We start from the raw sequence: 72,089 nt of genomic DNA on the forward strand, positions 1-72,089 counted from the left end.
AATTCTCATTTAAAAGAGTTACTTGATAATTAATTACATTTACATTAAACACTGACAAGAAATTTTGTCTATAGCTGCTTGTTATAGTATACAAAGTAGAGTCTATTTATGTGATTTGACAGCTGCATGTGTCTCTTAGTCATTTGTATGTTAACATATTGACTTTTTAGACATATTAACTTTTAAAAAGTCATTTTGCCATAATAAACTTGGTGATACTAGGAAAAAATTTCCATAATTTTTTACTTAGAAATGATTCCTAATTAAATTAGTTTATTGAATAAGCGTTAATTTGACTATTTATGTGAATTTTCCAAACACAGAGGATAGTCCCAGGCACATCGTAGACATTAATTAAATATTTACTTAAAACCTCATATATGCCAGCAAATTAGATCAGTGCTGTGAGACTATCAATATAGGATGATCTGTTTGAATCTTAGCAGGGCTGGTTGGAAAGGAGGGAATAGCAAGAGAGGAAACTGGATAAGTAGACAGATGCCAGTTAAATGCTATGGGATATTAATAAGCAGCATATTAATTTGATCATATTTGGATATTAGAAATATCACTCTAGTTACCACACCATGGGTAGCTTTAAATGGGACAAGACTGGAAAGCCACCCTTGGATTTGGCATCTGGAAGGCCACTGGTTACTTTAACAAATAAGGAGTTGTTTCTGTGTAATGGCAGGATGGGAAGCTAATTTGAAGTCGTTTGAGGAAAAAGGAGGAAAAAATAGATTAATATTTCAAGAAGGCTGGCTGTGAAATATAGGAATAATAAGAAATATGCAGATCCAGGGAAATTTTAGTTGGTTGCATATTTATTTAAGATTAGAGAGCCTCGAATGTGCTTAAATAGTATGGAGAACAAACTTCCAAAGAAGAAGTTGAATTCAGCTTCTAATTTGATTCAGCAAAGTTACTAAAGAATCAGGGCGGGATTAAATCCAGGTGCTTTCAGATAATAGTAGATAGTCATAATTAGGTGAATGATCCATAATTTTATTGAAAATGTTCTTAATTTTATAAATAACTTCAGACTTACAAAAAATAGCAAAGGAATTATAAATATTCTTTTCCTCAATCAATTGAGAGTACATTGATGACACATTACACAGGAATCCATTGATACTTATTTACTATGAACAAAGACACTCTATTATATAGCAATAATAATAGAAACATCAAAATCACTGCGAAGACATTAACAGATTAGAGCTCACCCATGTACCACATTAAAATGCCATCAGTTGTTTCAATAATATCCTTCATAGATAAAGGATCCAAATCCAGATAGCTCATTGCATTAAGGATGTGATTTTCTTTATATTCCAGTCTCTTTCTGAGACTGGGATAATTCCTCAGTCTTTTCTTGACTTTGACAGTTTTGAAAATTACAGGCTATTTATTTGATAGACTATACCTCAGTTTGGGTTTGTCTCATGCCTCCTTGTGGTTAGACTCAGGTTTCGCCTTTTTGGCATTAATAAGATAGAAAAGAAGCTGTGTTTTTCTCAGTATATCTTATCATATTTTATAAGATAGTGTAAGATTTTAATTTTTCCCTTTACTGGTGATGTTAATTAGATAATTTCATTAAAGTAGTGTCTGCCAGAGTTCTCCATTGTAAAATTACTTGCTCTTATTGTATTTAATGTACATTTTTGAAGCACTACTTTAATACTATGTACATATTTCTCTTCTCATCAAATATTCACCCAATAGTTTTAGCATCCACTAATGTTTCTTGTCTGAATTATTACTCCAAAGATTGTCATATGGACTTTCTAATCACATCCTTGCTTCTATATTTATTAGTTGGCATTCTTTTCTATGATAATGCTTTTTACTATCCTTCCTTCCTCCCTTCCTTTTTAATCTTCTTTCTTCCTTACTTCCTTCTTTCCCCCCTCACTCTTCTTCTTGCTTTCCTGTTTTCTTATTTTGTTTCTTCCTTTCTAGGTCAATATGTATCATGGATTGAATATTTCATTTAGTTTATCTATATATTTATTAATTATTGCAAATTTTGAAACTAATGTTGTCACATCTCTGTCCAGTGACAGTCTCTTCAAGATGGCTCCTGTGTCTTTTTGAGATACGCTTATCAATCTTTGAGCATTTTCTTACTTTCTGGCACAGCAAGATTTCCCAGGTTCATCTTATACTTTTTCTGCCCCATCCACTCTTCCATTTCCCCAAGGAGCTCTGTCTCCTTGGTTCCTTTTATTGGAGAGTATTAAGTAGCATTGCAAGCCAAGATATGGACTATGGATAAGCTCATTACTCTCAGGATTTCTCTTTGGATAAAATTATATATATATATATAAAAAAATATATATATAACATATTTAAAACTTATTTAAAACTATGAGTATCACCAATACCTCTCATTCTAAAATCTAGCCACAGTGTTTATTCCTAGTCTCACTGTTGTCATATTTTCATATATTATAACTCTCTTCTCTGACACTGGAAAATCTGAGTACTGTTATCTTCTATATAGGTACATATTGTTCTAGTCCACCCATATGAAACCAATCTTTTGGCTCTGCAAAGCCACAACCCCATTTCCTTGAGTGGTCCAAAATAGTGCTAACCTCACTGGACATGCCTTCCTCATGTAAAATTTTGGATTTTTTTTTCAGGTAGAAATAAAGGAAGAAAATCAGGGTATAGGTGTTTTTAAGTAGGAAATAATGGACTCATAAACCGAAGATATTGCTTTAAGATTTTAAGTAATATGAGACAAGCAATCACAAAGCTAGTCAAATGGATATGATCTTAGGAACACACAATCCATTACCCAAAATTATCGAAATAGAGCAGTTAGGAGAGAGAGGCAGACCAAAATGGTAGAAGAAATGGCTCCACTAATCATTCCCTCTGCCAGGACACCAATTTAACAACTATCTACACAATAAAAACACCTTTATAAGAACCAAAAATCAGGTGAGCCCTCATAGTCCTTGTTTTAATTTTGTATCACTGAAAGGCACTGAAGACATAGCAAAAACAGTCTTGAATGACAGATGTCACCCCTCTCCAAAGCCCCAACCCCAGCAACAGCAGCATGGTGCCAAGAGCATCTCTGGGTGCTGGGGGAGGGAGAGAGAGCACAGCAATTGTGAGGAATTGAACTCAATACTGTCCTGTTAGAGTAGAAAGGAAAACCAGACCAAACTCAGCTGACACCTGCTCATGGAGGGAGCATTTAAACCAGCCCTAGTCAGACGGGAATCTCCAATCCCAGTGCTAAGAACTTGAGTTCCTGCAAACCACAACACCTAGGGATAAACTGCTCCAGATCTCTCAGAAAACTTGGCAGCCCAGGCCACAAATTTCTAGACACACCCTGGGCCAGAAGGGAACCTGCTGCCTTGAAAGGAGGGACACAATTCTGGCATCATTCACCACCTGCTAACTGAAGAGCCCTTGGGTTCTGAATAACCATGAGTGATACCAACCAAGGTTTGCTTGAAGGCCTTGGATGAGCCTCTGAGACTTGCTGGCTTTAGGTGCTAGCACAGCCACAGTGGGGTAGAATACCAAACAGTCTCTTGGGGCCCCCAATTACAGTACTTGACTCTTGCAAGACATTTCTCAACCTGTCCTGAGGCAGAGGGGAGCCCACTGCTTCAAAGAGTGAGTCCCAGGCCAGGCAGCATTCAGGGCAAGCTGACTTAAGGACCTTTGGGATTTAAGGGAACATCAGTGGTAGTATGGAAGTACTCTCCGTGGCCTGGAGTGTCAGGGCTAACAAGTGAGGCTCCTCTGCCTTCAGGAAAGGGAGGGAAGATTGAGAAGGACTGCATCTTGTGGTTTGGGTGACAACTGAGTTACTATACAATAGGATACTATGTAGAATTCTAAGGTTTTTGACTCTTGTCCCTGACTCCTAGATGGCAACCCTGGACCCACCCAGGGCATAAGGGAACTCACTGCTCATAAGAGAAGGACACAGACATGGCTGGCTTTGTTATCTGCTGATTGTAGAGACCTAGGTACTTCAGCAAACATAGGCAGTAGTTATGAAGTAGTTACAGCAGGCCTTGGAGGAGACTCACTGATGGGCTGGTTTCTGGTCTGATCCAGCGTAGTCATAGTGGTGTTGGTCACACGGGTGCTTGTGTCACTCCATCCTATCTTTAGATGGTTAGAACAGAGAGAGAGACTTTTTTTTTTTTTTTTTTTTTTTTTTTTTTTTTTTTTGAGAGAAAATAAATTAAGAGAACAAAAGTCTTCACTCGGTAATCCAGAAAATTCTCCTGGATCTTATGCAAGACCATCAAGGCAGTATCTCCATGAGCCTGCAAGAACCACAGTGTTACTGGGTTTGGGGTGACCCCTGAAGTAGATACAGCTTAGATCACAACATCAAAGTACTTTCAAATATCAGGAAAGGCTTCCCAAGAAGGATGGGTACAAATAATCCCAGACAGTGAAGACTACAATAAATACATAACTCTTCAATGCCCAGACACCAAAGAACATCTATTAGCATCAACAGCCTCCAGGAATATCTCACCAAATAAATACACACCAGGAACCAATCCTAGAGACACAGAGATATATGAATTTCAGCTGAGAATTCAAATTCCTATTTTGAGGAAACTCTAAGAAATTTAAGATAACACACAAGTAAATCAGAATTATATCAAAGAAATATAACACAGAGATTGAATAATTTAAAAACATCAAGCAAAAATTCTGACCATGAAAAACACAATTGGCATACTGAAGAATGCATCAGAGCTTTTTAACAGTGGAATCAATCAAGCAGTATAAAAACTCAGTGAACTTGAAGACAGACTATTTGAAAATATACAAAGACGTCAAAAGTAAAGATAATTAAAATAAAAAGGAAGCATGCCCACAGAATCTAGAAAATAGCTTCAAAAGGGAAAATGTAAGAGTTATTTACCTTAAACAGGAAGTAGAGAAATATATAGGAGTAGAACGTTCATTCAAAGGGGTAATAACAGAGACCTTCCCAAACAATGACAAAGATACAATACCTAAATACAAGAAGGTGATAGAAAACCAAGCAGATTTAACTAAAAGAAGACTACCTAAAGCCATTTAATAATGAGACTCCTAAAGATCAAGGATAAAGTATTCTAAAAGCAGCAATAGAGAAAGCATACAATACAGCTCCAATACATCTGGTAGAAAACTTTTCAATAGAAGTCTAGAACTAGAAATACCATATGACCCAGCAATCCCATTACTGGATATATACCCAAAGGATTATAAATCATTCTACTATAAAGACACATGCACACATATGTTTATTGAAGCACTACTCACAGTAGCAAAGACTTGGAACCAACCCGAATGTGCATCAATGATACACCGGATAAAGAAAATGTGGCACATATACACCATGGAATTCTATGCAGCCATGAAAAAGGATGAGTTCATATCCTTTGCAGGGACTTGGATGAAGCTGGAAACCATCATTCTCAGCAAACTATCACAAGAACAGAAAACCAAATACCACATGTTCTCACTCATAAATGGGAATTGAACAGTGAGAACACATGGACACAGGGAGGGGAACATCACACACCAGAGCCTGTTGGGGGTTGGGAGGAAAGGGGAGGGATAGCATTAGGAGAAATACCTAATGTAGACGACAGGTTGATGGGTGCAGCAAACCACCATGACAGGTGTATACCTATGTAACAAAACTGCACGTGCTGCATATGTACCACAGAACTTAAAGTATAATAAAAACAAAACAAAACAAATAAACAAACAAACAAAAAGAAACCTTACAGGTCAGCAGAGAGTGGCATGACAAATTTAAGGTGCTGAAAGGAAAAATAAAAACAAAAAAAACTTTTATTCAAGAACAGTATATTCAGCAAAAATGTCCTTCAAACATGAAGGAGAAATAAAGGCTATCACAGTCAAACAAAGGCTGAGAGATTTTTATCAACACCAGACCTGTCCTACAAGAAATGATAAAGAGAGTATTTCAATCAGAATGAAAAGGGCGGGTGGATCACGAGGTCAGGAGATCGAGACCATCCTGACTAACAGGGTGAAACCCCGTCTCTACTAAAAATACAAAAATTAGCCAGGCGCGGTGGCGGGCGCCTGTACTCCCAGCCACACGGGAGGCTGAGGCAGGAGAATGGCGTGAACCCGGGAGGCGGAGCTTGCAGTGAGTGGAGATCCCGCCACCACACTCCAGCCTGGGCGACAGAGCGAGACTCCGTCTCAAAAAAAAAAAAAAAAAAAAAAAAAAAAAAAGGGCATTAATGAGCAACAAAAATCATCTGGTGGTACAAACCTCACTGGTAATCATAAGTACACAGATAAACAAAGAATATTATGACACCGTAATGTGATGTTTAAACTACTATCTTAAGTAGAAAGACTAAACAAAGAACCAATTGAAAATAATAACTACAACAACTTTTCAAGAAATAAACGATACAGTAAGATATAAACAGAAAAAAAACAAAAAATTAAAAAGCAGGGGAACAAAGTTAAGGTGTAGAGTTTTTATCAGTTATCATTTTGCTTGTTTGTGCAAACTGTGTAAAGTTGTTATCAGAATAAAATAATGGGTCATAAGATAATATTTAAAAGTTTTATGGTAAACTCAAACCAAAGAGCATACAATGTATATATAAAAAATTAAAAGCAGGAAACAAAATCATGCTGAATAGAGAAAAACTGAAAGCTTTTCTTCTAGAATCTGGCACATGGCAAGAATGCTCACTTTCACCACTGTTATTCAACACAGTACTAGAATTCCTAGCTAGAGCAATCAGACAAGAGAAAGAATTAAATGGCATCCAAAATGGAATTAAATAACTCAATTATCCTCATTTGCAGATGATATGATCTTATATTTGGAAAAACCTAAAGACTACACACACATACACACACACACACACTATTAGAAGTGATAAATGAACTCAGTAAAGTTTCAGGATACAAGATGAAAATACAAAAATCAGTAGCATTTCTATATGCCAACAGTAAACAATGTGAAAAAGAAATTGAAAACTATTCTTATCTATAATAGTTACACAAAAAATTAAATACCTAGGAATTAACAAAATAAATGAAAGATCTCTATAATAAAAAGTACAAAACACTGATAAAAGAAATTGAAGAAAACGCCAAAAATTGGATAAATATTCCAATATTGTTAAAATGTCCATACTCCCCAAAGCAATCTACAAGTTTGATGCAATCCCTATCAAAATACCAGTGACATTTTTCCCTGAAATAGGAAACAAAACTTCTAAATTTTATATGGAATCCCAAAAGACCCAGAATAGCTAAAGTTATTCCAGACAAAAAGAATATAACAGGAGGAATTACCTTACTTTTTTTTTTTTTTACCATACTATCACATTACCTGTTATATAAATTATACTACAGAGCTATAGTATCCAAATTAGCATGTTACTGGCATAAAAACAGACACATAGATAAATGAAACAGAATAGATAACTCAGAAAGAAATCCACACACTTACAGAGAACTCATTTCTGATAAAGGTGTCAAGAATGTACACTGGGGAAAAGACAATTTCTTCAATAAATGGTGCTGAAATAACTATATTCATATGCAGAATAATGAAACTAGGCCCCTGTATCTCACTATACACACACACACACACACACAAAAAAAAAAAAAAAAAAAAAAAAAAACAAATAAAAATGTATTAAAGACTTAAATCTAAGACCTCCAATAATGAAACTACTACAAGTAATCACTGGGGAAAATCATTGGTCTGAGCAAAGTTTCTTGAGCAATACCCCACAAGCACAGATAACCAAAGCAAAAGTGGACAAATGTGATCACATCAAGTTAAAAACTTCCGCACATCTAAGGAAAGCATTGATAAAGTGAAGAGACAACCCAAAGCATGAGAGAAAATATTTACAAACTTATCATCTCACAAAGGATTAATAACCAGAATAAAGAGCTCAAACAACTGTGTAGGAAAAAAAATCTAAGAATTCAATTTAAAAAGGCAAAAGATTTGGAGAGATACTTTTCGAAAGAAGACATACAAATAGCAAATAAGCATATGAAAAGGTTCTCAACATCGTTGATCATCAGAGTGATGCAAATCAAGACGACAATGAGATATAATCGCACCCCAGTTAAAATGGCTTATATTTAAAACACAGGCAGTAAGAAATGCTGACGAGGATATGGAGAAAAGAGAACTGTCGTACACTGTTGGGGGGAATGTAAATTAGTACAACCGCTATGGAGAACAGTTTGGAGGTTCCTCAAAAAACAAAACACAGAGCTACTGTATGATCCAGCAATCCCTCTGGCGATTGAATATACTCTGCTGGGTATATATCAAAACAAAGAAAACCTGCATATCAAAGAGATGTCTGCACTCCCATGTTTACTGCATCACTTTTCACAATAGCTAAGATATGGAAGCAACCTGAGTGTTCATCAATAGATGAATGGATAAAGAAAATGTGGTACATACACACAATGAAGTACTATTCAACCATAAAAGAAAATGAAATCTTGCCATTTGCAACAGCATTAACGGAAGTGAAGATCATTATGTTAAGTGAAATAAGCCAAGCACATAATGACAAATATCTAATGTTCTCATTTGTTTGTGGGATCTAAAATCAGAACAACTGAATTCATGGATGCAGAGTACAAGGATGGTTTCCAGAGGCTGGGAAGGATAGTGGGTAGCTGGGGGGAAGTGGGGATGGTTAATGGGTATAAAAATTAGTTAGAATGAATGAATAAGACCTACTATTTGATAACACAGCAGGGTGACTATAGTCAGTAATAACTTAATTGCACATTTTAAAATAACTAAAATATTATATTTGGATTGTTTGTAACAGAAAAGATAAATGCTTGAGGGGATAGAATCCCCATTCTCCATGATATGATTATTATGCATTGCATGCCCGTATCAAAACATCGCATGTGCCTCATAAACATATACACCTACTACATATTCAGAAAAATTAAAAATAGAGCAGTAAAATCATAGAATATTTTTGAACCTATTCACTATTGGGGGCACTTTAGTTTGGAGGTAGTGATAAACAGAGGGATCTCAGATTAAGGCACAAGCTCTAGTTTTGAGAAATGTATAGCCTTATCAGAGACAAAGACATTTATTCATTTATTCATTCACCAAATATTTACTAATAGACTACTATTTGTCAAGAAATTTTCCAGAACCTGAGGAAACAGTGGTAGACAAGGTAAGCATAGTTTCACTGTTGTTTGAGGGTTATGCTTTAATGGAGCAAGGGCAGACAATAGCCTAATTAGTTATCCTTTGTGTTGAGTGTTATGAAGAAAACGAAAGATGTGGTAATGGCTGGGTAACTATTTAAACTGGAGTTATTAAAAGACGACTCTTTCAGAAGGTGATATTTAATTGTAAGCCTTAATGACGAGAAGGAATGGTCAATGTAAAGAACAGAAAGAAAATCATTCCTGGCACAGGGAACAGCTAAAGTGATAAGCTCCCAATGCATGCATGATCTTGCTGGATACGTAAGTAAATAATATAAAGAAGGCAAGCATTAGTAGACTATGACAGATTCTGAAGAAGTATGCAAAGGTCAGATTGTGTAAGGCTTTGTAAACCAATATAAAAAGATTGGATTTTATTCTAAGGTAATTGTAAGTCACTGAAAGTCGTTTAATATAACATAGTAAATGAATTAACAGAGGTATCTGGGGTTTGATTTGAGAATATAACCTAGAATAGGAGTTAGGGTACCTGGAAGAGAAAACTGAGCCTGAAAAGATCATGAGGGGTTAAACAGGTCACTCATTGAGCCAAGGTGTAGGGAACAGAGTTGGAGTGGGTATTTTGTAAGGGACTGGCAGAAGACACTGGCATGCTAGGCACAGAAATAATATTCCTGGGAAAGGGAATATAATAAAGCAAACGCATTAAATCATAAAATCTGTGATGTATGTTGAAAAAAAAAAAAGTCTGCCTGGAAGGCCTAAGGCAAGGAGGAGTGAAATTACAGTCAAGGAGCAGGGGAATCAGTTAAATTGCAAATATTATAAATGAAGCAAAAGATGATGAGAGCCTGAATTACAACCATGGGGATGGGAATAAAATTGGAAGAAGCAATGGACTTAATTAAGGGTTAGTGTATAAAGCTGTCAAGAGGTGCTAGCTGATTGGATGGGGAGTGAGGAGAGGGAAAGTGTGCATTCAAGAATGATTTGTGGGTTTGTAGGCCTTAGTGATAAACAAAGACCAAACAAAATTTTACTTTGTTATATATGGTTTATGGAGATAAGATATATTTTACCTTTTTGCTTTGCACCTTCTAGTGTTGTATGTATTTTTTTTACTAGTTGTAGTGGATCCTGGTTGAAACACCCACTTGTGTATGGGGCATTCACTCACCCAACTACTAGAAATGTTGGTAGATGAGGACACAGCTTATTCCCTTCTCAGGAATTGTAGTCATCTTAAAGCATTCCTTTACTAAAGGTTACACGCATTCCCTGGAGTCATCTTGCATCCAGTGACTGGTTAATGAAGGAGTGACAAAGACTGGACATCCTTGCTTCCGTTTGCGAAATCTGTTAAGACCATTCCAACTCCAGGGCTCTGTCTGAGATCAGTTGAGCCCTCTGGTATAAATTCATGACAGTTCAAGTTTTCCCTCTGTCCAGTCTTCTTTCTTCATTCACTCATAGATGGTATTTCTGAGAGCACTTCCCAATAAGTCACCTGCATCTCAGAGTTTATCTCTTAGGGACTCAGAATATGACTTTTATAATCTGAAAACAATTTATCAACAAAAATCCATTTTACTTTGGAAAATTAAGATGCTTAATACTAGGTAAAAGATGCTTCGATTTTCTCAGCCACTGTAAGAAATAGCTATTTCTAGCCATGTGCCATGGTATGTACATATAGTCCCAGCTACTCAAGAGGCTGAAGTAGGAGTGCTGCTTGAGCCCAGGACTTCAAGGCTGTAGAGTTATATGATCATACCCGTGAATAGTCACTACACTCCAAACTGAGCAGCAAAGTGAGACTCCCATCTTTAATATATATATATATGTATGTGTGTGTGTGTGTGTGTGTGTGAAATAAATTTAAAAATTAAAAACCCATTTTGTTAACAAAAGGGAAATAGCTACTCCTTATAAGTACTTGACAAAAAAGGTTGAACATTGGGAAGAGACGTTCTACATAACATGCCTAACACTATTTGTAAAAGAAGTAATTTTTTCGTGTTGTTGTACATGCCGAAATACCTATTGAAACCTGTGGATGCATTTGCATGTATATAAGAGTAAGCTTAAATTTCTCCAAATAGGCTAAAGAACATTCATTTTCAATTATTATATATTTCTTATGGTAATTAAACATGATTTGTCAAGAAGTAATTTTCTATGATATTACATAGTATCTCTACCTCTATTTATAATTTATAATTCCCACTATTCATTACCCTTAAACACATTGGAATAAAAGAGTTTAGAATAAACTTTCTTATATTTTTTTTTAAAAAGACTCTTGATGGGCATTGCACATTTCCAATAATGATTTAATCAATCTTTAAATATCTTTTCCTGCTTATTATAACATCAAGCAACTTATGAATATGCCAAAAAGAATTGAAAATGTTAGTTGAATTTTCATTAACTAGCCTGCCAGTTGGAAAGTTAATAGCTTACCTCAAGTAACATCTGTAAAGTAAAAGTAAAATTAATTAGAAATCTTTACTCCTGAAAGGTTAGACAAACATGTCTCTTCTTATCTTGTCTCTTTGACAACCATCTGCATTGTATATATGAGCAATAAATGTAAGAAAATAATATTTAAAATTAAAATTGCATACACACGTACACACAAACTGTGAAAAGGCAAGTTAATTAGAATACACTTATTTTCTTTGTATGTTTTGAGAATTGTCTGTTAACCTTAGAAATGGAAAACACAATTTTGTTACTGATGGAAAATAAGTGATGGAAAATACATAAATATTAGTCAATCTCTTTTTCTCCATATTTAATTATCTTTAGTGTTGTTTAATTACTTGGTATAAGAAATTAGGCATTTCTTCACATTAATTTCAAAATAAAATGGTTTTGAAAATAGCATATTCTGTTTTACAGAATGAAAGAGCTTTATATTTTCTGTTTATATCAATCATATATTTATATTCTAAAAATTGTTACAGAAAATGTATGAATAGAAAAATAAAATTTACTTTGAATTCTAACTCCTAAAACAAAGTGTTGTACCTATCTTTACCTATCTTTTTATCAATATGCTCTATTTATGTATCTATCTACTACTTACCTCTACATAAATAATATTCGTATATAATGAGTCATAATACATTTGCTATTTTTGTTATCTTTTTTTTTTTTTTTTTTTTTTTTTTTTCAGATGGAGCCTCGCTCTGTTGCCCAGGCTGGAGTGCAGTGGTGCTATCTCGGCTCACTGCAACCTCCAAGTCCTGGGTTCAAGCAATTCTCTTGCCTCAGCCTCCTGAGTACCTGGAATTATAGGCACCCACCACCACACTCAGTTATTTTTATATTTTTGGTAGAGACGGGGTTTCACCATGTTGGACCAGACTGGTCTCGAACTCCTCAGGTGATCCACCTGCCTTGGCCTCCCAAAGTGCTGGGATTACAGGCACGAGCCACCACACCTGACCTACATTTGCTATTTTTATATATATTTATTTTCAGTGAAAATGTCATGGACATTTTTTCATGTTAATAAATGTAGATCTACAATCTAGTTTTAAATGGGTTTATACTTTTTCATTATATTGCCATATCACATTTTATTCAAATGTTCCCCAGATGAAAAATTTTCAAATTGTTCCTCTTTTTAGAATGTATTAAAAAACACTTTAAAAAGTTAAATGTTATGAAAGAAGAAAGAAAAAGAAAGAAGGAAAAGAGAGAGAGAGAAAGAAAGAAAGAAAGAGCAAGAGAAAGAAAGAAAAGAAAGAAAGAAAAAGAAAGAAAGAAAGAGAAAGAAAGAAAAGAAAGAAAGAAAAAGAAAGAAAGAAAGAAAGAGAGAGAGAAAGAAAGAAAGAAAGAAAGAAAGAAAGAAAGAAAGAAAGAAAGAAAGAAAGAAAGAAAGAAAGAAAGAAAGAAAGAAAGAAAGAAAGAAAGAAAAGAAGGAAGGAAGGAAGGAAGGAAGGAAGGAAGGAAGGAAGGAAGGAAGGAAGGAAGGAAGGAAGGAAGGAAGGAAGGAAGGAAGGAAGGGGAGAGAAATAGATGCAAGTCTGAAAAACTATTCACATATCTCCTTGGAACACTTTGTTATAAATAGAATTTTGGGGTCAAAGGGAACATCATTTTTTAAGAAACTAAAAGAATCTTGCATTCACTGATCCCATTATTAATTAATTCTGTTTACAGATATATTATCTTATGTAAAATTTAGTTACAGATAAATGCAAACATTCTAAGTGTACAATGCACAGAAAGACAAATACTGCATGATCTCACTTATATGTGGAATCTAAAAGGTTTGATCTCAAAGGAATAGGGTTACCATGGGCTGGAGTGGTTGCAGGGAGGGATCCGGGAGGTGTTGGTCAAAGGATGCACTGAGTGTTGACAAATGATTACACCCAAGTAACTCATATTATGACAACAATGTAGAACATTTCTCTCATGAAAGTTCCCTCATGCCCCTTCCTAGTCAATCCCACCCTACAAAACATAGAAAGCAGCTTTTCTTTTTTCACCATAGATTATTCTTGTTCTTTTACAACTTTATGCAAACAAATCATACAATATTCTCTTTATGTGTTCAGCTTCTTTTCTTCAGCATAATGTCAGTGACATTCTTTTGTGTATGCTATTGTATGAATAAATATATTCTTATACCCATTCTCTGCTGATGGATACTTGGGGTGTTTCCCTGAGATATTTATTTTTGCCAGCTTTATTGAGATACAGTTGAAAACAAAAATTATATATATTTAACATGTACAATGATAAAATTTGATATATATATGGTAAAGTGATTATCACGATCAAGTTAATTAACACATCCATCACCTCACATAGTTGCCAATTGTGTGTGTGTGTGTGTGTGTGGTAACATTTAAGATTACTCTCAGCAAATTTTAATTATATAATACAGTATTAATAACTATAGTCACCATACTGTATATTAGATCCCCAGAACTTATTTCTCTTATAACTGAAAAGTTATACCCTTTGACCAAAATCTCTTTATTCCTCCCAATACCAGGTCTTGTAACCACCATTCTGTTCTCTGCTTCTGTGAATTTGACTTTTTAAAATTCCACATATAAGTGAGATTATAGAGTAATTTGTCTCCGTGTGTCTTTCTTATTTCACTCTACATAATGTCTTCTAGGTTCCTCCCATGCCATTTAAAATGACAGGATTTCCTTTTCTATGGCAAAAACAATATTCTGTTGTATACATAAACCATATTTTTTATCTACTCATCTGTCCATAGACACTTAATTTGTTTCCATATCTTAAGTCTTGTGAATAATACTGCAATTAACATGGGATTTCGGTTATCTATTTGAGATACTGATTTCATGGCTTTTGGATATATACCCAAAAGTGGGATTGCCACATCATACAGAAATTTTATTTGAATTTTTTAAAAGAACCTCCCCACTATTTTCCATAATAGGTGTACTAATTTACATTCTCATTAACAGAGTACAAGGATTCCCTTTTCCACACACTTTCACCAGCACTTGGTATCTCTTGTGCTTTTGATAATAACCATCCTAACAGGTGTGAGATAATATCTTACCATGATTGTGCTTTGCATTTCCCTGATGATTAGTGATGTTGAGCACCTTTTCATATAAATGTTGGCCAATTTTATGTCTTCTTTGGAAAAATATCTATTCAGGTCCTTTGCCCACCTTTAATTAGGTTATTTGTACTTTTGCTATTGAGTTGTATGAGTTGCTTATGTATATTATATTTTAGCCCTTCATTAAATATACAGTATGGAAATATTTTATTCATTCCATAGGTTGCCTTTTCATGTTGTTGATTCTTTCCTTTGATGTTCAGAATCTTTTTCGTTTTATGAGGTCTCACTTGTTCAATATGCTTTAGTTGCCTCTATGTTTGGTGATATATTCAAGAAATCATTGCCAAGATCAAAATATCAAGGAATTTTTATGCTGTTTCCTTCTATGAGTTTTATAATTTAAGGTCTTACATTTAAAGATTAGGTATTAAATCAATTACAAATTAATTTTATTAGTGTGTAAGATAAGCATCAAATTTTATTTCATTTTTGCATGTGGTTAACCAATTTTACCAAAACAATTTTTTGAAGAGATTATCTTTTCATCATTGTGTATTCTTGACACTCTTGTCAAAGATTAGTTGACTAAATATGCATGGGTTCTTTTCTGGGCTCTCTAATCTGTTCTATTGATCTGTATGTCTCATTTTTATGCCAATACCATACGTTTTGAGTACTATAGCTTTTTAATATAACTTCATTGTGATGCCTCCAACTTTACTCTTCTTTCTCAAGATTGCTTTGGCTATTCAGAGTCTTTTGTGATTGCATATGAATTTTAGGATTGTTGACTCTATTTCTGTGAAAAGTGCCATTTATAGTTTGTGTTGAACCTGAAGATCACTTTAGGTTGTCTGAATATTTAACAATATTCTTCTGATTTAATTGGTATCTTCTTCGATTTCTTTCATCTGTATCTTATAGTTTAGTGTAGATATCTTTCGCCTCTTTGGCTAAATTCATTTCTATATGTTATATTATTTCTGATGCTATTGTCCATGGAATTGCTTTATTAATCTCATTTTTGGGTAATTCTTGTTAATATATAGAAACACTACTCATTATTGGATGTTGATTTTGTATCTTACAACCTTCCATATTATTTCTAACAGTTTATTAGTCCTAACAGATTTTTTTGAAGTGTTTTGGCTTGCCTATGTGTAAGATTCATCACATAATTGGCAAATAGAGAAACTTTTTTTTCTTCCTCTCTGATTTGGACGCCCTTCCTTCTCTTCTCTTCTCTCCTTCCTTTCTTCCTTCCTTTCTTTGTTTTTCTTTCTTTCCTTCTTTCCTTCTCTTTCTTTCTTTCTTTCCTTTCTTCTTTCTTTCTTTCCTTTCTTTCTTCTTTCTTTCTCTCTTTCTTTTTTCTTTCTTTCTTTCTTTCTTTTTTTCTTTCTTTCTTTCTTTCTTTCTTTCTTTCTTTCTTTCTTTCTTTTTCTTTCTTCTTTTCTTTCCTTTCTTTCTTCTTTCTTTTTCTTTCCTTCTTTCTTTCTTTCTCTCTTTCTTTCTTTTCTTCTTTCTTTCCTTCTTTCTTTCTCTCTTTCTTTTCTTTTTTTTACTTTTTTTTTCTTCCTTCTTTTTTTTTTATTTTTCTTTTTTTTGCCTAGTTTCTCTGGCTAGGACTTCCACTGCTAGGTTGAATAGAAGTAGAGATAGTGGGAATCCTTGTGTTTTCTGAGTGTAGAGGAATATCCTTCAGCTTTTAATCATTGAATATGATGTTAGCTGTGGGCTTGTCATTTATTGCATTTACTGTGTTTGAGTGTACACCTTCTATACCTAATTTTTTGAGAGTTTTTATCATGAAAGGATGTTAAATTTTGTCATATGCTTTCACTGCATCTATTGTGATATTGCTTTTATGCTTCCTTGTGTAAATCTGGCATACTACATTTATTGATTTGTGTATGTGAAACACCTTTAATTCACAGGGATACATTCCACTTGAGCAGATGCATGATTTTTGAAATATGCTGTTGAATTCAGTTTGCCAATATTTCATTGAAGATTTTTGCATTTATGTTCATCAGGAATATTGGCTTATGTTTTTCTTTTCTTGTAGTGTCCTTATGTGACTTTAGTATGAAGGTAATCTTGGCCTTGTAGGTGAGTTTGGAGGTATTCTGTCCTGTTCAATTTTGGGGGAGAATTTGAAAAGAATTAGCACTGATTCTTCTTTAAATGCTTGTTAGAATTCACCTGTGAACCCATAGGGTCCTGGGCTTTTCATTGTAGGGGTGTTTGAATTATCACTTCAGTCCCCTTAGTTGTTATTGATCCGTTTTGATTTTCCATTTCTTTATGACTGATTCTTGGTAATTTGTATATTTTTAGGCATGTATACATTTCTTCTAAGTTATTCAATTTTTGTGTATAATTTTGCAGAGCAGTTTCTTATGACCCTTTTTATTTCTGTGTCATGAGTTATAATGTCTCCTGCTTTTATTCTTTCTTATTGCTATAAAAGAATACTGACATTGAGTAATTCATAAAGAAAATAGTTGTATTTAGCTCATGGTTGTATAGACTGAGAAGTTAAAAGACATGGTTCTGGCTTCTGGTGAGGGCTTTTGTTCTGCATCACAACATGGAAAAGATCAAAGGGGAAGTGGATCTATGTGAAGAGAGAAAAACATTAGGGACATTCTGGCTTTATAATAACCCATTCTTTGTGGAACTAATTCATTCCCATGAGAACTATTAGTTTCACAAGAATGAGGACTCACTACCATGAGAACAACATCAAGACACTCATGAGGGATCCACCTTCATAACCCAAACACCACCTACTACAGCCCTTCACTTCCCAGGCTCTCCACATTGGGTATTAAACTTCAACATGAGTTTTGGTGGGGACAAACAAAAGGTATCAAAATCATACCATTCTTCTTTAATTTATAATTTTATTCACTTGAGTTCTCTCTCTAGTTTCTTTGTCTACCTAAAGGTTTGTAGATATTTTTTCCCTTTCAAAAAATCAACTCTTAGTTTTGTTGATCTTTTGTATTGTCTCCCTAGTCTTTACTTCACTTATTTCTGCTCTAATCTTTATTATTGTTTTCCTTCTGCTACATCTCAGCTTAGTTTTTTCTTTTTCTTAAGTCCTTTGAGGTGTAAAGTTAGGTTGTTCAGTTGGGATAATTATTTTTCTTAATCTAGGCATTTATTATTATATACTTTCTCTCTGAACTACTTTAGCATGCATGTTTCTATGTTTATTCATCACAATATAATTTTAAATTTCCCTTTTGATTTTTTCTTTGGCCCATTAGTTGTTCAGGAGTGTGTTGTTTAATTTTCACATAATTGTGAGTTTTCCAATTTTCCTCCTGTTATTAATTTCTAGTTTCATAGTATTGTGGTCAAAAAGATACTTCATATAATTTCCATCTTCCTAAGTTTGTTAAGACTTGTTATGCAGCCCAACATATGATCTATCTTAGAGAATGTTCTATGTGTGTTTGAGAAGAATGTATATTCTTCTTTTGGGTTGAATGTTCCCTATATATGTCTATCGGGTCCATTTGTTCTAAAGTGTAGTTCACATCCAATGTTCCCTTATTGAATTTTCATCTGGATATTGGAAGTGGGGTGTTGAAGTTCCCTACTATTATTGTATTACAGTCTATTTCTCCCCTCAGATATATTAATATTTGCTTTTATAATTTGGGGATCCAATATTATGTGCATAAATACTAATAATTATTATATCCTCTTAATGAATTTACTCTTTTATCATTATATAGTGGGATCTTTGTCTCTTGTGACAGATTTTGATTTAAAGTCTATTTTGTCTCATGTAAGCATCTCCACTCATGCTCTTTTGGTTGCCACTAGCATAGAATAATGTTTTTCATCCCTTTACATTCAGCCTATATGTGTCCTTAAAACAAAAGTGAGTCTCTTGATGGCAATATCTAGTTGGATCTTGTTTTTCATACATTCAGCCACTCTGTGTCTTTTTTATTAGAATATTTAATTAATTTAAATTTAAGTAATTGTTAATAGAGAAGCATTTACTGTGGTCGTTTAGTTAATTGAATTTCAACTATTTTTTTTAGTTCCTTTATTCCTTACTTCCTCTCTTGCTATCTTCCTTTGTAATTTGATGTTTTCTGTATTAGTGGCTATAATTTTTTTTTCTTTTATCTTTCTTGTAATCTACTACACGTGTTTTCTTTGTGGTTACTATAAGGCTTTCATACAACATCATCACACACCGGGGCCTATCATGGGGAGGGGGGAGGGGGGGGGATTGCACTGGGAGTTATACCTGATGTAAATGACGAGTTGATGGGTGCTGACGAGTTGATGGGTGCAGCACACCAACATGGCACAAGTATACATATGTAACAAACCTGCACGTTATGCACATGTACCCTAGAACTTAAAGTATAATAATAATAAAAGATAAATTTTAAAAAAATCTGTTTAAAGCTAATAACAACTTAACTTCAATTCCATTAAAAAAAAAAAAAAAAACGTAAAATTCTGTTTCTCCCCCTTTACATTTTATTATGTGACTCATAATTTTCTTTGGATTGATCCAGCTTGGGATCCTTCCAGTATCATGTAGTTAGATGTTCTTATCCCTCCCAAGATTTGGAAAGTTTTAAACCATTATTTCTTTAAATAGGTCTTTTCCCCCTTTTTCTTCTCTACTCTTCCTAAGAATATAATATTTCATATATTTTTTTCACTTGACGGTGTTCCATAGGTCCTGTTTGGTGTCCTCATGCTTTTTATTCCTTTCCTCTCCTTTGTTCCTGTAACTGGTTAATTTCAAATGACCTGCTGTCATTTTTGCTGATTTTTTTTTTCTGCATGATCAATTCTGCTGTTGCAGGTTATATAAATATTCAGCCAATTCTAATAGACACTCCAAATAATATCTTGAGAAAAATTCCTGTCTGTTCTTTTCTTTAAAAAGACTGCCACTGTCATTCTCATCAAGAAAATACAGTACACTTTATTTTATCTGGCATGTTTATAGAAGCCCGTCTCTACAATAATTATAATTAATCAAATATTTTAGTTAAAAGACAATTGCCATGTACTTAATAACGTTTTTAATAATGTAAGTATGTCAGTAAGATAAATATAATATAAATATTCTTCATATTTATTTTTTATTGTGGTAAACCCACATAATATGAGATTGCAAATTTTAACCATTTTTAAATGTACACTTCAGTGGCATTAAATACCTTAACATGGTGCAACAATTATCACCATTTATTTCCAGATCTTTTGTTATCTTTTTAAATGAAAACTCTGTACCAAATAAACAATAACTCCTCACAGCCCTCTCCCCCAGCATCTGACAATCATCATTCTACTTTCAGTGTCTATCAATTTCACTGCTCTGGGTACCTCGTATAAGTGCAATCATACAATATTTGTCTTCCTGTGTCTGCTTATTTTACGTAGAATAATGTCTTCAGGGCTTATCCATGTTGTAACGTGTCAGAATTTCATTTCTTTGTAAGGCTGAAAAAATATTCCATTGTGTGTACATACCACGTTTTATCCAGTTATCCGTTGATGGCCATATGGGTTGGTTTCCATCTTTAATTTATTGCTGCTGTGAAAATGAGCATACAAATATACGTTCAAATTATTGATTTCAATTCATTTGGATATATACCCGCAAGAGGAATTGTGTTATATGGTAATTCTATATATTTTTTTAGTAACTTCCATACTATTTTCCATAGTAGTTGTGCTTTTGCACTTTTTTTTTTTTTTTTTTTTTTTTTTGAGAAGGAGTCTCATTCTGTCACCCAGGCTGGAGTGCAGTGACGCGATCTCGGCTCACTGCAAGCTCCACCTCCTGGATTCACGCCATTCTCCTGCCTCAGCCTCCCCAGTAGCTGGGACTACAGGAGCCCACCACCACCCCCAGCTAATTTTTTTTGTATTTTTAGTAGAGATGGGGTTTCACGGTGTTAGCCAGGATGGTCTTGATCTCCTGACCTTGTGATCCGACCGCCTCAGCCTCCCAAAGTGCTGGGATTGCAGGTGTGAGCCACCGCATCCGGCCAGTAGTTGCACAATTTTAAGTTCCTACCAACAATGTACATGTGTTCCAATTTGTCTTCATCTATACCAAGACATGCTGACATTCTGTTTTGTTTTCTTGCAATTAGCTATCCTTACAGGTGTGTGGTGTGAGAAACTCCAGGCTTCTACAGGTCTGTAGTCCCCCTTCAATTTTTATGAGTAGTACTTGCTGCTCTCTTTCACTTTTCCAGGCTGAGATCTGAGTTACACGTAACAGAGACTAGTCCTTTAGGAATCCCCCAGATAAATTAGAATCTTGCAAATAAGTTCTGCTCTGCTCCCTCCAGTTTAAAGGAGAGAACTCAGAAATGGACTGCTGCCTTAGATGGTCAATTGAATATCTTCACCTTAAATCTCTGGCCTCAGGTATCTGTGGGTGATAGTTTTCCAGCAGCTTTACCAAAGATCATCAAAGTACTTTTCCCTGACTGAACTCCAAGTCAAGTGAAACAGATACTAGTCACTCAGAAAGCCCACAGACAAGTTAAAACATTGTTATGCTGTCCCTGCTTTGAGGGAGGGAACTGGAAACAGGGAAGCTGCCTCCTCTAAACCAACACTGTGCAATACTGGGTATATGAAGGTAACAATCAATAAAAAAAAGTGAGGAAATTTCCTGCCATTTGAATTCTGCTTTTCTTGATTGGGCATTCACGTGGTTGCTGTACACTTTTGGCTATTTTCCAGAACTCCTATAAGTACGTTTAGCCGGTCTCTACTTTTTTGTTTGCTTGTTTTAATGTTTCCATGGGGAAAATAGATACCTAGAGCTTCCTAGTTCACTGTTTGGCTGATGTCACTTCAAAATAATTAATTTTTTAAGTTTTTTTTTAATTGAGCCACAATAATTGTACGTGTTTATGGAATACAGTGTGATGTTTCAGTACATATATACATTGTGTAATAATCAAATCAGGGTAATTAGCATGTCCATCACTTCAAACGCTTGTCATTTATTTGTAGTGAGAAGATTCAAACTCCTCTGTTCTAGGTATTTTGAATTATATATTATCATTAACTATAGTTTCCCAGCTGTGCAATGGAACACCAGAACTTATTCCTTCTGTGTAACTTTGTACCCATTGATCAACCTCTCCCCATATTCCCATCCCCTCTATTCTCCCTAACATCTGGTAAACACTGTTCTACTTTCTAATTCCATAAGATTAACTATTTTTTAGATTCAGGTGAATGAGATCATGTGATATTTGTTCTTCTGTGCTTGGTTTATTTCACTTGACATGATATCCTCTAGGTGTGTCCATGTTGATGCAAATGATAGGCTATCATTATTTTTTGTGATTGAATAATGATATCCGGAATATATAAGGAACTCAAATAACTCAGTAGCAAACCAAAAAACAAACAAAAAAACAACAACAAATAACCTAGTTTAAAAATTGGCAAAATATATGGATAGACAGTTCTCAAAAAGACATACAAATGGTTAACAAATATATGAAAAAAATATTCAACATAACTGGTAATCATGGTAAAAAATCAAAACCAGAGTGAGCTATCATCTCACCCATTAGGATGCCTATTAGACAAAAAATTAAAAAATGCTAGCAGTAATGTGCAGAAAAGGGAACACTTGTATGTAACTGATGGGAACGTAAATTGGTACAGCCATGATGGAAAACAGTATGAAGGTTGATCAAAAAATTACAATCTGAACTACCATATGATGCAAGAATCTCACTACTGGGTATATAACCAAATGAAATGACATTAGTATGCTGAACAAATAGCTGCATTCCCATGTTTATTGCAGTACTCTTCACAATAGCCAAAATATGAAATCAACCTAAATACCCATCAATGGATTAATAGATAAAATGTAGTTATAATTATACAATAAATTACTAATTTTTAAACAGGCTCAATATAATTAAAAGCTTTACTGTATTGGTTATGACTTGATTATTCTTTATTTATTCAAAAGATGCTAATGAATCTTGCTTAAACTGAGAGACATTGGTATCAACATCATCCACTATAGACATCAGTAGGCTCATTGATAGATCAGACTCATTTTAGGCTATTGTGTCCCTTCTACCATTTTTGTATTTTTTCCAATCACCCCAATATAATATTTAACAATGAGTCTAATATCAGTCATTTATATCTCTGTGTTAATTTAAGATTATTCTCTAGTTTTTGAAAAAAGGTTTTTTCCTCATTAAAAGAACATCAAATATTTGGTGAGTTTGTAAATGAGACAGATTAATTCACAGCATATAAGTTATTATTCAAGGCTTACATACTAACACCCACAACCTCATCAGCCCGTGAGCTGGCTCATCAATTGTATGCTTTTCTAACATACAAAAGAAAAGAAAATTATTGATCAAATTATGGTTTTATGAAAGTTAATATTTCTCACTGAATCACAGTCAGGGGAATTACAGGTATTGTCCAAATCATTCTACCACATTTCTCCATATCTTCCAGGGTCTATCATATAATCAGATATACTAAATCAATTTACCATCTGAACTCTACCAATTATTACCATATCTCTAGCATTATTTCAACAATCCAGGCCCATAAGCAAGAATTAGTATTGTTTCTCTTCATATTTTCACCTATTTTCTATAAATGACTTTTTCATACTCAATTTTTCCTCCTTTGGAATGTCTCCAAGGACCTCAGGACCTTATACTACCTCCTAAATTTTATGTAGAATTTTATATGTCCAGCTCTCAAGTTCTATCTGTAGATTTTCATAAGGGGCAATTTAGTCTACAGATTGGACACTATAAAAAATAACATAAAATAAAATTTGTGCATATAAATTAAGTCATTTAAAATTAATTTGACCTCTATCTTAAATATAGATGCCAAATTAATAGTGTTTCTTTCCTGATCTATGGAATGTAGCTAGCCAACCTTTGTATAATCATACTAATAAGCTAATGCTATGAATATTTGGATATTGGAATACTTCACATGCTTTGAAACATTCTGTTATTCTTTATTATTAATCTCAAATGTAAGAATAAAGATTTTTCTGCAAGTTTCCTCACCAATAGCATCATATTGTCCAGTTGAGATCCTGTACTCAGCTTGTCAAATCTAAGTATTTCAAGTCAGTTAGAGTGAATTTTAGTTTGGCCTCAATTACACTATCGATTTAGTAATTTGGTTTTCATTGTTATATTCACTCAATTGTTTTGAGGTCTATCATGACATTTAAAAATGGAGTTACAGAAACTTATTTCACACTTTGAAGGGTTAAGTGTGTGTGTTTTTTAAATTTACCCACTTCTACTCTGAAACTTTTGTAGAAGCTTTAGTCATATGCATCTCTTGCAGTTGTTTTTCACATGTAGGTTTGTTTTAAAGGGTGAGTGCCTTCAACAAAGTTCTTTAGCAACAGATGTAATTGGCATGTGCTGCAGTGATACAATAATGTCCATTGTGTACAGTAGTCAATTTTCTAGATATTTAAAAGCCCCCTATGATGAGGGACTTGTATTTCAATTAACTTGCCTTTGTGCTTCATATAGTAATAATAATAAATAATAGCTATCACAACCATCACGACTATTATTTATCTTGCAAGATGTTGAACATTAAGCATATAACACTTAAACATGATACGACATTTCAATACCATCACTGACTCCTGCCTTAACTTTTTCATCCACTGACAGAATAAAAAATGAAATGCAATTAGGATTTTTCTTTATGTTCATTTCTATTGGCCTAGTAACATGTTATATGTTACCTAGATTTCCAAAACCTAGAGTCATAATCTCATTCAGGAAGCATTTAGAGAGAAAAGAGCATGACTGACAGAAATGTAACATTTCTCAAAGCGTGTTCAGTGGAAAGTTGTTTAATATTACCACAAGTTTGGAAAATACTAACTGAAGTAAAATAGGTTTTTTTTTTCTGCAAATGTCTCAGATAAGTTGCATTTCAAATTTCTCTGAAGAGAACATGCATACTCTTTTTGTAAAGCACTACACAAGTAATTCTTCATAACATATTTTAGAAACTATTGCAAAGAAAAATATTAATATTCTTTCAGGTGCATGTTATGGACTGAAAGTTTGTGTCTCTCACAAATTTAAATCCTGAATACCTAACTCCCAATGTGATGGTACTAGGTGGGGCCTTTGTGAGGTAGTTAGTTTTGGATGAGGTCATGAGAGTGGAGCTCCCATGATAGGATTAGTGTTCTTATAATAAGAAGAAGATAAACCAGAACTTCCTCTCTCCACCATGAGAAGACATAGAGAAGGGGCCCCCTGCAAGTTAAGAGGAGGCCACTCTTGAGAACATGACTATACTGGCACCCTGTTTTTGAACTTCCAGCTTCCAGTATTGTCAGAAATACATTTTTGTTGGTTAAGACATCCAGTCTGAAATATTTTGTTATGACAGCCTGAACTAAGATAATATTGTTGAAGAATTTGGGACCAAACTGAATTTACTCTTCATCTTTGAAACTTACTAGAAGTCTAACACTACCTCTAAGTCTATGACTCATCAGTAGAGTAGGGATACCAATAACTTGCAGGGTTATTGTGATGATTGTATGTACATGGCTTATAGTAAGCTACAAGTAAATGACAGCTGTTATTATGCTTATTATTATTCCCTATTATTATAGGTTTCTCCTACTCAGGCTCAAATTTTAAACTGAATTGAAAATTTGGAAAATTATAAATTTTGCTGCTCAAACTGGAAAATTCTGGTCAAAATATAATATCCCTGTGGATCTTTTTAGAGAGGGCAATTATTCATAAATTGTGGCTGTTAAAACTAGGTCCAGGATAGTTAATCTTGGAGTTTACAGGGTAGTATTAATAATAAATCAGCTGTTTGAGTATGATCAATACCTACTGATAAGCCTAGGTAAAAGTTTGCTCTCCTGAGCTTACTGATTTTGTACTAACTTTTGCAGCTCAGCAGTCTCAACTGGGTCAAGTAATATGTTAGACGCATTAGGTAGGCACTCCATTGAGCTCCAACACACCAAGAAATTTTCCTGCACTGAACTCCCATATTCTGGATTGTAAGTATAATTTTTGTACCCATAGCATCTCAAGGTAGCTCTCACAATCGCTTACTTCTCCCAATTTACCATTTTTGCTGGAGAACTGTATTCATGTCTGGTCAATCATTTTGTTTCATAAGAAAGTATCTTCAGATATGGATAACTAAATCATTTTGCATATTTGCTTTGGAATGTCTACGTGAGGATTTATCCTAGGATCTTAACTCTAAGAAATAAATACGTAGATGCTGAATTGTTTTGACATGAGATAGAGTGACAAAATCATGATTTAATATTTATGCTACAACATACCATCCTTTTAAAAATCATTTTAAAAAAATCTAGTCTTACTAACTTGTAACCCTTTTAAACTTACTAACTTAAAATCGTTTGTGCTAGCTATGGTATAATTTTTTAAAATTATTAAATTGGACAAGGCTTCTTGCCCCCAGTGACCTTATAACTTACCACATAGCACATTTTATGTTTTCACTTGTAGGCAATATATGTATTGAAAGGCACTGAGTATGTTGTGCTTTTTTCTGCTTCCTATTTTCATTTCATTTATCCATAGGAGTGCATTCTGCTATAAAGGCGATTAAGTTCTCTTAATATAAGAAGTTAATGTGGGAAAATACTTCTGATCACTTCTGCTTTAATTTTATAGTGGAATAACAATGCTTACAAGACATTTCGATAAGCGATAATGGAAGAATGTATATGTATTCACATGAAATTTTAATGGACTAAATTGCAACACACACTAAATGCCAGCATATTCCTCTAAAATGTGCCATTGGAGATTGCAGAACTTGTAAATAAATGTCAAGCTTTTAGAAAAAAAATATAGTAACCAAGAATAGCATTGTTCATTCACCAATCAGCCATATTCTGAGTTCTTTTTAGTACTATTATTGCAGTACTCTGCAGTGTTGCTTAATTCAACTCCATCTGCTACTTTTTTTTTTTTTTAATTAGGGTTTTCAAAATTCCATCCTAGTGTAGATGCAGCAAACTCATGATAAGTTCATGGCAATTGGTACTCATTACATAGAATTACTGATACTGAGAATCTTGTTGTCTCAGCTCAGTTTTTGACCTATGATACAGTCACCTGTATATGTATATGTTGATTTATAGTCATCCTATGCCTACATCTGGTTCAATCATCTGGAACTAGGAGCACAGAGCCATGTGATATAAAGCAAGACCAACAAAAGGCTTCTTGTAGAACAACAGTTATGAGTGAAACATGTGGCCATCAAAGGTGCTGTGGGAAGGCAGATGCCATGTACATTCTCTATACCTTTGTTCAGAATAACTTAGTGGTCATCAACAAGGAATGAAAGGAATAGATTCCTTGTTGATGTGTGTTGATCTTATAATTCTATGTGTTAAGAATTAGGGAAGGTATAAGAAAACTGATACTGAAGATATTACATATTTTCTCTGCTTCTTACATATTTGAAACTGCATGATACTATATTTCAAATGTTTGAGATAATCAAGACTGATTTAATGGGTCCAAGAAAATTCTCAGCAAGTAAAATTGGACACTTGGATAAGATTTCAATATATTTTAATTTTATCCTAATAGTTTTCAGCACTTTGTTCATGTTTTTTAGCTGAGTTGTACATTTAGCATTGTATTCCTATGTTCTACCTTAAAAATGAAAGCAGTTCTTCAAAACAAAATAAAACAATACCTCACTATATCACTTGTTTTATAAGCAAAAATTCAACACAAAATACAAAGTGTAGGTTGTGCAGTCTTAGGAAGCAAGCAAAGGTACATTTAAATCCCAGCTCTTTCACCTAGGAGCTGTGCAAATTTGCTGAGTTGTCTTCAACTTACTATACTTTCTTTTCCTAATACATTTAATGGAAACAAAAATACATGTCTCCAGTTGTTGTGTAGGTATTAAATTAAATACTTTATGTAAAGGACTTGGCACAGTACATGGCTTATTAATAAGCACTCAATAAATAATAGTCCATTAGACCAGTGGTTTCCAACCTTTTTGACACCAGGGATCAGTTTCATGGAAGACAATTTTTTCCATGAACCATGGAGGGGAATGGCTTCTGGATGAAACTATTCCACTTTAGATCAGGCACTGAATTCTCATGAGAAGTGTGCACCCTAGATCCCTTGCATGAGCAGTTCACAATAGAGTTCCTGCTCCTATGAGATTTCATTGCTGGCCAGGCATGGTGGCTCACGCTTGTAATCCCAGCACACTGGGAGGCCGAGGTAGGCGGATCACCTGAGGTCAGGAGTTCAAGATCAGCCTGGCCAACATGGTGAAACCCCGTCTCTACTAAACATACAAAAATTTGCTGGAGGTGGTGGTGGGTGCCTGTAATCCCAGCTACTCGGGAGGCTGAGGCAGGAGGAGAACTGCTTGAACATGGGACGTGGAGGTTGCAGTGAGTCAAGATTGCGCCACTGCACTCCAGCCTGGGTGAAAAAGAGAGAGAGAATTCAATGCCTTTGCTGATCTGGCAGGAGGCGGCGGTCAAGTGGTAGGTCTGGCTTGCCCACTGACTCGCTCACCTCCTGCTGTGTGGCCTGATTCCTAATAGGCCATTAACTGGTACCAATCAGCAGTCCAGGAGTTGGGGACCCCTGCATTAGACCACATCTCCAAAGCAGTGTTGCAAGACAATCCACTGAGTTACCAAATAAAACACTAAGCATTTAATTTGTAATATTACTTTCTTTTAATTTAAAACTACATTAATACTATATATATATAACTTTAAATAATACTATATATATAACTTTAAATAAGCATACAAATGTAATCATATCGTATATGCTAAGTTTTTGTGGTATATATATTTATTCCTTTTTTGCTTGTCTCATCTCTATCTCTTTCTCTCTCCTTTGCCCATATCAGCTCCTTTGCCTGTCCCCAAGAAACACATTCCAGATATAGATCTATATCACTCAGCAATGCTCTTGGCTGCAACTAACAGAACACCCATTTAATAATGTCTTAGACAAGTAAGAAATTTAATTATATCACTTAAGAAGAGGGCTGGAAGTAGTAAGGCAGTTTTAGAGTTGCTTCATTGATTCAATGACATTTTAAGGCCAGATGGATAACTCTTTCTTTTTCCTTCATTTTAGTAAGATGGCTGCAATGACGCCAACCTCTAAAATCTCATGTGAAACCATGCCGAGTGGCTTACATGTGTCATCCAACACTTTGGGAGGCTGAGGTGGGAAGAAGGCTGGAGTCCAGGAGTTTCAGACCAGCCTGGCCAATATAGTGAGACTCATCTCTACAAAAGTAAAAATTAAAAAAAAAAATAGCTAGACATGTTTGTGTGTCACTTTAGTCCTAGCTACTTGGGAGACTGAGGTGGAAGGATTGCTTGAACTAGGAATTTTAGGATACAGTGTGCTATGATCATGCCATTGCACTCCAGCCTGGTTGACAAAATTAGACCATGTCTGAAAAAGAAAACCCTAAAAACTCAAAAACGAAATCCAAAAATCTCATGTGACAGCCTTATAAGAAGAAAGGAGAATTCAAAAGGAAAAAATGTCTTTGCCATACATCTTACACACACACACACACACACACTCACACACACTCACAGGGAATTGGTCAGTTTGTTTCTAAAACTGGTATCACGCTGTACACGCTTTTAGCATCTTGCTTTTCTCACACAACAATGTGTACTGAAAATTTATCTGGGTCAACTACTAGAGCTCAAATACATATTTGTTAATGGTTGCATAATATTCTATATTGTGACTATAGTATCATACATTCAATCATTTCTCCACTGAGGGAAATTCACTTTGCTTCTAGAAGTTTTATTTATTTTTATTTATTATTATCATCTTTTTACCACTTTTGAAAAGTTCTGCAGTCATCATTTTGGCTGATACAGTTTTCTATGTAACGGAGGTTTTATTTTATTGGGTAGATTCCTAGAGGTGAGATTACTAGGTAGAAGACTATATGTATTTTTAATTTCAGTAGATGGGCTAGATTGTGTCCCCCCAAAAGGTGATAATATCTTATATTTCCACCAGCAATATATCAGAGAATTTTTTTTGCATCCTTGATAGCAACAGATGTTATTATTCTTTATACATTTTTATGTGTCTTATAAATGAAATGGTACTTTATTTGGAATTTACTTTGAATATTTCTATTGGTGAATGTGAAACATGTTTTTCATGTATTTGTTGGCTATTTATATCCTTTGTCCTTTTTTACTCTTTGGTTGTTTGGTCTTTTTCTTGTCAGTGTGTTAAGACACATTTACGTATTATAGACTTCAACGTTTCGTTTGATGTATTCAGTACAATGTTTTCCAAAACTATCATTTGTCTAATGGTTTTGTTACACAAAATTTATTTTTCAGCTTTTGTATTGTTGAGTGTATATAGCGAAGGTTACTCTCGACCACTTAGATTGAATGTGATTCTACATCTACTCTATTAGACTTTCTTTCAAGATTTTGTTTTATTTTTATATCTGTGTCAGCTGACATTATATTTTGCTATAAAAACAATAAGACAAAATGGTGGCTTACGAAGATACCAGTTCTCTCTGGTGAGACTCTCAAAGAGTATAGCTGCCTATAGACTCCAGTAGACATTTGACTCATACATAGTTTGGAGGTCAGGGGAAGGGAACCATATTCAGGTTGCCATGTTTCCAGAGTCCTCTTCTAATAGATACTCTTAGTGCCCTGCCAAGTTCCTCCTTAGCGAGCTGGTTCACCCATCCCCCAGTTACCTGGCTGTTACTATGTCAATTGCTCACAGCTGCAACTTTCTCTTGAGAATTTCCCTGGGCTTAGGAGGGGCACCTCACTGAAAATGACTGGATTGTCGTGTCCTCCCCAAGACAACTTTGGTGGTAACACTCATTCTAAATCCTCCTAAGGAATCGAAGACGGGGTGAATGAACTCGAACTCACATTTGTGCAGAGCTTCTTCCTCTGCCCTATCCTGTTTCCCTTATGCCTTTATATGTCTTACCTAAGAGCACTTCCTTAATAAATCACATATAGTGTTGTCATAGTTAGCAAATAAAAATACTACACACTCATTAAAATTTTAGTTTCGAGCAAAGAAGGAATAATTTTTAGTATAAATATGTCACATGAAATATTTGGGACATATACGCACTGTAAAATTAATCACTGTTTATCTGAAATTCAAATTTAACTGGGCACCTTGTATTTTAGCTAGAAATCTTATTTCACTTGAACAAAAATTCTCATCTCAGGCCCTACTTCTACAGAACTCAACCTAAGTTACTGCTTACTGTTGACTATAGTCAATTTTTTATACATTAGAAAATGAAATTAAGCTTTACTATTTAATATACAGATAGGCAATCTCACTAGATCCGTCAGTCTGTTATACAAAGGGTTAGAGAAGCACCCTGAGTCAGAAGATTAGATGATAGCACTTTAAACCCATTTTGATATTTATGCAGTTTATGTAAGGGAGTAGCCCCCTCTTATCCACATTTTCATTTTCCATGATTTCAGTAACCCATGGTCAAGTATGGCCCAAAAATATTAAATGGAAAATTCCAGAAGTAAGTGATGCAAAAGTTTAAAATTACATTCCATTCTAAGTAGTGTGATGAAATCTTGCCCCTTCCCACTCCATCTTGCCTGAAAGTGAATCATCCCTTTGTTTGATGTATCCACACTTTCTATGCTAACCACCTGTTAGTCATTTAGTAGTCTTCTCGGTTATCAGACTTTTAAAAATTGTAAATACAGTCAGCCCTCCATATCTATGGGTTCCACATCCATGGATTCAGCCAAGCTTGGATTGAAAATATTCACAAAAAAATTCTATCAGTACTGAACATGTACAGATTTTTTTCTTGTCATTATTCCTTAAATAATTCAGTAAAACAACTTTTTACATAGCATTTACATTACATTAGGTATTATAAGTAATCTATGCAGGATTCAAAGTATATGAGAAGATGTGTACATGTCAAATGCAAATACTACACTATTTTGTGTAACATACTTGAACACGCTCACATTTTGGTATCCCCACCGGGTTCTGTAACGAATCCCCCTGAGAAACTGAGGGACAATATGGTTTGGTCCTACGCACAGTTTCAGGCATCCACTCACTGTGTGCCTTAGAACAGTTCTCCCTCTGATAAGTTGGGGCTACTGTACTGAATATCACTGATGAAGATTTTTCCATGATAATAGATTTACAGCAACTTAAAGATGTATTATATATTTGTATTTTGTTAAAAAAAATTGTATCAAATTTGTCCACTTTTTCTTTAATGACAACTCGTTTTCAATATCATGTTAATAGATTTTTTGAAAACAAAACCAAAAAATAAAAACACTTAATCTGACCCTTCTAGACATTGATAATTTACCAAAGAGTAAATTCTGATTTTGAACAAAGTGTTTTGTTATAAAGAGGGAATTTTGAAAATAAGTATTTAAAATGTTTTTATCTTTATATGATTTTTCTTCTGAGTACAACTAGAGTGTATAACTTAAAAAAAAATAAACCTATCATCATGAGCATGTTAAAAAACAACTTTGGAAGCAGTGTTTCTTTTTTTTTTTTTTTTCCCAGAGTGGTTGAGTGTTTTGATGAGGTCACACAGCAAACAGGTGGTGATGCTTAACATTAAACACAGGGTGACTGCAGGAGGCATATATGAACTCATTGTGTAAGAGGACATAAGTATTGGTTTTCCAGTTTTACCGAAAGCAATTTCAGGGGAATGGAGCTAAATAAGACACTTTTTAAAAAAATTTTTTCACTTTTTATTATGAAGTAACATTAGGAAAAGAACATAAGATATCATGCAACCCCAGATCTTGGTTTCTTTCTTTTCTTTTCTTTTCTTTTCTTTTTTTGAGACAGAATCTTGTTCTGTTGCTCAGGCTGGAATGCAGTGGCACAATGCCAGCTCACGGCAACCTCAGCCTCCCAGGTTCAAGCAATTCTTCTTCTTATGAATATTTTACTTTAAGTTCTGAGATACATGTGCAGAACATACACGCTTCTTACATAGGTATACACGTGCCATGGCCATGGTGTTTTGCTGCACCCATCAACCAGTCCACTACATCAGGTGTTTCTCCTAATGCTATCCTTCCCCTAGCCCCCATCCCCCGACAGGCCCGGGTGTGTGATATTCCCCTCCCCGTGTCCATGTGTTCTCATTGTTCCACTCCCACTTATGAGTGAGAACATGCGGTGTTTGGTTTTCTGTTCTTGTGTTAGTTTGCTGAGAATGATGGTTTCCAGCTTCATCTATGTCCCTGCAAAGGACATGAACTCATCCTTTAGAAACAGTGTTTCTAAACTGTTTATAAAATATTCCAAATGAAGTGCTGTAGTAGATACCTTTTTTTTTTTTTTTTTTTTTTTTTTCCCCTTTTGAGACAGAGTTTCGCTGTGTCACCCAGGCTGGAGTGCAGTGGCACAATCTCCGCTCACCGCAACCTCTGTCTCCTGGACTTAAGTGATCCTCCCACCTCAGACTCTGGAGTAGGTGGGACTACAGTCGTGCACCACCAAGGCCTGCTAATTTTTGTATTTTTAGTAGAGGTAGGGTTTCATCATATTTCCCAGGCTGGTCTCAATCTCTTGGCTAAAGCGATCCGCCTGCCTCCACCTCCCAAAGTGCTGGGATTACAGGAGTGAGCCACCATGCCCAGCAATATTAAATCTTTCATAAAAGTGCAAACTGCAATGTTGACCCCTAAATTTGCAGGAACAACTAATGGGCTTCAAAGAAGCTGAAACTTTATTAGCAGTGTTTCTTTTCAAAGTGTATGCGTAATTGGTAGGTGGGATTAAAATGTGAATAATAATTTACTGAACTCAGTCAATAATACTCTTCTTCTAATTAAACCTATGTAACTTCATGAAGTGTCTTTTTCAGCTATGAAAGCCACTTAATCCAGACATGGGAAAAATAATAAACTTAAAAAAAAAACTGAACATAAAACCAAATATTTGAATGGCTGCATCACCAAGAATAATCAAATTTTAAAATAATAATGATGTATATTGAAACAAAACAATATGTTTAGCTCAAAGACATTTCTTAAACCATACATTTTAGGAGGGTAATTTTCAATGATATTTATTAAATTTGATTACTTCTGGTCTAAAGAATCATGATTCCAGCACCTCGCTGAAGTTATTAGCTTGCAGCCTCCTTAGATATACTTACGAGTTGTCTGTAATGCTAAACAGGCTGTTTCTGTTAATTTACATTCAGTACCTGGCAGTTGTATATGGTGGAGTGAAGAGTGCGAAGGAAGCAGAATGGCACTGCACTATATTGTTCTGTTTCTAGCACTCAAATGTTCTAATGGTCTCTGCCAAGTCAAAAAATGAGGCCTCACAATTGAAGGCACAGAGTCTTGTATGTTAACATTAGGCCGACTGACAGAAGGGTGCTTATAGTTTTTTTTTTTTTTTAATTTTCTGTCTTGATAACAATATAACTTGATATTTATATATATTACATGATTTATTCCTTTGTTTTAATATACTTTAAGTTCTAGGGTACATGTGCACAACGTGCGGGTTTGTCACATTGGTATACATGTGCCATGTTGGTGTGCTGCACCCATTAACTCGTCATTTACATTAGGAACATCTCCTAATGCTATCCCTCCGCTTTCTCTTCACTCCATGACAGGGCCCCAGTGTGTGATGTTCCCCACCCTGTGTCCAAGTGTTCTCATTGTTCAATTCCCATCTATGAGTGAGAACATGCAGTGTTTGGTTTTCTGTCCTTGCGATAGTTTGCTCAGAATGATGGTTTCCAGCTTCATCCATGTCCCTACAATGGACATGAACTCATCCTTTTTTATGGCTGCATAATATTCCATGGTGTATGTGTGCCACATTTTCTTAATCCAGTTTATCATTGATGGCAACATTTGGGTTGATTCCAAGTCTTTGTTATTGTGAATAGTGCCACAATAAACATACGTGTGCATTTGTCTTTATAGCAGCATGATTTATAATCCTTTGGGTACATATTCAGTAATGGGATGGCTGAGTCAAATAGTATTTCTAGTTCTAGATCCTTGAGGAATCGCCACACTGTCTTCCACAATGGTTGAACTAGTTTACAGACCTACCAACAGTGTAAAAGTGTTCCTATTTCTCCACATACTCTCCAGCACCTGTTGTTTCCTGACTTTTTAATGATTGCCATTCTAAATGGTGTGAGATGGTATTTCATTATGGTTTTGATTTGCATTTCTCTGACGGCCAGTGATGATGAGCATTTTTTCATGTGTCTGTTGGCTGCATAAATGTCTTCTTTTGAGAAGTGTCTGTTCATATCCTTTGCCCAGTTTTTGATGGGGTTGTTTGATTTTTTTCTTGTAAATTTGTTTAAGTTCTTTGTAGATTCTGGATATTAGCCCTTTGTCAGATGGGCAGATTGTAACAATTTTCTCCCATTCTGTAGGCTGCCAGTTCACTCTGATGGTAGTTTCTTTTGCTGTGAAGAAGCTCTTTAGTTTAATTAGATCCCATTTGTCAATTTTTCTTTTTGTTGCCATTTCTTTTGGTGTTTTGTTCATAAAGTCCTTGCCCATGCCTATGTCCTGAATGGTATTGCCTAGTTGGAAGTAAAGCACTCCTCAGCAAATGTAAAAGAACAGAAATTATAACAAACTGTCTCTCAGACCACAGTGCAATCAAACTAGAACTTACAATTAAGAAACTCACTCAAAACCACTCAACTACATGGAAACTGAACAATTTGCCCCTGAATGACTACTGGGTATATAACGAAATGAAGGCAGAAATAAAGATGTTCTTTGAAACCAATGTGAAAAAAGACACAACATACCAGCATCTCTGGGACACATTTAAAGCAGTGTGTAGAGGAAAATTTATAGCACTAAATGCCCACAAGAGAAAGCAGGAAAGATCTAAAATTGACACCCTAACAGCACAATTAAAAGAACTAGAGAAGCAAGAGCAAACACATTCAAAAGCTAGCAGAAGGCAAGAAATAAGTAAGATCAGAGCAGAATTAAAGGAGATAGAGACACAAAAAAAGTTCAAAATATCAATGAATCCAGGAGCTGGTTTTTTGAAAAGGTTGACAAAATTGATAGATCCCTAGCAAGACTAATAAAGAAGAAAAGAGAGAAGAATCAAATAGATGCAATAAGAAATGATAAAAGGGATGTTACTACTGATCCTACAGAAATACAAACTACCATCAGAGAATATTATAAACACCTCTACACAACTAAACTAGAAAACCTAGAAGAAATGGATAATTTCCTGGACACATACACCCTCCCAAGACTAAACCAGGAAGAAGTGGAATCCCTGAAGAGACCAATAACTGGCTCTGAAATAGAGGCAATAATTATAGCCTACCAACCAAAAAAGTCCAGGACCAGACGGATTCACAGCCGTATTCTACCAGAGGTACAAAGAGGAGCTGGTACCATTCCTTCTGAAACTATTCCAATCAATAGAAAAAGAGGGAATCCTCCATAACTCATTTTATGAGGCCAGAATCATCCTGATACCAAACCCTGGCAGAGACACAACAAAAAAAAGGGAATTTTAGACCAATATCCCTGATGAACATTGATGCAAAAATCCTCAATAAAATACTGGCAAATTGAATCCAGCAGCACATCAAAAAGCTTATCCACCACGAACAAATTGGCTTCATCCCTGGAATGCAAGACTTGTTCAATACATGCAAATCAATAAATGTAATCCATCATATAAACAGAACCAATGACAAAAACCACATGATTATCTCAATAGATGCAAAAAAGGCCTTTGACAAAATTCAACAGCCCTTCATGCTAAAAACTCTCAATAAACTAGGTATTGATGGGATGTATCTCAAAATAATAAGAGCTATTTATGACTAACCCACAGCCAATATCATACTGAATGGGCAAAAGCTGGAAGCATTCCCCTTGAAAACTGGCACAAGACAGGGATGCCCTCTCTCACCACTCCTATTCAACATAGTGTTGGAAGTTCTGGCCAGGGCAGTCAGGCAGGAGAAAGAAATAAAGGGTATTCAATTAGGAAAAGAGGAAGCCAAATTGTCCCTGTTTGCAGATCACATGATTGTATATCTAGAAAACCCCATCATCTCAGCCCAAAATGTCCTTAAGCTGATAAGCAACTTCAGCAAAGTCTCCAGATACAAAATCAATGTGCAGAAATCACGAGTATTCCTATACACCAATAACAGACAAACAGAGAGCCAAATCATGAATGAACTTCCATTCACAATTGCTTCAAAGAGAATAAAATATCTAGGAATCCAACTTACAAGGGATGTGAAGGACCTCTTCAAGGAGCACTACAAACCACTTCTCAATGAAATAAAAGAGGACACAAACAAATGGAAGAACATTCCATGCTCATGGATAGGAAGAATCAATATCATGAAAATGGCCATACTGCCCAAGGTAATTTATAGATTCAATGCCATCCCCATCAAGCTACCAATGACTTTCTTCACAGAATTGGAAAAAATTACTTTAAATTTCATATGGAACCAAAAAAGAGCCCGCGTTGCCAAGACAATCCTAAGCCAAAAGAACAAAGCTGGAGGCATCATGCTACCTGACTTCAAACTATACTATCAGCCTACAGTAACCAAAACATCATGGTACTGGTACCAAAACAGAGATATAGATCAATGGAACAGAACAGAGCCCTCAGAAATAATACCACACATCTACAACCATCCGATCTTTGACAAACCTGACAAAAACAAGAAATGGGGAAAGGATTACCTATTTAATAAATGGTGTCGGGAAAACTGACTGGCCATATGTAGAAAGCTGAAACTTTATCCCTTCCTTACACCTTATACAAAAATTAATTCGAGATGGATTAAAGACATAAATGTTAGACCAAAAACCATGAAAACCCTAGAAGAAAACATGGTTTCTTTCTTAATGGTTTTCAAACAATTTTTTAAATTTTGAAAAAACTTGTATTCATATACAATGTTTAGAAGTAATATAGAGATCCAGTATACACTTTACCCAGTTTTCCACAATTAAAAAATAGCTATATATTTGGCAGCTCCAGGCGGTTGAATCACGAGGTCAGGAGATCGAGACCATCCTGTCTAATACGGTGAAACCCCGTCTCTACTAAAAATACAAAAAATTAGCTGGGCGTGGTGGCAGGCGCCTGGAGTCCCAGCTACTTGGGAGGCTGAGGCAAGAGAATGGCGTGAACCCGGGAGGCGGAGCTTGCAGTGACCCGAGATTGCGCCACCGCACTCCAGCCTGGGCACACTACAGCCTGGGCGACAGAGCAAGACTCCATCTAAAAAAAAAAGCTATGTTAAAATATCCTCATCAGAATACTGGCATTGATAAAATAAGCTATAGAACATTTCCATCACTACAGAGATACTATGACCCTTTTATATATAAACCCGCTTCCCTCTGACTCCCACTCCCCTCCTTAACCCCTGTAACCACTAACTTGTTCTCTAGTTCTATAAATTAGTCATTTCCAGAATTTTATATTAATGGAATCATACTGTGTTTAACCTTCTGATACTGGCATTTTTTAAATCAACATAGTTCCGTTGAGATTCATCTTAGTGGTAGCATGCATTGACAGTGTGCCCTTTTTGACTGTTGAGCAGTAGACAATATATGAATATATGGATAAAGCACGTTTGTTTAATTATTCATCCATTGAAGGATACCAAGGTTGTTTCCAGATTTTGGCTATTACAAATAGAGCTGCTATAAACATCCATGTGTGGGACTTTGTGTGAAGATATGTTGTAATTTATTTAAGACAGATCAAACCATAGACTAGGAGGAAATGTATGAAAACTGTATCCTCAACAACGGACTAGAGTCTTGATTATATAAGAACTCTTGAAACTCCTCTTTAATTAAATGCCCGTTTTCGTCATTTACCCATTTTCTAATTGATTTTTTTGTTTGTTTGTTTGTTTTGTTTGTTTGTTTGTTTTAGACGGTGTCTTGCTCTGTTGTCTGAGTGGGAGTGCAGTTTGACCTTGGGTCACTGCAACCTCTGCCTCCCGGGCTCAAATAATTTTCCTGCCTCAGCCTCCCGAGTAACTGGGATTACAGACGCCCACCACCACGCCTGGCTAATGTTGTATTTTCAGTAGAGATTGTTTCACCATATTGGCCAGACTGGTCTCGAACTCCTGACCTCAGGCAATCTGCCCGCCTCAGCCTCCCAAAGTGCTGGGATTACAGGCTTGATGTTTTGAGAGTTTTAAGAATACTTATATATTCAAGACATGAGTCCTTTGTTCCGTATACAGTTTTCATACATTTTCTCCCAGCCCATAGCTTGTCCTTTAGTCCTCTTAAGAGGATTTTTCGCAGAGTAAAAGCTTACAATTTTGATGAAGTTCAATCTATCAGTTTTTCCTTTTAAGGATGAATCTTTTGCTTCTAAGTCTATGGACTCTTTGCCTAGATGTATATCTCAAAGATTTTAATCTGTGCTTTTTTTCTAAGAGATTTATGATTTTATGTTTTAAATCTGTGTGGAATCTATTCCTAGCTAGAGGAGTTAGACTAGAGAAAGAAATAAAGGGCATCCAAATCGGAAAGGAAGAAGTCAAATTTGTTTGCAGATGATATGATCTTATATTTGCACTCCAACAAAAAACTATTAGAACTGATGTCTAAAAATTACCCTGAATTGTCCACTGTTGGCATATAGAAATGCTTCTGATTTTTGTATGTCGATCTTGTATCCTGCAACTTTACTGAATTTGTTTAAGAAGTGAGGTTTGGGTCAAAGTTTTTTTTTTTTTTTTTTGCCTATAGATGTTCAGTTTCTCCAGCTGTTTATTGAAATTGCCTTTGTACCTTTGTCAAAAGTCAGCTAGGTGCATTATTGTGTGTCTACTTCTGGGTTATTTATTCAATTTTTGGATGTATCTATCACTGTGCTAATATCACACTGTATTGATTATTGTGGCTATGTAGTAGGACTTAATGTGGTGTAGAGTGATGTTTTCACCTTATTCAAGATTACTTTAGCTATTCTAGGGCCTGTGCCTTTCCATATCAATTTTAGAACAAGCTCCAAAAATACCCTGCTGAGATATTGATAGCAATTGCTCTAAAACTATAAATCAGTCAGGAATGTTGACATATTTAATATGTTGTGTCTTCCAATGCATAAACATGGCATGTATTTAGGTCTTAATTGATTTCATTCATTATTATTTTGTACTTTTCAGCATACAGATACTGCCTGTACATGTTTTTGGTAAATTTACATGTAATTATTTCATTTTATTTATGTGATTTAAATGGTATTTTGTTTTTAATGTCATTCTCCATTTGTTCATTGTCAATATATAGAAATGAAGCTGATTTCTGCGCATTCACTTTGCATCCTATGAATTAGTTGAACTGACTTATTAGTTCTAAAATTTTTGTTTTTCTTTTTTAGATTTCTTGGGATTTTCTACATAGGTAATCATTACATCTGCAAGTAGAGACAGTTTCATGTCTTTATTTCCTATCCATAGGGCTCTTATTTCTTTTTCTTGCCTCATATTATACTGGGTAAAAATTCCAGTTACAGTTGGGTAAAAGTGGTGAAAGCGAAAAATCCTTGCCTTGTTTCTGATCTTAGACATAAGGAATCTAATTTCTCACCTTCAAATATGATATTTGATGTAAGTTTTTGTTCATGTTCTTTAAAAAGTTGATGAAGTTCTCCTTTATTCCCAGTTTGCTGAGAGTTTTAAATTACAAATGGGGGTTGGATTTTGTTAAATGCTATTCCTGTGTCAGTTGATATGATCATATTATTTACAAAATACTGTTGAGATGGTAGTTTACATTGTTTGATTTTCTAATGTTGAACCAGACTTGCATACATGGAATAAATCCAAATTGGTCATGCTGTATAATTCCTTTTATAGCTTGCTGGATTCAATTTGCTAATATTTTGTTGAGAATTACTAGCTAACTAAGATTCATTGGACAACATTCCCTCCTGCTATGGACTGCATTGTGTCTCTCCACAATTTATGATGTTGAAGTCCTAATACCCAATGTGACTGTATGTGAAGAGGGAACCCTTAAGAAAGTAAATAAAGTTAAATGAGGTCATAAGGATGGACTCCTAATGTGACAGTATTGGTGGCTGTATAAGAAGAGGAAAAGATGTCTCTCAGCCCTCAAACAAAAAAATAGGTCATGTGAGCACACTGTGAGAAGGCAGCTATATATAAGTCAAGAAAAGGGACCTCAGAATTAAACCTACCTTTCTGACACCTTCTGGCTTCCAGAAATGTGAGAAAAGTATGTTGTTTAAGCCACCCAGTCTATGTTATTTTGTTATGGCAGCCTGAGCAGACTAAGACATCTCCTTTTATAATTTTCTGGGAGAGATTGTATAAATTTGGTGTTAAGTCTTCTTTAAAAGTTTGGTAGATTTCTCCAGTGAAAGTATTTGTGTATGGAGGTGACTTTTTAGGGGGAGATTTTAAAGTATTACTTCAATTTCTTTAATAGTAACAGTGCTCATAATATTCCCTTATTATCCCTTCATGTCTGCAGGGCCTATAGTGGTGTCTTCTATTTCATTCCTGATGCCAGTAATTTGTGTTTTCTTTCTTCCATTCTGTCAGTCTTGCTAGGTGGCTATTAATATTATTTTTTTGAAGAATCAACTCTTAGGTTCATTGATTATCCCCATTTTTTTTTGTTTTCAATTAAATTCATTTCTGCTTATATCTTTATTAATTCTCTCCTCCCGCTTGTCTTGAGTGAATTTTGCTCTTATCTGCTTTAGTTTCTTGAAATAAGAACTTATATTCCCTGAGACCTTTGTTTCTAATGTAAGCATTTAATGCTACAAATTTCCCTTTCAGCACTGTGTGGTATATATTTTCATATGTTGTGCTTTTACTTTCACTGAATTCTATACATTATTTCATTTTCATTGAGACTTTCCTTTGACCCACAGATTATTTAAAAGCATGTTGTTTAGTCCTTAGAGATTTATTGTTTTTCTATTTGATTTTATTATGGGCAAAGAACATACACTGTGGTTTCAATACTTAAAATTTGTTAAGGTTGTTTTAAGGCTTAGAATATGGTCTATCTTTGTGAATGTTCCATGTGTGTTTGAAAAACATAATGCGTGTTCTGCTATTGTTGAGTAGAGTATATTATATATGTCAACTAGATCCAGTTTATTGGATTATTAAGTTCTTCTACATGCATGCTTATTTTCTGGATAGTAGTTCTATCAGTTACTGAGAGTAGGATATTGATTTGTCTATTTCTCCTTTTAATTCTACTCATTTTTATTTCGTTTTATTCAGAAGTCTCTTTAGTTTGGAACATAAACATTTAGGATTGTTATGTCTTCTTTATGGATTGATCCTTCTAAAATTATGTAATGCACCTCTTTGAATCTTGTAATCTTCTTCACTTTGAAGTCCATTTTATCTGACATTTCTATAGCCTCTCCTGATTTCTGTGATTAATGCATGCATCATATGTTTTTCTATCCTTTTACTTTTAGACTATCAATGTCATAGTTTTGGAGGTTACTTATTGATAGCATGTCTTTGGATCATGTTTGCTTTTTAATCTACTCTGCCAATTTCTGTCTTTTGATTAGTATACTTAGACAATTTATACTTATGGTAAGTTTTGATATGTTTGGGTTTAAGTCTGCCACTAATTTGTTTTCTGTTTTCTCTATTTCTTCTTTCTCACCTTCCTGTGGGTTATTTGAAATCCCCCTTTTTCTTGGGTTCTATCTTCATTTTTACAGCATTTCTGAGTATATCAATTTGTATTTTTGTAATTGCTCTAGGTATCAATATATACAAATGTCATTTATCATAGTATACTGTCAGTGTTTTAACACTTTGAATGAGGTGGATAGACCTTACTTTCTATAAAGTCCTTTTATTTCCCATACTTTAAAATTTCACTTTCTTAAATATTCCTTCTACATACATTGAGTACCATATCAGGTAGTGTCATAAATTTTCCTTCAATCATCAAATATGATTTTAGAAACTCATGAGAAGTAGAAAAGCCTATTATGTTTAATTGTGTTTTTACCCATTTGATATTCTTCTTTTCCTTTTAAAATTCCAAGTCGTCTTTCATGATTACCTTTCTGCTTAGACAACTTCCTTTAGCCATTTTTCAAGGGTAGCGGGATTTTTTTATTTTTTATTTTTTGGCAACAAATTCTTTTTTTTCCTTCATCTGAGGATGTCTTTATTTCACCCCATTCCTGAATAATTTTGCTACATGTGGAATGTGTGGTTGGCACGTTTTACTTCAGCACTTCCTTCTGGCCTTGTGGTTTCAGGTAAGAAATCTGGCGTCATTTGATCTGGTTTTGCCCTGTATTTAATGTGCCATTTCTCTGTTTTATTTTATGATTTTTTTTCAGAGATTTAATTATAATGTGTCTTGGTGTGGATTTATTTGGGCTTATGCTATATGTGTTCACTTCGTTTCTTGAATCTGTAGGTGTATGTATTTCATTATTTCTTTGGAGCAAGACTTAACCCTGCTTCCCACCTCCTTATTCAGTCTTTTTTCCTGCTGAGTGTGTGTAGAGGTTCAGCTCCTGCTGAAACCAGTAGTCAGGAAGAGTGGAGAACTGACTAGCTCTGAATCTCACTGCTTTATTCAGACTCATTGATACTAAATGTGATTGGAAGATCAGCTTGTCACTGAGCTTTACTGACACTGGCAAAGAGGAGGGGTGTGAAGCATAGCGGTGATGAGGCACTTCTCAAACCTTCTCCTTGCTGACCAGGTGTGTGGAGGCTGAGTTTACTACTGGACCACATTGACACTACCCCTGCAAGTAGTATAACACCTACTTCTGTCATTGAGAGAATGGAAGATCAACTTCCCACTTGGCCACACACTGAAACAATCTGTAGTAGAGTGAGGTAGGCTAGTTTTTCTGTTGATGTTTAGCTGCAGTAGGATGGGTATTGCCAAAAAAAAAAAAAAAAAAAAAAAAAAAAAAAAAAAAAAAAAAAAAGGGTTTTCTGTAATTAGGCCTCTGTGTTCCAGATCCTTTGCCTATGGACAACAGGCTTTTGTTGGAGCTTTTATTATCTGTGCCTATTCATTGTTCTGGGTTAGAGGTGCCTGCAACTTTCAGGCCAAGATATATGGGACACAATAAAGACACCCAGGGAACTCACTACCCTGAATTTCCTCAAATTCTGTGGTCCTTTGTTCATCCAGCTTCTTTTCACCTTTCAGAGACTTCTTAAAGTTGTGCTATGTCCTTTAGTTTAAAGAGGGAGGACCTTGAAAGAATGGGTCTACTGTATCTTGGTCAGAGCTGGAAATCCCTTTTCTTCTATCTCCTTGTTTAAGACGTTTATAATATGCACCCTCCACCACTACAAACAGAAGAGCACTGCATTATGACTTGGGGACGGTGTTAAGTTCTAAGGCGTTACCAGTCTACTATCTGTGGTACCTCATCCCTCAGAGCATAGAAAGCCCTCTCCTTTTGTAAGCCTTGCGTAATGGATATTATCTTGTTTTGTGAAACATAAGAGGAATGTGTGGCACATTTCTTTATTTTCCTAAGTCATATTGCATTTGAGTTCAAGCTACACACACTTGCCTTGTGGAAAGTCCAATATCAGTAAAATTTCAAAAGTTCCTTCCTTTCTCTATGGGATCCTTTTAGACTTGTGATGCTTACTTGGTCCCAGGAAAAATAAGTTGATTGTGGTCCTTAGTTTTTCTTGTTTGTTATGGATACCCTTACTGTTCCTCTGCTGCTAGATGACATCAAGATGACCTACACTGGTCCTTCCTGCTCCTATGGAGCAGTTCTTTTCAGCAGGCCTTGACACTAATCACAAAATCAATCTCCAAACTCCTGACAGCTGGCTTAGTGTTTTACTCCTGGTACCCAACTTCAACAGATGTTCCATAGTCATATCCCATCATCTGTGCTGCAAGGAAGTGAGGCTTATCAAATTTCTATCAATCACTAGCAGAATCTTTTACTCAATCCCTGGAATTTCTCCAATCTCTGGGAAGTGAATAAGAACGTGGAATATGGAATCAAGCTACTTGGGATCACTTAATAATTCATTTACTCTGGACAAAATCATAACCTCTCCAAGCCTCAATGTCCTCACCTACAATATGGGGCTAATAATATCAGTGGTTACTATGATAAGATTGGATTAAATGAGATAATATTTGTTCTTGTGTTACTAGTAGAGGGTCTTGACTGCAACTTGTCCAGGTTCTTGGCATTCTGAACAAATAATTGGACAAAACACATAGCAAAGCAAGGAAAGAATGAAGCAATGAAAGAACAAAAGCAGGGATTTATTGAAAATGAAAGTACACTCCACAGTGTGGGAGCGGGTCCCAGAAGCGACTCAAGGGCCCCGGATACAGAATCTCCTCCTGTCCAAATATGCTCTGGAGGTTTCCCAATGGCCACTTGGCATTCACCTCATGTAAATGAAGTGATGACCCACAATCAGTCTGATTAGTTGGAGAAAGTAACCAATCAGAGGCTGAAGTGAAGTTACATAGTTATACTCCTATGCAAACATCTGACTGGTTGCAAAAAGCAACCAATCAGAGGTACTTTAAATTTCCCATCTGAGGACACAGAAAAAGTGGGGGTATGTATAGGGAGTAGCCTCTGTTCCTTTTGTTATTTAGGCGTGGAAAGTTAGGGTTTCTTTTCAGTTTGATTCCAGGAAGTCAGCGTGAAACGGCCTTGGGTTCCCTGCCTCCAGACCCTATTCTCCTACCTCACTTGCAGCAATGCCTGTTAATATAACAATATAGTAAAGGTGTAAGGTAATATAAAGAAGAGTAAGTTCTATATGCATAATAGGTACAGTTTTCCTCTCTGGGTCACTCTTTGCTCTGACATCTACATCATCATAACCTTTCTAATTCCCAATTCTTGCACAATATTCACCTGGATAAGGCCAATTTTCAGGGTAACCCTGAAGTATATGAAGATATTTATCTCCTCCTACCTGCAACACATCCTGTCCCCACCTGAGTGAGAGGAGTGTAGACCAGTGTTTCTCAAATAATTGTCCACTGATCATTTGCATCAAATCTTTAGGGATAGAATCAAAGGATATGCACATCTATTAAGCCGCTCCTGAAATGTTAATGTACACTAAAATTCATGAAACAATCCTTTACACTATCTGTGCCTTTTCACATATGGTTGCCTCTTTCTAAAATGTCCATTCACCCTATTTGTGTCCACATGTGGAAACAAAATGCAGCTTCCTCTATGTACCTGTCCCTAATTTCATGTTCACTACCACCAGCAGATGGAACCTTTCTGTTGCTATAGGATGAATGATATGGGGAGGAATCAAAATTGAGGTGCAAGAGAGTGTTGGGGTGCACTGGAAGGCAGCAGTTGGACTGGAGTGGTGAGAAGGACCTATGGCTTTTACTTGGAATTTGTGCACTTGAGGTGAAGTTGCAAAAAGGGATGGGGGAAGGGGACAGAAAATCAGAAAAGTAAAAAGGGGGTTGGGGAGAAGCAGCAACAAAATAACTCTTATGGTTTTTCTGATCCGGAAGTAAATTCATCACCACAGGTGTCAGCACCCCATGCCCTCAGGCCCGCCTGCTGTCTTACCTGCTCTTCTCACTGCCTCAGCCCCTCCTGCTCGGCCTTCCGGCCTTCCCCCTGGATCTGTCCACACACTGACTTTGCTCTCGCTGCCCTCTCTCTCCAATGTATCACTGTGTAACTGAAATCACTGGGTAACTGAGTATGCCCCGTTTGGGCCTGCCACCTAACTGGCTGCTCTGAAGCAGCAGAACTGGATAAGAACTTTATGAACCCTGAGAAGTTACTCATGCACAGAACCTCTAAACTTGCATCATTGTATCTATGTTGTTGCCTTCTTCTGGAACATTATGTTCTTCTCTGCACGTGAAAATCCTCTGCCTCTAGACCCAGTTCCAAGGTCCCACGGACTCAACTTAGGCGTCTCTGTGACTGACAACGGGGATATTAACTTTGCCTCTCAGGAGTGGGGAAGAAATCCCCCTCCACAGATGCTTCCACTCCATCTCCTTAGGGCTCTGAGGCTCAAAGGAAGCAAACACCTCCAAAAAGCCCCTCAGGATTCCTCCCCCATTATTACAACCCACCATTTTCTCAAGGCTGCACCAAACCAAGGGTTCCCTGATATCACCATGGGCCAAATGTGGGTCCCAGGGATTTGCATCTGGATTGTACTCCTCAAGGGACTGTGGTGCAGCAGCTCAGAAACCTCAATTTGAGGAGGGAAATAAGATTTGTTTGAAACTGTTTAAGACATCAACTGAGGGGCTGAAACTTGGGGGGGCTGCAGGTCTGACATATGGGTAAAAGTCTCCCTGCAGCTGCCGAATCCCCCATTCCTTGCCAAGTTTAATGTCTAATCTTAGCGAAGGGTGTCCCAGGATTACACCAAGTGCACACTGGTTTCTCCAGACAGATCGTGGCCTGGGCTCCTTCTAGCCCGGTACTTGACTATATCGTAGGTTTCAGATTTTACTGAAGTAGGGATTTTAAGAGGGGTACTTAGCTGCTGTCCTGAGGGTAGTGAAATGCCGCGTGTCTGATACTTGGGATCCTGGCTTGCCGGCCCTCAGAGACTCTGTCTTTGCAGCTCCGCTCCCCGCTCCCCGCCCTGTCCCCTCCCAGCCTTCACCCCGCCCGGCCTCAGCTACTCCTCAGGCACCCCACACGCTCACACCCGCCTGCCCGCTCGCCTGCTCCTCCCACTCTCTCCGCCCCTCCCACTCGGCCCCCCGCGTAGATCTCGCCCCACACTGACTTTGCTCTCACTGTCCGGCCAGACGCACTTCCCGCCCTCGCGTAGGTCTGCACCGCCACAGCCGCCCTCGCCCGCGCCCGCGCGTCCCTCACCCGGTCCGCCACTGCCGCGCCTCAGAATCCGAAGGCTGTGTCCCAGCGCAACCATCCACGCCGCCGCCACGACCTACACGGGAGCCACGCGCGGCAACTGCCACCAACGCCTTGCCGCCGCCGCTCGCCCGCCGCCCACCATGGCCCAGCAGCAAACAGGTAGCAGGAAACGGAAAGCGCCCGCGGTCGAGGCGGGCGCCGAGAGCTCGCCGTCGCAGGGCTTGGCGGCAGCGGACGGTGAGGGGCCTCTGCTACTGAAGAGGCAGAGGCGGCCGGCGACGTGTCGCTCAATGGTGCACTATCTGAAGGTTCGGGAGGTAGGCGGATGGGGCCCCGCCGGGCTCCAGGGCTTCGATGGCGAGATGCGAGGCTACGCGGTACAGAGGCTGCCCGAGCTGCTGACGGAGCGCCAGCTGGACCTGGGCACCCTCAACAAGGTGTTCGCGTCACAGTGGCTGAACTCCAGGCAGGTGGTGTGCGGCACCAAGTGTAACACGCTCTTCGTGGTGGACGTGCAGTCAGGCCACATCACGCGCATCCCCCTCTTGCGGGACAGGGAGGCCGGGCTGGCCCAGGACCAACAGGGCTGCGGCATCCATGCCATCGAGCTGAATCCCTCCAAGACGCTTCTGGCCACCGGCGGCGAAAACCCCAACAGCCTGGCCATCTACCAGCTGCCCACCCTGGATCCCCTGTGCCTGGGCGACCGCCATGGCCACAAGGACTGGATCTTTGCCGTCGCCTGGCTGAGTGACACCGTAGCGGTGAGCGGCTCCCGTGACGGCACTGTGGCGCTGTGGCAGATGGACCCGGACAAGTTCGATGACACTGTTGCCTGGCACAGCGAGGTGGGTCTCCCCGTATATGCCCACATCCGTCCGAAGGATGTGGAGGCCATCCCCAGGGCCATCATCAACCCCAGTAACCGCAAAGTGCGGGCCCTGGCCTGTGGCGCCAAGAACCAGGAGCTGGGAGCGGTGTCCTTGGATGGCTACTTCCACCTGTGGAAAGCCCGGAGCACACTATCCAGGCTGCTGTCCATCAGGCTACCCTACTTCCGGGATAATGTGTGCCTGACCTACTGCGATGATATGTCTGTGTATGCTGTGGGCTCCCATTCCCACGTTTCTTTCCTGGATCTGCGCCAGGGCCAGCAGAACATCCGGCCCCTGTGTTCTCGAGAGGGTGGCACAGGTGTGCGGTCTCTGAGCTTCTACCGCCACATCATCACTGTGGGCACCGGTCAGGGCTCCCTGCTCTTCTATGACATCCGGGCCCAGAAATTCCTGGAGGAGAGAGCCTCCGCCACCCTGGAGTCCTCTTCGGGACCTTCAGGGAGGAAGCTCAGGCTTGCTTGTGGCAGAGGTTGGCTCAACCACAATGACTTCTGGGTGAATTACTTTGGTGGCATGGAAGTGTTTCCCAATGCGCTCTACACCCACTGCTACAACTGGCCCGAGATGAAGCTCTTTGTGGCTGGGGGGCCTCTCCCTGCAGGCCTCCATGGGAACTATGCAGGCCTCTGGAGCTAAGGATGGCCGCCTTGTATTCCAGGTACACAGATTTACCTTTTAGTTCCACCTGACTTTCCTGCTTCATGTTGCATTTTTTTGCTTTTAACTCTATGTGTCTTTTGTTTTCCAGGTGGAACCAGCCCAGCTTAAGTTGTACTCCTCCAAGCAGAGAGAATGAGTGATCCTTTGGTCAATGAAAACTTGACTTTAAGACTTTTTGACTCCTTTCCAACACCATCTTTTGGAATTTTCATACAAAGAAATTTGGTTAATCTTTAGTTGCAGTCTCTCTTTGAATGATTCATATATTCTCTTTCTTTAAGGAGATGCAGTCAATGTCTTACAGTTACGTATATTTGTTTTCCTTGTTTTTCCTTGTTACCAGTATTACCACCTCATTATTTTTAGTTATTTTTCATTGCAGATACATGGTATACGAAAAGAAAATTTTCTAGTAAGCAAGGTGTTCCTACATCTTTTCTGGAGAGCTTACCATAGTTTTATAGCATTGTTCAATTGGAAAAATACATTCCAAGCTCTGGATTACCTACGTTTGGAAACACTTAATTTGCAAATTGTGATCTTAGTGTATATAGTTTTTACTTTGTTCGTGCTAAAGTGCTTTTTCTTAAGTTTATTCTCTCTGAAAAGAAGTTATCATAGAATCTTGTGTTTGTATCAAACTCCTAATTGGTGAGAACACTTCAGGAGTGCAGGGGTTCTGCTTCACTGCATTTTCAGAATTAACCTGAAAGTTGAAACAACCATTTTTTAAAAAAAATTTCACAACTTATTTAAGTGTTATCACCTCTCCTTAAATAGATAAAAGAATGTGTATTTTTTCACTTGTTGCCTTACTACTATCAAGATTTGTGAATATATTTGAATGTATGTTGTTTGAAAAACTTGCACAGTGCATTGGAGCCGTCATGAAAAGCAGGAAATGTAAATGTGGAATGTATGGCAGGCTGGACAGAATGTATGCTGATCCAGGGTATAGACTGGATATTTTTGCTGTTGCTGTTTTTAATATAAAATGTTATATTTGAGGATATTTAACATTTTCCAATTCTGGTTAAGAGGTAATTCACAGTAAAAAAAAAAAAAAAAAAAAAAAAAAGACCAAAAATAGCACATTCTGAAAAAAAGATTCTTAATAAGATTTTATTTTGTGAAGTTCAAAGATTCTTTCCTAAAGTATAACGTGTTGTTAAAAAGTAGTGCTGTTATAACTCTCAATGTAATAGCATGCAATATCAAGAACATAGGAAGTTTGTTTCAAGATGAGGTGAGATTTAAAATAAATAGGATGAGGTTGAAGAAAAGTATATTGGGGTGCAGATAAATATAAATTGTGGACTGCTATGAAAACAGGTTGTACTTCTCCATATGTGAGGCCATTGGAAGTGAGAAGGAATATTTGCCATTTCTAAAACTGGCCAGGTTGTGCTGAACTAGGATTGGTAATTTGTCATGTCTGTTTTTCCTTAGATGTTTGGGCACTCACATGCTGTCTTGGTGTACACACACAACATGCTGTTCAGTCACAAATCCGAACAAGTTAATATAATAAATTGTACTAAAAATCATTTAAGAAATACCAAAAAGTAAGCTTTTGTTTTTAGCCATTGTTATAGAGGCTAATATAATTGTTGTTATATAGCAGTAAGATGTATTTGTGTGCATGCGTCTCCAACTCAGTTGTAAATGTCTTGAGAACAGAGAATACAATTGTCATCTTTATATTTCTCCACTAATACTTAGCAAATAAAAGGCAATAAGTAAATATTTACTGGTTGAATGCCTCTGGAGACCTAGAGTTTAAAGTTTTAAGTCAATAAATAAATAAATATTTATCTTAAATAATATAGAATCCTGTTGTGTTTTCCCCCCTTTGTTGGTAAACTTTGCCCTGATTTATTTTCAGGTCAGGCTATTGTGCTTATCCAATTATAAACTTACCCATATGTGATACTAGACGAGGAAGGAACATGTATAAATCTTATTTGGCACTGGAAATTAATCTTTTCACCTGCAACCATTTAGGTTTGAAGATTTATTTAAAATATTTTGGTTGTTTTTCAGAAATTAGTTTTGAAACATGTTTTGTGGTTTGTGTTTTAACTTAAAAAACATATTTGCTAAAAATTTCCTTAAATGTTACCCAATAACTTCAAAGTATTAACTGCCTATTTTCTTGTAGGCAATAGGGAATTTTTATGGTATTCTCGCAATTATTTTGGAAATAATGTGGAAAACATTTTTAGAGGAGATAACACTTTCTACCTGGGGTGGGATTTTAGAGAAGAAATAGAAGGCATGTTTGATTTCTTCTCTGTCTTGGTCCTTAATTTCATCACCGACTCACTCTTAACTTTTTCATATTTTAGAGTATATCATTTTTATGCCAAATCACCTGACTTAACTTTATAAAAACTAAATATTTCATGTGTACATTTATATTTTGTAACTATCTAGTTATTTTGAAATGTTTTCTAATTCTGACACAGTGATCATAGAACTATGATTAATTATGTAAACTGTGACTGAAATAATTGAAGAAATAAAAGCCCTCCAGAAAGCCCATAAATACAACTCGCTTAAAGTACATAAGGAAGTGCAAATATTCATGTATAAATTACCTATCACTGATGCCTGAAAGGCCTCAGTTACTTATAACTATGCGTAAAATGTTAATTCTCTTTATCTCTAACTACCTATTCACATATTTCTCTCCAAGCATACTTCTGATCCAAAAGTTTATGTTCCTCTCCTTTACTCTTTGGAATGAGTTAATTTCTATTTTCTTTTAAAAAGGGGTAAAATAATTTACTTATCAAGGCTATCTACTGGAGTAAATTGAGGTGACTACTCTGGAAAAAAATTCATCTGTTAAATATACTCTAGCATTAACGATAAACAAAATTGAATTTTCCAGAGGTTGATTTTTATCCGCTTGTACTCAGTGTTGAACAATTTGTCAAAATTTTTTCATTAATTGCTAATTTAGAGTGATTTTAGAAAGCAATTCACAAAGCCCTCCTGGATGTTTTACTGACAGCTTCCTAATTTCTGCAAGTATTATTAGGTAACCCAACTACATTAAACATGTCACTATGTGAGCTGCTCAGGGGTGCAGTTCAGTGAGAATGTCATGTACCAATATGAAAGAGAGGCTGCATAAGCCACAGGTGTTTGCTTTAAGATGTTATTGTGAGATCTGCTCAAGAAAGGGTTGCCTAAAAGTATTTCATACTACTAGTCTGCTGTAAACCCAGAGACACCTAGCACTGGAATTTGGCATCAATGTAAGGGCAATGTGTTTGCAGGAGGTTGCCATAAAATGGTCAGACTTACCCTTAGAAGGAGGGTTCTTTCGCTGACACATATGTAGTTTGCACAGGTATTGGTCTTTGCTTCATATGCCCTTTGCCTACTTACTTTTCTATTAAACTCTCTGTGACTTCCAATACAGAATTAAGCACTTAACTTCTCCATGCTCACAGTGACAGTTTTGTTGTTATCTTCATTATAACATTTAGCAGATTATGATGCAGTCAGCTATGTGAGTGTTTAGCTTCCCTGCCCTCCACTTGAATATGAGCTCTGTCATCCCAAACCTAGCATAATAGGCTGCACATACATGGCACTTGAGTGTTCAGTACAACAACTAATATATCAATTCTTTTTCATAAATTACTTTATCAGATTAGTTGACCAAAACATTAGGGAAGATGATAAAGATTCAGTTGATGGATGAAGAGTATCCTGAGATAGGCCCCATGGTAATGATCATGGTGATTCATGGCATGACGTAATGTAGGTAGAGCAGCAGAAACTTAAGTTTTGCCCAGGAATTATATTGGACCTGAAGTACCAAGATGAAATGGAAATAAGTATTATTTCAGAATCATAAATACCTGAATTTGAATTGGAATTATATTATTTGTTTATAATAAGTCATGGGTATGCTGTTTAACTTCTCTAAACCTGTCCTTGCATTACTAATTGTTCTATCCCCAGCATCTAGCATACTGCCTGATGCATAAGGTATTTGATTTATATTCATTATTTTCCCCTCTAGAGTCCTATCAATTCTGATAGAAGGCATATGTGTTTATTTTTTATCTAATTATTATAAAAACACTTTATGTGCCTTGCAGAAAGTCGGACACATAAGGTAAAATATTTTTAAAAACCACCACATTTCCACCAGCCTAAGATTACTACTGTCAGCAAGTTAGTGTATATCTTTCATGACTTTTTTGTACATATATGTACCCATTTATGCAGTTGATACTAAAATGTGAATATTTTGTAAAAGTTGTTTTGCAACCTACTTTTTTTCAGTTAATGTCTCCATCTTTCCGTCACAATATTTATCTTACCTAACAGTCAGGGTGTTTTAAATGTTTACAGGCTGGGCAGGGCGTGGTAGCTCACGCCTATAATCCCAGCACTTTGAGCGGCGGAGGCGGGTGAATTACCTGAGGTCAGGAGTTCTAGACCAGCCTGGCCAACATGGTGAAACCGCGTCTCTACTAAAAATAAAAAAATTTGCTGAGCATGCTGGCGTACATCTGTAATCCCAGCTACTCAAGAGGCTGAGGCAAGAGAATCACTCGAACAAGGGAGGCGGGGATTGCAGTGAGCCGAAATCACGCCATTGCATTCCAACCTGGGCAACAAGGGTGAAACTCTGTCTCAAAAAAAAAGGGGGGGGAGGGTGGGGCCGGGCTCACGCCTGTGATCCCAGCACTTTGGGAGGCCGAGGCGGGTGAATAACCTGAGGTCAGGAGTTCTAGACCAGCCTGGCCAACACGGTGAAACCCCGTCTCTACTAAAAATAAAAATAAAAAAATAAATAAAATAAAATAAAATAAAAAAGCCGGCCGTGGTGGCTGGCGCTTGTAGTCCCAACTACTCGGGAGGCTGGGGCAGCAGAATGGCGTGAACCGGCAGAATGGCGTGAACCGGCAGAATGGCGTGAACCGGAGAGGTGGGGCTTGCAGTGAGCCGAGATCCCGCCACTGCCGAGATCCCGCCACTGCCGAGATCCTGCCACTGCACTCCAGCCCGGGCTACAGAGCGAGACTCCATCTCAAAAAAAAAGAAAAAAAAAGTGTGTATAGGCTCACTACTTAGAAAATGGTTGCCATCACCAGAAATCATTAGAATGACACATGAAATATTTAGCCAAATATAAGAGGGTATGCTTACACCTTAAGAGTTATTTTAAACATTTATTGTGTGGCAGTACTCTCTGTCTAGCTATTTGTGTAATTCAGTGATTTTCAGACTTTCGAACATATTAGAGTCACTGGAACATATTTTGAAAGTAAGAGATGTTGCCGGGTGCGGTGGCTCACACCTGTAATCCCAGCACTTTGGAAGGCTGAGGAGGGCGGATCACAAGGTCAGGAGATCGAGACCACCCTGGCTAACACGGTGAAACCCCGTCTCTACTAAAAATACAAAAAATTAGCCGGGCATGGTGGCAGGCACCTGTAGTCCCAGCTACTCGGGAGGCTGAGGCAGGAGAATGGCGTGAACCCGGGAGGCAGAGCTTGCAGTGAGCCGAGATCGTGCCACTGCACTCCAGCCTGGGCGACAGAGCTACACTCTCCGTCTCAAAAAAAAGGAAAGTAAGAGATGTTTCAACTCATACCTATTGTAACAGAATTTTCTTGTAAAAACACCATTTCATTTGAGTGTTTTCAGATTAATCCCTTCAAAACCAAAGCAAGACAGTAACAAAAACGTCATCTGCCTTAGAGGTTTATGGTGTAGCAGAAGAGAAAGATAGTTACTTCACTAATTATAACAAAAAAGTAAGTATAGTATTAAGGATATATACTAAAAATAATGAGAATATGGGGAAAATAGCAATCAATTCAGCCTGGGAAGGTTATGGAGGGCTACCCAAAAAGGCGATAGTTGATCCGGGTCTGGAAAGTAAAATAAGAATGAGGAAGAGCCAATATTGACTTCAAAGGACTTGTGAATGTCTGAATTGTATGGACACATACATATGTACAGGGCTGTTGGAATTTGGCCTTGTGAACTTTGAAATGCCTGTGGGATTTCCTGATGGAAATGTCTGGTTTGCAGTTAGACATATGGATTTGGTCCTCATAAGAGAGGTTAAGGCTGGAAACACAAGTGTGTTTCTATTATCACTATAGAAATAGTATTTGGGAGAGGCAAGGAGGGGTGTAGTGTGTAGTGTCTCAGAATCTAAGTCTTCTGGCTCTCATTTCAAAATTCATACATTTTTAAATAGGTCTACACATATATATAAACATATATGTATGTTTACACATACAATAATGGTCTACACATATATATAAACATATATTAAATAGGTCTACACATATATATAAACATATATAGGTCTACATATATAATAATGCATACCTGCAGGGTATGCATACCTACAGTGCTATTGCAGTTTGGCCTTGTGGACTTTGAAGTACCTATAGGATTTCCTGATGGAAATTTCTGGTTGGCAGTTAGAAATATGGATTTGACACTCATAAGAGAGGTTATATATGTATATATTTATGTATTATTATATGTCTGGGACATAGTAGGTAACTAACGACTTGTAGATTGATAGCCAAATAAATGTTTGTTTAGTTGATATTAAACAGTACTTACTGCCCCCACGAAGCAATATTTCATATTTTTATCATTTAATGATCAATTTTTAAATTTCCCTAATGCAATCACATTAATCCAAAGATGATAAAGGAAATCTGCCAAATGTTGCTGTGTTTTATTAATAAAGACATCTATGTTTTGGTTAGATGTATTTTTTCATCTTTTATAGAATATAGGCCATTCTAGAGTTGGGCAAGAAGAAAGCTAAATATTGATGATAACTTCCTTACAAATAACCTTCTTGTTTTTCCATTTTGGAGGTGCAGTTCACTGAAGCAAACACATTGATGATGTCAATGAGAGTAATGGTGCTATTTTCACCCTTTCTAATGCCATTATTGTGCCATTCTCTGTTTCAACCTAAGGCATTAATGTTTCATGATGATTAAATTTTAACATCTAAATTGGCCTTTTATGTTACACAAATGATAAACTTGAATGTTGTAGTCAGAGGGCAGCAACTTCAGTTTTCTCTAGGCTCTTAGTAAATTTATCAAATAACATCCCCCAGCACCTCAGAAATGGCTCATTTCTGTTTCTCTTTCTTTACTCACCTAGGAAATACTGAGTTGAGTGTGATTTTTTTAAATCATGCCTTATGTGACTAAAACTAGACGTTATTTTACAAATAGTTGCATTCCGTGACATTTGTACTTGAAGCACATTTTTGAAAATGGAATCATATATTTCCCTATTGACTTACATTATAATTTTAGAAGTGCCGCCTTTATTACAGATTGATTTCCGATTGACAGTGATTTCTAACATGTTACCACTGCCTCCACTTCTGAGACATGTGCTTTAGTCTTCAAGTAAAAGATAAGTGATATAATGGAATCTCTAATTTCAAAGAATATTAAAGGATACTTTTAGAATATGATAAATTAAGCTAATTCATTTGTATAAAAAATGCAATTTCTTAAAATAGGGCATCACACAATTGGACTTGCTCTCTATATATTTATCACAAGCCAGAGCAAATCCTAAATGTCATGCTTAAGGAATTCGATTTTTTCTTTTCCTCAGGTCTGTCTTTCTGAAGATTCCCCTAAGCAAAGGCTTTCGACTTATGGACATTTCCTGGGAATTATAATTATTTGTTTTTCCTCACTATTCTAATCTCTAAAACTTTGGATATTTACATCAGTTTTCAAAAGGTTGTTTAGGCATCATCATGCTAGATGGAAGTGTGGCCCCAGAAATAACAAGAATGCAAAGTTTTCTTAACCCATATGTGCTTTAGGTTGCAGTTTTTTAAATTATTGCAATCAGACCTTGGCGATGACCTTGAGCAGTAGGATATAAATAACTCCCACATGCTTAGTGTTCCATTACTGGAACACTAGGCATAGATGGATTTAATTACTTTCTTAAAAATCAGGGGCTTAAAAAAAATTTTAAATCTGTTAAAATACATACACATAAAAATTTCAATCACCGTTTTATTTTCTGTCTCCATGTCTTTGACTATTGTAGATATCTCATATCAATAGAATAAAACAGTATTTGTCTTTTTGTGTGGTTTGATGATTAGACTAATTCACTTAACATAATGCCCTCAAGGTTCATCCCTGTTGTAGCCTGTGTCAAAATTTCCTTTCTTTCTAAGGCTGAGCAAGCTTCCATTGCATGTATACACCACATTTTGTTTATCCATTGATCTGTAGATAGACGTTTAGGGTGCTTCTATCTCTTAGCTACTGTAAATAATGCTGCTATGATCACAAATATGCAAATATCTCTTTCATTCCCTGATTTAACTTATTTTGAATATATACACAGAAATAGAATTGCTGGATCATATGGCAATTTTGTTTTTTAATGTTTTTCTGCCATTCTGTTTTTCGTAGTGGCTGCACCATTTTACATCCCTACCAACATTTTACATCCCTACCAACAGTGAACAAGAGTTCCAATTTTTACACATCCTCACCAACACTTGTTATTTTCTGTAATTTTTTCTATTGTGATAGTAGCCATCCTAATGGGTATGAGGTATCCAGGGCTATTTTTAAACTTGTTTTAATTTATTACTTAATTAATACTATTTTAATTAGCAAATCATATTTGGGTACATTTGTGGTTTTCAATGTGATGTTTTCATATATGTATATAATGTGGAATGATTAAATCAAGCTAATTAACACTCTTCATCTCACTAACTTTGTGATGAGATGTTGGAAAATTTTCACTCAGTTATTTTGGAACATACATTGTTTTTGATTATAGGCATCCTGCTGTGCAATAGATCTCAAAATCCTATTCCTCTTAAGTAACTGAAACTTTATACCCTTTGATGAACATGTCTCTATTTCCTCCCTTTCCCCTGGCCCCGGCCTCTGGTAACCACCATTCTCCTCTACTATGAGTTGACATTTTTACATTCCATATATAAAATATGCCATACTTGTCTTTCTGTGCCTGGCTTATTTTATGTAACATAATGTCCTCCAAGTTCATCATGTTGCTGCAAATGACAGAATTTCCTTCTTTTAAAGACTGAATAGCATTTCTTTGTTTACACACCACATTTTTTTCATCCATTCATCCATTGATAGACACTTAGGTTGATTCCATATCTTTGCTATTGTGAATAGTGCTGCAGTAAACAGGGAAGTGCGTATAGCTCTTTGACTTATTGATTTCAAATGTTTAGATATATACCCCGTAGTTAAATTGCCAAATCATGTGATAGTTCTATGTTTCATCTTTTGTGGAACCTCCAGACCGTTATTCATAATGACTGTACTAATTTATGTTTCCACCAGCAATAAACAAGAGTTCCCTTTGCTCTACATTCTCTGAAACACATGTATTTTCTTTTTGATTATCGTTATTCCAATAGGTGTGAAGTTATAGCTCATGGTGGGTTTAATTTGCATTCCCCTAATGTTTACTTATATTGAGAATTCTTCGTGAACCTGTGGATCAGTTGTATGTCTTATTATGATACATATCTCTTCAGGTATTTTGCTCATTTTCTGATCTGGTTATTTGTTTTCTTGTAATTAAGTTGTTTGAGTTCCTTATATAGTTTGAATATTAACCTCTTAGATGTATGGCTTGCAAATATTTTCTTCTACTCTGTGGGTTAAGTTTTCACTCTGTTGTTTCTTTTGCTGTGAAGAAGCTTTTTCATCTGATAAAATTTCATTGTCTATTTATTGCTTGCTCTTTCAGGATCATATCTAAAAAAAATCATTGCCCAAACCAATGTCAAGATAATTTTCCCCTATGTTTTCCTCTAGTAGTTTTACAGTTTCAGGTTTTATGTTTAAGTGATATGTTATGAAAGAAAGATTCAAATTCATCCTTCTGCATATGGATATACAGTTTTCCTGACACCAGTTTTTGGAGACTGTCCTTTCCCCATTCTGTACTTTTGGCCTCTTTGTCAAAAATCAATTGACTATAAATGTATGGGTTTTCTTCGGAGTCCTTTATCTTGTTCTGTTGTTCCATGTGTACTTTCTTCCAGACAATGCTATTTTGATTACTGTACGTTTGTAGTAAATTTTAACATCAGATAGTGCAATGCTTCTAGCTTTGTTCTTTTTGATAAGGATAACTTTGGCTATTTATGTTTTTTCGTGGTCCCATATTAGTTTTAAGATTGTTTTTTCTATTTCTGCAAAAGATGACATTGGAGGGATTGCATTGGATATGTAAATCACTTTGGTTAACATAGACTTTTCAATCCATGAACATGGGATGTCTTCCTATATGTTTGTGTCATTTTCAATTTATTTCATGAGTGTTTATAGTTATCAGTGTATATTCTTTAACATCTTTGGTTAAATTTACACTTACCTTTTTTTCTTAGCTATTGTAAATGAAATTATTTTCTTGATTTCTGGATAGTTCACTGTAAGTACATACAAATACTACTGATTTTTGAATGTTGATTTTGTATTCTACAGGGTATATATTTCTTACAATTGAATTTAGCTTGACATTTCTTTGGAATACATTAATTAAAAAGATTTGTTATAAGTAGAGGCTATGTCACTTTCAGTGGCAATTGATAGATCAAAGCATCATAGAAACTTTGAACACATGAAACTAATTTTAAGCTTAATATTAGAGTATACTGTGACAAAATATGTTTTAAATAATGGATGAGACAAACTACTTCTTGCTATCTACTCTATTTTATAGATCAAATAACATAACAACAAGTAACTATTTAACTTCTAAACAATTTCAGAAAGGAAACTATTCTAAAATAGCTATCTTAATATTATTTGTAACTTCATATTATTTGTAACTAGAAATATCTAGTCTCATTCCAGGCCCTTAAAAAATGTTGGAGTATTGATAATCAGGATAGATATATAGGAATATAAAAGTAGGATGCCAAATCATTTTTAAACTTTTTTGTTTACCATCTATATTTACAAACATTGCAACATTTTATAATGACTAGAATTTTTATTTTTGTCTTTTTTAAAGATCTATTTATAGCCAATTGTGAATAAAGTATGAAATTCCAAACTCATATTTCCATGACACTTTACTGTCATGAGTGATTTATTAATGTATTCTTGTATTAGAAGCACCTTTCAAGATTTTTCTTTACTTTGCACCCCTCAGTAAAATGCATAGCACAATACATGCCTAGAAACTCATAGTTTGAACAAATTGATTTTCTTATTTTATAAATAAAAATAAAGTTTCTTTGATTTGACTTTCTTGTTGCTTAGGAGCATATCACTTCATTATAAATGAGAATTACAACATCTCTATATTCAATGATATCAGATAATTTTACTATACATATTTCTATTAATAGATAGTCATATTAACATTCTTTTCACCTTTCAGAGTGTGTATATTGGGACTCTATTTAGTATTCTCCAATTTACAAGGGCTACTAAGATGGTATCTGCTCCAAAAATCATTGTAATATTACACACATTTCCATTCTCTTCCAGTAATATTAGTACAGTACTATTAGTTACTTATCATATTCATTTCCAAATAGTTTTTCAGCATCTTATTATGTGCAGTACTCAGAAGAGCAATGATATCCATTTATTAAAAGGATGTTTTATCTTTCCCACCATTTTTGGCTCAGTTTTGAGAAAAGATTTTTTAGAAATTAATTCAGAGACTTAAAATACCATTGACATCAAGTCTTTACAAATGAATGCTTCTATTTTGCACAAGTTAGTTGCTATGTTTTTTTGTTTTGTTTTGTTTTGTTCAAATATGAGGCAATCATTAAATGATTGAATCCTTAGGAGAAAAATCTATATTAAACCCAAACTATTATGGCATTGAAAAGTGGCATTTTCTGTGGTACATACACAAAATGTATTATGACACAGCCATAAGAAAGAACAAAATCATGTCTTTTGCAGCAACATGGATGCAACTGAAACCCATTATCTTAAGTGAATAAAGAAAAACTGGAACAAAAACCAAATATCACATACTCTCACTTATAAGTGGGAGCTAAACATTGAGTATGGATGGACATAAGGATGGGAACAATAGACACTGGGGATTACTTAAGAGGGGAAAGCAAGAAGAGGGCAAGGGTTGAAAAACTAACTATTGAGTACTATGGCCACTATCTGGGTGGTGGGAACATTCACACCTCAAACCTCAGCATCACAAAATATACCCATGTAACAAACCTGCATATGTACCCCTTGAATCAAAAGTAAAGTTGAAATTATTTAAAAAAATGAAAAGTGATATTTTCATTAGTGTCACTTGCCTTTTTTAATTTCTATAAATTGAAAATCATTATGAATAATTGCACTAGCTCTGGTCAAGAAGTACTTTATTCTTTGAGTGTTAATTGTGATTGCTTTGAAATACAGATAATCCTGTATTGATTAAAGGCACTAAATAGTATCTTGATGGCAAGTCTGGAAAATGTTGAGGCAGATGAAGATTATCTTCAGGATGCGACATCACTTAAGCCTTATGCAGAAATTCTCTAGGTGTTTGTGTTCACCATCCTCAACTATATCTCCAAATTCTGATATCTAGGAGTGGCTTACTCTACACAGTGAATTGTAAATATTGTTTCAGATATGTCATGTTAGTTTTAATAAAGGCATAACCAAACCAATTTTTGACCTATTCCACAACTGAACACTAAGTGGGCTCCATTCTATTTACTAAGTGGGCTCTATTTCTATTTACTAAGTTCATTTGATATTAAGTATTGATTATAAGCATTATTCACTTTTCTATGTCATTTGTACTTTCAACAGCTTCCTGAAATCATATTTTCTAAAAAGTAATTATAATTTTTAAAAAATATATATAGTTTGGCCGGGCGCGGTGGCTCAAGCCTGTAATCCCAGCACTTTGGGAGGCCGAGACAGGCGGATCACGAGGTCGGGAGATCAAGACCATCCTGGCTAACACGGTGAAACCCTGTCTCTACTAAAAAAATACATAAAACTAGCCGGGCGAGGTGGCGGGCGCCTGTAGTCCCAGCTACTCGGGAGGCTGAGGCAGGAGAATGGCGTGAACCCGGGAGGCGGAGCTTGCAGTGAGCCGAGATCCGGCCACTGCCCTCCAACCTGGGCGACAGAGCGAGACTCTGTCTCAAAAAAAAAAAAAAAAAAAAAAAAATTATATATAGTTTTAAAAATGACATATACAGTTATTACAATGAGAAAAAAAAAACACTCTTGTGAATGGGAGCCAGAAGTTAGTGTAGAATATGAGTGCTTAAGTATATAGCTGTACTTAAATGCAATGATTACCTAAAATGTTTTCATTGGTTTTTATGTTGATCTTTATTTATAATGCACAAAGTAGACACATTTTATAATATCTTAAAATTATAAGAGTTAGAATCTATATAGAAAATAGTTATGTACTAAGCAGGGCAAGAAAAAAATGCATACCAACACTCAATTAACCTATTTCTCTTCTCAACAACCACAAAATTCAAAAGATGAGAACTACAGCAAGAAAATAATAGTTCAAAAGGAATGATCATTCAGTGAGCAAATATTATGACCAGATTTGAGCATAGAATTATTAGAACACTTCGTGGAAGTATGTTTTCTAAGCATAAAAATCAGACATGGTTCCATGAATTCAGAGATATAGAAAACTTGTTAAAATATGGTGGTAATTTTAAATGTTTATCATTTTCCAACAGGTAATTGCTAGTCATGACTTTTTTCCCAGACATACCTTCTCTGTATCTGTGTTTAGTTTCTCTTAAGATGGTGAACGAAGATTATTTTTTAAGTATCATAATGAAAATCATGCCCCAGGCAAATACACAAACTACATTTTATTTATCTTCACTTTATTTTATGAGAATATCTTAATAATATTGCCTATGATTCTATCACATGAGAAAGTTATTTGTTCCTTCCGAGTTTTCAAATGCGAATAGAAACAAAAGCTACAAAAGTTCAAATCACTTATATTTTAGTATAAATTAGAACTTAAGAGGATAAAGGAGAAAACAGAACTTAACTTTTGGTCAGTGTTTGGATACCTGTTTCTTTTCGATAGGTATTTCCTAAAGTATGGTCCTAGAAATAACTATGCCACAGTCACCTGAAATCTTACCAAACCACTTCAAGTCAAACAAAATGCAGATTCCTGGCTAGCCCAGAAAAACTAATTTCAACAATGGCCCCAGTAATTTTGATGCCCTTTTAAATTTGGAAACAGCTGATTTAGTGGTTGAGCCTCCAGTTATCTGGTCTCTCTTAGAGTTCAATGAATTGCATGGAATCGAGCCAGGTATAATTTAGATGCATGACATCATTTTAGACTCAAATTTTGGCTGTGATGTTTTTATCCTTGTTAGTGTGACAGTTGGAAATTCATCCCTGTTAAATTTGCCTATGCATCCTTAGCAACTTGAAAAGCATATACAGCATAGTGTATGTTCAATGAATTGTAACCGAAATAAGAAAACTCATAATGTAAACAATGAATTGCTTTCTCCTAAAATGTAAATAATCGAATATGGCTCATCACACTGTATATAAGACTTCACTGACAAATGTTATTTTATGAGGCTGGACATGGTGGCTCACTCCTGTAATCTCAGCACTTTGAGAGGCCAAGATGCGAGGACTGCTAAAGGCTAGGAGTACAGGTGCAGCCTGGTCAACATAGCAGGACCCCTATCACTATAAAAAAAAAAAAGGTTCCTTTATTTGATAAGTATTACTTTTTCCTCAGTAATGTAAAATCTTAGTATCTCACATTTTTTTCCTCTTTATGTGTATCAGAATTGATTTACAAAGTAATATGATATGCATTTACACATAAAGACATTTTTAATGTTGCCTTGTTTTACTTTCATTTGAATTTATTAAAACAATTGTTTCCTTTTAAAGCCAACTTTATATTTTTAGAAACTGTAAAACATTTTATGCAGTTATTTATATCATCCCATGATATTCACTTTAAATGTATATTCCCAGAAAAATCTTGAAAACAGAAAAACATCCTAATATCTGTGAAAGATTTATTAGAAAAATTCCCTGATCGCTTTATACTACCAGTGGAGTAAGAGTATGTTTCCATAAGTTGTACTTTCCAGGATTGACAAATTGGTATGCACCTTTTATCTTCCTAATCTGCTTCAAAGTCTACAGCTAGGATATGCAACAATATAAGAATTATTTTCAATAAGGGATACCTACACTATCCTGCTTTTACTCTAGAACCATCTCAAAAAGGTTATATTTTCCTTTAGCTTTGTGAGCTACTTAAAATATTTTCACTGAAGTAGACACAAATAGAAAAGTTCACAAATCACAAGATCAAGGATTTCTTACAAATTTATAACATCCATATAACCAATGGCCAGATGTACAACCAGGACAGTATTGGCATGTCAACACTGCCCTGCCATTCCTCCTTTTTATGAGAGAAAGGTAACTGTCATGATGACTTCTAACGCCATACATTAGTTTTATATGTTTTGGAATTTGATTTAAAAAATGGGGCAATGTGAGCTTCTTTGTCTTCAATTTCTTTAAGTTAGTGTTATTCTTTTGGTGTCAGATTTTATTAAATGCTATTGTTTGTATCTATATTGAAATAATCAACTAGTTTTTATCTTTATTCTGTTAATATGGTCTGTTACATGAAATTACTTATTGTTAATATTAAAGCAATTTTGCTTTCCTGAAATAATCCACACTTAGTCTTTCTGGATTATCTTTTCACATATTACTTGGTTAGATTTATTACTATTTAATTTAGGATTTTTACATCTATATTATCAAGAGATACAGGTCTGTATTATTTCTATTATTATTATTAATTTCCAGTTTGAGTATCAGTCTACACTGGCCTCTTAAAAAGTGAGAAAGTACTCCCTTTTATTATTCTATGAGATTGTTTCAGAAAATTTGGATATGTATGTGTGATTGTTTTTTTTTTTTTCTGTCTTAAGTACCTGGAAGCATTTACCAGCAAAGCTCTCTGGCACAGAGTATTTTCTAGAAAGGTTTATCACAACAAATTAAATTTATTTAATTAATCTAAGATGGTGAAGATTTTCTAGTTCTTCTCATATCAATTTTACTTAATGGCATTTTCTAAGTAGTTTGTCTATCCAAAGTGTGATTCTCTACCCACTCTTGTGGTTCTTCTTAGTGGAGAAGGAGAGTAGGAGATGGCTCTAATTAGACATCCTGAACCCCTCCCCCAACTTTTTATTTTACAGATAAGCTTATTAGATTAGTATTTTGTGAAACATAGGAAATGATGTCTAATAACTGTCTCCTATGCAGAAGAATTCAGTACACCTTGCAATGCTGAGAGTGGCCCATGGGGCATCAGTGAATGTCAATAGTCATCTAATTTTAGAGGAAGTGTCTCTAGATGAGAGCTTTACATACGTTAATGGCAATTGGCCACGCGTTAAATAAACTGATATGAGGTCTTTCATCATGTGACTAGAAATAATTTCAAACTATTTGCTATGTTTCAAAAGGGTTGCTGTCTAAACTTGTCTTGCATGAATAACAAATCATTTGCACAGAATGGTATCCCTATGTGATGTTCCCCAAATTTCTACCCAGTGTATAATTTATATTTCAAGTGATCTCAGAACCCAGAGATTCTGCAGTCCCTGTGGTCTGCAGGAACTGGGTGAGGTCCAGGCCACCCAGAAAAAGAAAATCAATACTGAGTAGAAAATCACTACTAAGAAAGAAAGTCAATACTGAGTTGCTATCTGCTATCACTTATCTAAGATTATTTTCAGTGAAGTTCATAGGAATAGAGTGATGATTTTACTCTTGGTAAATCATGTATTATTTGTTAACTGCAAGGAAACTGTAAGAATAGGAAGTTGTACAATTATACAAAAAGTGTTCAAAATAATGTCTGTAGTTCTTTTTAATACTCCAAGCTTCTAACCACATTAAGACTGGGCCTTGTTGTAATGGAAAATCTTAAGATAAATTAATCTAAAACAATTTGGTTATTTTTCAAACACATTAAATAGCATGTTACAAAATATTAGTGCATTCAAACAAATGCTCACTTACCTGCAATAATATTTAATATTACGCTATTTTCATTGCAATGAAACAATTTGTCTGATCCTTTAATGGCATGCAATGTGAAAATCAGGAGTAGCTTACTACAGTTTTTAAAATTTGTTTGTTAGTATATTTTCTTTCTCCTAAGTGAACTGCCTTTATTTTCCTATTGATCTGTTTATGCTAAATATACTATGTTTGGTTTTGTCAAAATAAGTATACTGTAAGAATATTTATGACATGTATAATTGTGTGTGTAACTCAAAATTACAAGTCTATAGAAGGAACATGGGACATTGATGGGGAAGAACTAGTTATGACTCATTTGTTAGTATCCTGTTTACAGTTCCATCAAAATTGCTTCTTCTTAAGTAAGTATTTATACCTTGGTAAGTACATTAATTCGATGAAAAACATTACTAATGGAGGGTTCAAGCTAGAAAAATAAGCCTGCATACTTAATATAAGTGTATATATACATTACCACACCAGTAGATAATAATGTCTATAATAAAATAAGAGAACTTCAGTTTAAACAAACTTTTGTTATGTTCCATGATACACTCAAATATGCCACTAATTAATTTACCCATAATCTAATAGCTTTTCATTGTACATTTACATCAGTTCACATTTGGAATAAAATCCTGCCAAATTCAGAATAATTTACCTGAAAGTTTCTGAACACTTTTTGCTAAGAGCCACTCAAATACAGGAAAAAATACCCATTTAATCAGGGCATCGAGGAAATAAATACTACTATGCTAAAATCGGACCCTAAGCCTCACTCCGTAAACACTTGTTAATTTCTACTCTGTTTTATTTTCAGATCTGTCACAGTGTTTATATTTCTTTGTGTTAAATTACTTCCATAAGACACTACCCCAACCCTGATTCTATCTCCTTGCCTGCTTAGATCTTTATTTGCCATCAGATCTTATAGTTCATTTAGTAGGCTTTGTAGTCAGATATTTGCTTGCCCCGTGTATATTCATGCCTCTGATTGCTTCTGTTCTTGTAGTGTGTTTGTGTGTATATTAAAGAGAGAGAGAGAGAATCTCAACCCAAGTCTCATAGGGTAACTCATTATATGGATAAACATAGGTCAGGGACTTTAGAACATGGATCCTAGTGGAGCTAATTGATTTTCCTGTGTCCATATTGTACTGTTTAGAAAACAGAGTCAATATTAACTCTTTAAAAAATGTTAAAGAAGAATTAATGTATTTGAAGCATATGTAAAATAATGTTAAAGATTTATATGATGCTTGCTTCATATGCATACAAACGAATTGGGAATTATTTTCTTTTTCAAATAAAATTTGCACCTGAAAAGGTACGTAATAGAATATGCCTTACTCTTTAACCCTTTTCCCATTTGCCCTGAGAATACTCACCAGCGGTGTTTCCGACTGCAACTTTTACCCCCAAGGTAACTTTGCCATGGAATATCTTGCTTTTATTATTTTCCCATCATTCTAGTATATTGACTTTGAAAACAAGAGTAAAAATCCTGGAAAAGGTAGCATCCCTACACGTGATGTTAATATCATTCTCGAACAGCTGTTTGCTGAAGATCCATTTGATGAATCTGATTTCTCTGAAATAGATGATTCTGATGTTAGTTCTCTTTAGAAATAACTCCAAAAGTAGTTTTAATATTTTATTGTCACATTAAAAATCATATTTGTTTCAGCCTCAAAGAGCATGTTTATGTAAAAATAAATGAGCACTGGCAACGAGCTGCACTTTTTTTCTTTTATAAATGGGAAAAGGGTTAAATAGCTGTAGTATCAGAAAGTCTTTCAGTCACAGGGAAAAGAAAAACAAAGGGGAACAAAAAACGTTTTCTTAAAAATCCTTACTAAGTGTCTGTTCTGTCATATCCCGGTTACCATTTTCATTCAATTTTAGCTAAAGATAGTATTGTTCAATAATTGCCAATATAAGAGCATATCAGTTTGACCAAAATTTTAAGGAAAAGTTCAATGAAAACAAAAAGCAAAATATCATTTAAAAGAGCAATGAATTTTAGTGGCAAGGAACACAATTATATGCTGAAATTAACATAAAGCATAATTTTTTTTTGGAAGTTGCAATAGAAGTAGTAATTTATATTTGCTTACTGTCACAGTAGTGCTTAATAAATCTAAATAATGTGGTTTTATTTACATCCAGGGTAAGTAGAAGTTCTTCAATAAACTGGCCTCTTATTTTTAATTTTAAATTTTTAGTATTTTTTAAATTTTAAAATATTTACTTGACAAATACATATTAAATAAATTCAAGATATAAAATGTGTTTATTTGATATACATATACATTGTATAAAGATAACCCCAATAAAATGTGTTAACACATCTATCACCATCTAGGTCATATATTAGATCCCCAGAACTTGTTAATCTTATAACTAAGAGTTTGTATATTTCATCAACATCTCATTTTCCCTATTCCCTATCCCCTAGAAACCATTATTCTACTTTCTACTTCTGTAACTTCAACTTTTTAGATCCCACATATAAGTGAGATTATACAGTATTTGTCTTTATGTTCCTGGCTTATTTCACTTAACATAATGTCTGCCACGTTCACACATGTTGTGAATGTGGTAGAATTTCCTCCCTTTTTGGCTGAATAATATTTTATTATATATATTCACATAGGAAAATATATCACAATTTCTTTATCTGTTTATCAGTTGATGGACACTCAGTTTGGCTAGTATCTTGGCTATTGTGCATAATGCTACAATAAGCATAGAGGTGCAGATATCTCTTTGCGATATTGATCTAATTTCTTTTGGATACACAGATGTGGTATTACTGGATTATAATGAAATTCTATTTTTGATTTTTCGGGTAATCTCCATATTGTTTTCCATAATGGAGATACCAATTTATATTTTCACTGGGTGCAAGGGTTCTCTTTACATGCTCTCCAAACAATTATCGTTCTCTTGTCTTTTTCATAATAGCCATCCTAAAACTTGTGAGATGATATTTCACTGTCATTTTGATTTACATATTTGTAATGATTAGTCATATTGAGCAGCTATTCATATACAGTTACGAACTGTGTAATGATGTTTCAGGCCACAACAGACCCATAAGATTATAATAGAGCCGAAAAACTCCTATCGCCTAATGACAGTATAGCCATCATAGTGCAACTCATTACACATCTTTGTGATGATGCTAATGTAAACAAACTGCACCTGTAGTCATATAATAGTCTAAAATATAGTAATATACAGTACATAATGCTTGATAATGATAATGCATGACTACTTTACTCATTTATTTATTTACTATACTATACATTTTATCATTATTTTACAGTGTGCTTCTTCTACTTATGGAAAAAAAACCTTTTAGGTGTAAAACAGCCTCAGGCATGTCCTTAAAGAGGTATTCCAGAAGAAGGCATTTTTATCACAGGAGATGACAACTCCATGTGTGTGACTGCCCCTGAAGACCTACCAATGGGACAAAATGTGGAGGTGGAAGGCAGTGATATGAATGACCCTGACCTTGTGTAGGTCTAGAGTAATGTGTGTGATTATGTTTTATTTTATAACACAAAAGTTTAAAAAGTTAAAAAAGGTAAAACTTTAAAAGTAGGAAAAAGCGTATAGAATATGAATATAAATAAGTAAAATATTTTATAGCTGTATAATACGCTTGTGTTTTAAACTATTACAAGAGCCAAAAGCTTACAAAATTTGTAAAGTACAAAAGTTACAGGAAGCAAAGATTAAGTTTTTAATTGAAGAAACAAAAGTATGTATTATAAATTTAGTGTAGCCTAAATACAATGTTGTAAAATCTACAGTCATATACCATGATGTCCTGTGCCTTCACATTCACTTACCACTCACTCATTGATTCACCCAGAGAAACTTCTCGTCTTGCAAGCTCCATTCATAGTGAGTTCCCTTACAGGTGTACATTTTTTCTTTTTATCTTTTATACTGTGCTTTACTGTATATATTCTATGGTGAGATATATTTTGATACACAAATACTTAACATTGTGTTATCATTGCATATAGTATTTGGTACTGTGTCATGCTGTATAGGTTTGTAGCATAGGAGCAATAGGTCATACCATATAGCTTAGGTATGCAGTAGACTATATCATTTAGGTTTGTGTAAGTACACTCTATGATGTTTGCACAATGACAAAATTGCCTAATGGCATATTTCTCAGAGGTAACTCCTTTGTTAAGCAGCATATGACTGTACCTGTTGTATGCTTTTATGGAAAAATGTCCATTCAAATCCTTTGCCCATTTTTATGTGGATTATTCGGTATTTTTCATATATTGTTTTACTATTGAGTTGTATGAGTTCCTTATATATTTTGAATATTAATCTAACAGATGTATGGTTCCATACATGCTTTCACATTTCATAGCTTGCCTTCTCATTTTGATGATGTTTTCCTTGTGTTATACTAAAACTATTTAGTTTGATATAGTCTCATTTGTTTATTTTTCCTTTTGTTGCTTGTGTTTTGATGTCATATAAAAAAATCATTGAATTCAGGGTGAGCAAGCATTCTTCGATATATCGCCTTCCTTTACATGAATGCAGTGCATTTGTATTGAAAAATAATTATTAACATTAATTTTTTCAGCAAAGAGGATTGATAACCTACTAGAAATGATATTAATTTTTGGTAATGATTTCCCTAATAAATAGATTTTTTATAACATATATTTCCTGATTTAATTATGATTACATTCAGGAGCTATTGTTATAACTTTGCCAAGATTATTAACCATTATTAATAACCTTAGTGTTGCCATTGTTACTCATTTACTGACTGCAGAAAGAACATGCAACTCTACAAACTTTGTAGTCCAAACCCATATAGGCATATTTACCAATTTATTCCACATAATCCAGTTTAAATGAATAATGTAAAGTGAAATTAATCTTTTAACTTTAACTACATTTGAAAGACATCATTCATAGATGAAAGTAGATTTACCACTGAAAATACATATTTTATTACTTGAGGCTAATTCAATCTATCTATAACCCTTCTACTTCTGACGTAATTAAAATATGAAAGAGCCATTTACTATGAGTACCTACAGGGAATGCGAAAATGAAATTGTAAAAGAACACACACAGCCCCTAACTACTTGTTTTTGATAACACTGATTTTTGTTGAAAAAACATATGTTTAGTGTCTAGATTGCTAAATAAGAATGAAATCTCAATTTTTCTGTCTAACCTTTCTTTTTTGTTGTCAGGATCTCACTCTGTTGCACAGGCTGGAGTGCAGTGGCATGATAGTGGCTCACTACAATCTCCACCTTCTAGGTTCAAGCTATCCTCTCACCTCAGCCTCCTGAGTAGCTTGGACTACAGGCGCACGCCACCATGCCTGGCTAATTTTTATATTTTTTGGTAGAGGCGGGGTTTTACCATGTTGCCCAGGATGGTCTTGAACTCCTGAGCTCAAGCAATCCATTCACTTCAACCTCCCAAATTGCTAGGATTACAGGCATGAGTCACCAATGCCCTGCCTGAATCTAAC

The 72,089-nt window shown here is 35.6% G+C and overlaps 1 protein-coding gene across 1 annotated transcript; it reads left to right on the top strand.

The window, feature by feature from the left end:
• The first annotated feature begins 47,779 nt into the window (after window positions 1-47,779).
• LOC103247391 (DDB1- and CUL4-associated factor 12-like protein 1) lies at window positions 47,780-51,239 on the top strand. The gene is made up of 2 exons (XM_008019510.3): window positions 47,780-49,413; window positions 49,504-51,239. Exon 1 carries the CDS (start codon window positions 48,000-48,002, stop codon window positions 49,389-49,391), a length of 1,392 nt encoding a protein of 463 aa, XP_008017701.2. The 5' UTR covers window positions 47,780-47,999; the 3' UTR covers window positions 49,392-49,413; window positions 49,504-51,239.
• Window positions 51,240-72,089: the final 20,850 nt, after the last annotated feature.

Source organism: Chlorocebus sabaeus, chromosome X, assembly GCF_047675955.1.
Source record: "Chlorocebus sabaeus isolate Y175 chromosome X, mChlSab1.0.hap1, whole genome shotgun sequence".
Lineage (NCBI taxonomy): Eukaryota > Metazoa > Chordata > Mammalia > Primates > Cercopithecidae > Chlorocebus > Chlorocebus sabaeus.

Excerpts from the sequence above, each read along its gene's own strand:
- LOC103247391 (XM_008019510.3), top strand. The coding sequence starts at position 48,000 with ATGGCCCAGCAGCAAACAGGTAGCAGGAAACGGAAAGCGCCCGCGGTC.